This window comes from Protobothrops mucrosquamatus, unplaced genomic scaffold (assembly GCF_001527695.2).
Source record: "Protobothrops mucrosquamatus isolate PMUCROS unplaced genomic scaffold, P.Mucros_1.0 scaffold_109, whole genome shotgun sequence".
In the NCBI taxonomy this organism is placed as follows: domain Eukaryota; kingdom Metazoa; phylum Chordata; class Lepidosauria; order Squamata; family Viperidae; genus Protobothrops; species Protobothrops mucrosquamatus.
The window spans coordinates 265,426-337,514 of NW_015386185.1; the positions used below are offsets into that span (position 1 = coordinate 265,426).

Consider the following 72,089-nt stretch of genomic DNA (forward strand, 5'->3'; position numbering starts at 1 on the left):
GCCCCAACAACTCGACTCTATTGCTACCTTCTGTGCACACACACACACACACACACACACACACACCTTGTCTCAAAAATGTTGGCAGTACTACTGTATGTGGCTAGAAAAAGGACAAAGTGAAAAGTGGATGATGTAGCTTTGATCAGCTTTGTTCAAAGCTTTGATGTAGCTTTGAACAGTTGGAGGAACTGTTCGGAGACTGGTAAATGCAGCAAAACCAGCCCAGTTGGAAAGACTGGATTCTCTCATTGCACAAACCAAAATCACCCTGGAAAATGTTGTCCAAGGATTGAACAGAAGAGACTTGTTCCCTAAAAACAAAAAATATGGAAGGAAGGAAGGAGGAAGAAAGGAAGGAAGGAAGGAAGGAATCTAAGCTGTTCCTGCCACGGACTGAGCGTGATCAAAAACATTAGAATTTTTCAATGGCATATCTTTGTACATAGTTAACAGGATGCAGAATGAGCCCGCCATCTATTTTAACAAGACTTTAGTGAGATAATACCTAACTCCTTTTGCTATTGTTACATCTCACAGCAAGGGCTGCCGGGCAATGCTTGCTTTCTTCCGCCTACCGCTATGTTCTTCACTGTGGTCAAGAACTCGCAATCCTATCCCCTCCCCCCAACACACACACATACACACACACACTCCCGCCATGCGATCCTAATTCAGCTTGTCTGATACTGCGTTGCCGCTCTACAACGGGACCCGAGACCCACAATGGGAGATTCCTTTCCCTGCCAGTATACATAAATTGGGCTACTGGGGAGATCCTTGGCAGCAATTTGCAGCCCTCAGTCGAAATGCCTTTCTCCGCAACGCTTTGCCCCGGGACCTCCTCGCTTCCTCGAAGGCAGCGGAATTGTTGGAAGGGCAGGTGGCGGAGAGCGAGTGGGTCGCTTTCGGGGCCCGATCCTGGGCACGTTTAAGTTTGCTGGGGTTTATTATTTTAGAAAGAAACGTTTCTGGAGCCGATGCCTGACCGGAGCAACTTTGCTCCTCGGGCCCGGTTCGCGCGGGAAGAACGGGGAGTGGGGAAAAGCGCCGGGGAGTATCAACGCGGCCTCCTCCGCCCGCTGCCTTGGACCGGCTCCTTCAGAGCGGAGCGCCTTTGGGTTCTTCCTAGCCTTGTTCTGGTTCCCGGGCAGGAGGGAAGGGGCGCAGCAACCACGGCCCCATAGTTAAGAGAAGTGCGCATGTTTCCATCCCCAGCCTTAAAGCCACGATCGACCCTAAACCGTGGTTTATTGAACTAATCCAATTTCTCCCGAATAAACCAACCAAAAAGATTGAGTACCGGCAGTCCGCCGGGCTAAACTGCGATTCGTTTGATTTGTGCGGCGTCTAATGCAAAGCGAGAGAGCGCAGAAATGAAGATCGTACTGCAAAGGGGGAATCCCGGAAATTAAACCAAACTTAGCTGGCCTCCTGGGGAGCAAATAGTTCGGTCTAACTCAGGGGTAGGCAACCTTGGCTCTTTTATGACTAGTGGACTTCAACTCCCAGAATTCCTGAGCCAGCCAAGCTGGCTCAGGAATTCTGGGAGTTGAAATCCACGAGTCATAAAAGAGCCAAGGTGGCCTACCCCTGGTCTAACTGGTCCTCCGGTCACTTAGACATGGAAAATAAGCTGAACCAAAGTCTGGAAGCAAGATGGCGGCTTCCACGGCTCCAGCCACGACCGCGTGTGCAGCAGCAAAAAGCTTCCGGGGAGTTAAGTATTTGCCACAGAGGCTGAAACGGATTGGAAGGAACTGCTACTAAGTTTTCCGGAGTACTTCGAGGTGAGATATCGTCTCTAGTTTAGTCTTAAGTAACACCCCGGTTTCACACATTGCATTTAGCCTTCTGCTCATGTCAAACCATCCTGAATAGGCTCACGCAGAAGGCCAAGCCACAAACCCTTCCTTACAACCCACAATGGCTGGATTCGGGCTTTGCATTAAGCCACACGCAAACTGTGTTATCTTTTAGTACAAGAAGTGAACCTAGCCATGCCTCTGAAAAGACACGGAGGTAGCTGTGGATGCATTGCTTTCTCCCAAAATGTTCCCCGGCTCCTGTCATCGTTATCAGCCTGATCATTCTGACTGAAAATGAAGGAATTCTGGTCAGCCTCATTTGGCTAGCCCAAACTTTAAATTAATAGACAATTACTATTTACAGCACAGTCCTACATAGGTCATCTCATGTTAATAAGACATTTCAGGCAAGTGGTAGAAAATTGTGATGTAGTTGAATTCATACAGCATATGAAGTCAAAGTATGGTATGTTGTATGTGGATCTATACCACATAAACTAACAATTTTATGGGTTGTGGGAATAGTTCCAGTTGGGATTTGCTCTTTAAAGCATGGTTAAGTATTTATTGGGTCAGGAGAATCTGCCTACCATGCCAACTAACTTTATTATCTTGGTATGCTGCTTTTTACAAAAGGAGTTGTGTTTTCAATAAGTAAGTTAAGTCCAGTGAAAACATCTTGAAATCAATCTGCAAACATCTGCCAAATCAGTTTCTCTTCTAAACGCTTACCTATGCCCTGGAACAATCAATTTGTATCCCAAAAGATATCCAGCTTTGTTATTAAGGTAGTAGGGGAGGCTCACCCAGCAAGTCCTATAGGTGTTACTGTCCCCTAGGTGTTCTGCAGATTTTGCTGCAAGGACATTGAACCTGCAGTTAAGCTTTTGAGACAGCAAACAGGAATCGATTCCTTTTCCTTCCTCTCCACCAGCACACCTTCCCTTCAAATCACTTTGGTTCTTACCTCAGTTCTTTTGGAGACCTGCAGACAGAGCTGAATGGGGGACAGGATGCTGGAGATTGTCCCCACTATTAGTTCAAGTCCTACTGTGACAAAAACAAGTCCTTATCTCTACAACTGCATCCCATTGACTTACTGCCAATGGGTTTTCTATGTATAAAGGATCACAGCCCTCCATCTCCTTTCCTTTGTGGTTCTGCATTCAGTCCTTTACAGCTAAATCAATAAAGGGTCTTAGGTACTTTTAAGGATCCACTAAGTTGCGCCATAAATGAGTTGGGCTTTACAGAGTTACCAAAACCTTTGTGCATGCCTGTTATTATTCTTTCAATATGGATCGTTAATCATGTTCCAACATATGTTGAAACCTATGGGCATTGAGCAATCAACTTTGTCTAGGTAAGAGTCTATCGCATCATTTTCCATTCATAACTGAAGGTCTGTTTTGCTCCTCCTCTCCACATCTGCAAGGCTCTGTGTTAATTTTATCATCTGATAAGTGTAGCTGAGAACCAACTGATTGTCCAGGGTCATTCAGAAAGCTTTGACAAAAGAAAGGAATGATGCAGAGTTGGGAATCTAGCACCACTTTCTACCTGATTAAGAACAGGATTGGATTAAAGCAATTCCCAAATTTTAAAGTGGTTTAGCTTCTCATAAACATATTTAGAAAAAAAGAAAATGTCCACTGAAATACTGTGATTTCAACAAGTAGTAGCATACGGTAGAATGTGTCACCACTGACTCCTTTGATGAAAAGTATATTTTTTCCTTAGCAGGAAATAGATAGAATTTAGAATTTAAATAAATTCCACACATTCCTGTAATGACATTCTGAAAACTGCCACATTAAATCCAAAATGGCAACAACTGAACAGCAGAGAAAGATTAAACTCTCCTCAAAGAAATACAAAATACAAAAAGTTAAAAAGTTAAATTGAAAAGGTATGTATTTATTTTTCTCCTGCGTTTATTATTTTTATAAAGGTTTGTGGTCCCATTATTTCTAAAAAAACAACAACAAATGGAGCTGGAACCAATGGTCACTCCTAAGATCATATGTTTCTCAGTAGAGTAGGCTGAGATGTGCAGATCTTATACCTTCATGACTGTCAGTTCATCAAACATGTGACTGATCTCTACAGGAAAAGACCATGTTTTATGAGTTGAAATAAAGGGGAAACTCTCTGAGAAGGAGTTTTGGCTGGTATAGATATTATTGAAGGCAGCAAAGACCTGGCCAGAATCATAACTAGATTCTGAAGTATAAGAGTTAAGTTACAAAGCACAGTGTTTTTATGGGGAATGGACCAATATATTTATAATGCCTGTCATCCTTTGGAAAAAGATTACCAAAATTCTTCATAGAGAACATTGTCCAGGCTTTAATCTCAATGCACATGTCAGCAAACAGAGTAACTACTCAACCAGATTTAAGGCTTGTCCATTTTGGTCAAGCCAAGCCCTTTATTTATGGTTCAGCAGCAAGCCCAAAACAGTATTCAGTAAACCAAGATGAGTAAGCATGCCATAAAAGCACAGACAATGGTTTAACCTTCCCATTGGACTGCATCCTTATCACTTTTTAAAGTGATATTTTCTTGAGGGTATCTTTGTGATGTTAAAAAGTGCTTCACTTTCCATCATTTGGAGGTTTATTGTGTCTCTTCTGCACAACCTCATCCTATTGGAGATGACAGAACTGTATGTAACATGTATTCCTATTGACAAATGCAACACATTAGAGAATACTTACTTCCTCCCAATTAAGCATGCAAATGTTCAGCCTATGAACCCAGTCCTAAGCATACTTGTGAATGAAACCCAGGAGATCCAGAAATGCTGTATGCATTTATCAAAGAAGCAATATCATAGATCTGTTGGAACAAATGAATATATGGCAGATTGAGATCGAACACTTGGATTGTGACACAAGCTAGTCAGTATTGCAGTTTGTGCTACCAGTGGCACTTGACTCCAGACATGATCAGCTGCATCTACCACAGTTGTTTCTCATTGGAAGAGACCCTGGTGTTAGGAAAGATTGAAGGCAAAATGAGAAGGAGATGGCAGAGGATAAGATGATTAGATAGTGTCATTGGTGCAATGAACATGAGTTTGGCCAAGTTCCAGGATACAGTCGAGGACATGGGGACTTGGCATGCTGTGGTCCATGGAGTCTCAAAGCGTCAGACATAATGTGGTGGCATAACAACAAACCATAACAACAAATCAAGATCATGTGAAGTGTTAATGCCACTTTATAATGACTTAGTAAGGCCAAATTTGGAATACTAGTTTTGGTCACCATGATGTAAAAAAGATGTTGAGACTCTAGAAAGAGTAAAGAGAAGAGCAACAAAGATGATTAGGGGACTGGAGGCTAAAACATAAAAGGAATGGTTTAATGAAGATATTCATTGGAGCTATTCTCCAAAGCACCTAAAGGCAAGGCAAGAAGCAATGGATGGAAACTAATCAAGGAGAGAAGCAACCTAGAACTAAGAAGAAATTTCCTGACAGTTAGAACAATTAGTCAGTGGAACAACTTGCCTCCAGAAGCTGTAAATGCTCCAACACTGGAAGTTTTTAAGAAGAGATTTGACAACCATTTGTCTGAAATGGTATAGGGTTTCCTGCCTAAGCAGGGGGTTGGACTAGAAGACCTCCAAGGTCCCTTCCAACTCTGTTATTCTATTCTATTCATTGTCTTACTCTTCAATTTAATTCAAGAATGAGACAAAGCCTGTCTTGCTAATCTGATGCTTCGTAGCAACAACCCTATAAAGTCTCCACGTGTGGAAATACTATTGTGACAATCCACTGCCTTCCACCCAAAGCTGCCATGGAGAAAGCAGAAAGGTTGATTACTCTTAAAGCGTTACCAGCACTGATGGGTTTTCTGCTTGCTTTGGCCTGGGCTAACCATTGCAACGAATGAGACCTTGAAAAGGGAGAGACATGCACAAAGATTTCGCTGTCTGGAGAGCTCCAAGAAGAGGTTCTTTCTGGAAGAAAGTTTAAGGTTCTTCTTGGAACTGTAAAAAGCCCAAATGCCCTTGTGATTTTTTTTTATTTGAAAGTCCCAAGAGGCACATATCACATAACCTTGTATGGCTTTCCGCAACTGCTCCACTTTTATCTGATAGAAAACATCTACTTCCATTGTTCCCTTTTCAATGCTTTTTCCCTATCGCCTTTTCTCTAAGCTCCATCTATCTATTCAGGCTGAGAAAACATAAAATCTTGCAGCATGAAATCTGTAACCTCACTCCTTCACTGTCCCAGGCTACAACCCAATCAGAGAAGAAACAAGAAGAAATAGATTACTGCTTCCCCTCTAATGCCAACTTTATCTTAGGCATTGATCTCAAGCTATTTAGCTGGTTAAATGTAAACTGGGATAGACATTTAGTAACAGGAGGGTGGTTTATTATTTCCATATGAGTGCGTGCGTGTGTGTGTGTGTATGTAAAATAACACTTCCTCCCCAAAAGGTTTTTAATCTATTTAAAAAGCCAATAATAAAGTGTTGTAAATATGGGGTATAACATCATTATAATATTCTTCCTTTTATTTTTAAAAGAGTTAAGGAACAGCATAGGGGGGTGGGGAGCAACATCTTTATAATCTTCTTCCTTTTATTTTTAAAAGAGTCAAGGAACACCAGAGGGGGGTGGGGAGCTGGTTCCCACAAAGAAGCGAGAACAGGGAAAAGAGAGCACAATCGAGGCGTCACCTCCCAGGGGACTGCTCAGGACTCCAACGGGGGTTTGAGGACACCACGTGACGAAGGAGCCGAAGGAGAGCAGTAGCGGGGGGCGGGGGGAAACGCTAGGGTTAAGGTGGTACACTCTGGGACCGTACCACTTCAGACTGCAGGTGAGGGGTTGTGTTTGAGAATGTCCCCTTCTCCTCGACACCCCTCTTTTCTATTGGCCCCCTCTGTTATCTAAAGCAGAGATTTGTGAAACGTAACGTAATGCACCCCGGAAAGGGGACGATGTTGGGTGGGGCTGTTTATTTTATTTTCTGGTTTTTAAATTGTGGGAACTTATTTAAGAGATGGTATTCCCTTCCCCCACCTGGGAGCGGAGTGGAGTAGTACAACCCGCCAGTCGACAGCCTTATTCTGGCTAGTGGGTCGAATTCATCAGGCGCCAGGTGATGGGTGCGCTGAGAGGAGGGGGGGGGAGGAAGAATCTGATCTTATTCTTTAGGTATCCTGGCTAAGGAGAAGAACAACAATCTCAAAATGCTTAAGGTGGCCTTAGTTTAGTTAAGGTGGTCTCTCATGGTGCGTGCATACATTTTTCTGTGGGACACAAATGCTGGGTGCTTGCAAATGGTACTAGCGTTTGCCCCATCTTCTCGGTCTGTATGGATTTGCTCTCAGTGACCAAGGGTACAAATAAATTGGGGGCTGGTGGGGAGAAGATAAAATGAGATTTTGGAGGAATAGCGGGAGGCGGGGACTAAGGTCTTTTTTGTTTTATTTGGCATAATCGAATCGTTGCTCTCTCTATATAATCAGATAGATGGCATTTAGCGTTTATTTGGGTTGAAGGAGCGAGCTGTTCAGAATGACTCTACCGTTCCATTTCTTACCCTTCCCTTGGAGGTTTTTCGTGCCATCAGATCTATAAATGCCGCACACAAAGTTAAGACCCCCAATCCTGCCCTTTTAAGATTTAATGAGACACCACAGTGCTAGGTCAAGACTACACCTTGCCTTTTGTTTTGGACATTGATAAAGTAAGGTGGCTGCAAGCAACAAGAATATCTAAAATATAGGTTTAGGAAGGTTGAAGATAAACAGGTCACTTAAGAAATGCACTTCATCTTTTCTTCTCCAACAAAACCAGAAGGGAGCCTTCTCTCCAACCCCCATGAATACATTGTCTACTTTTTAATTCCCCCCCCCCCGGCAAATCTGAACAAGCTGCTTGAGGAAAACCGAAATATAAATGGATTTTTTTTTTAAAAAAAAAACGAAGCTGCAAGCATAGAACTCTTTTGAATGAAATCTCTCTCATGTTCACTTGGGAGTTATCTCCCCTCAGTATTAAATCATTTATCCACCACCACCCCCGCCCCCTCCAATCATGTTCGGGCAGAGAGCCTGTATTTTTCAAACCAATACCAAACGGGGAGCATGTTGTTTTGAAATTTGTACTTATTTCAGGGTTAGTCCTGTGCATCTGTGTAGAATCGAAGTTTCAAATTAGCGCCCATGCAGCGCGACCTTTTACACGGCCTACGCAGAAGGAAGTCAGTTGGACTGACTCCTAGGCAGGTGTCTAGGATTGTTGCCTTGAAATAAGGATACAGTCGTTGCGAGGTTGGTAAAGAAGAACGGACTGGGGCTGTCACAAACTAACCAATCCATTCACCGGGTTTTGCGCAGTCCATCTTCTCCAATGCCCGGCAGAAAACCTTGGATTTCCATCTGTGTGGTTTAATGCTGGATAAGTCCATCGCGTTTTACGGGTCTCTATCAAGAGGAAAAGCTCTTCGCCGGCATTTCATCCCTATTCTTTTGCCGCAACCAGTCGTGTCTGCAGCCCTAAAGAAAAAGCCACCACTCACTCCACGCATCTCGGGAGGGCCTCGGCTGTAAATGGGAAACGTTGTAGGTCTGCTGGGTGTGTGCGTGTGTAGGCGAACGATCCCACAAATAAGTTGCGCTTTAGTTGGCCGGCGAGGTCTCCTCCGCTCATCAATAGACCAGCTCGCATTAGACTGACGGCAGCGAGGGAGAGGTGTGGCTCGCTATTGACACCCCGCAACGCTTTCCCCTAGTTTTCTTATAACGCATGCACACTTTCCGTCCAAAAAGACAACAGCCAGAAATCGAAGCTGAGATACTTCCGTCAAGAAGCTCACTCGCACCTCAGCCCTGGCAAACTGAAGGATAGACACCCCCCCCCCAAGGCATCCCTCGATCCCTCCCTTCGGTCCCTCTATTGGAGGGGAAAGTGCGGTGAGGGAGAGCGAGCGAGCGAGAGAAAGAAAGAGAGCGAGAGACAGAGATTTGTCATTTTCATTTATCATTTAGTTTCCAATCATGGTCGTGGCTCTGCCGTCTCCTTTTGCCGACAGGGCAATCTTAATACCCGATAGCTGACTGCGGACTGATACTTCCAGGTAGGACGCCGCCTTTCTACTCTTGTGTTTTATTTCTTTTTTGACGGCTCGGAATATGATACGATAACGATAAAACTGTAAACAAGAAAGAAAGAAGCTGGAAAGGGATTAAAAATTGGCATCAACTTAATGTGGAGGTGTAGTAACGGTGGGGGGGGGAGGGAGGGAGGGAAAAGAGGAGAGGAAGGCTCTCTCTCCCACTTGCTCCTGCCCCCTATTTTGTACAGCTCTCCGCTTGTTTATTTTAATTAGCACAGGAATCCTTTGCTAGAAACAAGGACCAACCTCCATCTCCCGGTTACATCACTGCTTCCTGCCCTCCCTTTCCCCGCCACGCCACCCCAAACCCGTCCCCTTTATTCCTCGCTAAGAAAGAAGCGGCTTGCGGGGGGGGGGACGCGGGAGAGTTGGCAAAACCAACACCTCTCTAGAATCGCTTCAAGTTTAATTCTTTGCTGCCGTTCTTTAAACCTAGGGGGAAACCCAAACGGGCACCACACAATACAATAACCCAGGCAGGTATCTGTCCGAGGGGGTTTAACGTGTAGAGTAGATCACGAAGCTGGGTTCGTCTGAAGTCTCCTTTATCGGACCCCGACTACGGAACTTCAACAAGGTTACAATTAGGCACCGTCTGCCAAGGAAAAGGTTGTTGTTGTTGTTGTTTCCCCCCCCCTTAGGGTTTGAAACACCATTTTTTTTTCCTGCGGGGGTTTGAGGATTTTGTTCTCCCTCTTCAGTTCCCCAGACAGGGCGCCTCGTCGGACTTGAGATCCGGCAGTAGTCAAGAGAGGAACAGATTCTCTTGGCTTGTTAGCCCGGCTGATCCATTTTTGTTCCTCTTGAAGACTCCCTTGAGAGCGCTGCTCACGGTTTCCCGCTCTTTCCTTCCTCGCCTTTCTCCTCAAGCCCCGTCCTCTTCTTTCCTTCCCCACCTTTCTCCTCAGGCCTTTTTCTCTTGGCGGGCGGTGCGCTCGAGAGGCGCTCTGGACGCTGCGGGCTTTCGCCTCCGGCTGGCAACAGGCTTTCCTCAGCTCAGGCGCATCCCCGCTGCCAAGCGGCCGGGAGCGAGGGGGAAAGCGCTGGGTGGGGTGGGGGGTCAGGGAGACACGGACCCAGACTTGGACGGAGACCACCTTCCTTTCTCTTTCCGCGCTTCTGAAGTTGGCAACCGCGGACGGTTCCCTTTCGGCAGCTTGTGGTTAGCTGCTGAGGGCAAAGTAAGCGAAAGGGTGGGGCGGGTGGGAGATGGCGGGCTGAATCCCTCAGGGTCCCTTTCTCAAGATTTCCTCGGAGGCGGGTGGTGAAAGGGACACTTGAGCCGCCTCCTGCTCCGCATGTAAAGTGCATGTGTGAAAGGAACCGTGTGAGGTAAAATATTCCCGGCTTTCCTCCGGTGTGAGGTAAAACGTTCTCAAACCAGCTCTCTCCTTCAGGACTTCTGCAGCAAGAAGGGTTTAAAATAAGACGGGGCTCTTAAAATAGGTTCTTGGTCAGCCAAACTAGGCCCGTTGGGAGGAAAGCCGTCCCATTCCGGGGAGGGAAAATTCGGAATCGCTCGGAATCTCTCTTTCCTACCGACGACAGCTGGGGTGGGTTGCCCGGTGGGCCAATTGGGAGCTCAGTTAGGCGAGTGCCAGTGGCCAAGGGAGAAGCGGGGACTTCTCAGGGCCGTCTCTGGAGGCCTTAAAGCGGGCTCCCTCGAGTGAATGGAAAGGTGGAGAAAGCCTGTAAGTTGTGAAGGCTATAGAGCAGGGGAGAAAGAAAGCTTGAATTTGACCCCTGCGAGAACAACTAGGAAAGAACCGCTCCGGTACAGCTGAGATCGCTGCGCACCGTTGCCTGCCCGGCTGGGGTTCGCCCGCCCGATTTTCTCATTGTCCCCACTTGGGGCCCCTTTCAATAAAGAGAGAAGGGCCGAGGCCGAGGCGTTCGCTTTCCCATCGCCTCCGGTGCGAGGGGCTAAAGAAAGACTTGGGCCGGATTCCTGCCCCGCGTGTAAAGAGCATGAGTAAGAGAGGAACCGTAAATCGTGTGAGGTAAAATATTCTCGCCTTTCCTCTACTTCTTATCTCTCTTTTTTTTTTTTTGGCGGCTCTTAATCCGCTCGCGAATATTTATTTCCTACAGCAAAATCGAGCTGCTCGATCAGCCCCCTTTGTCTTCCCGGTAATCTTCCCGATACGTCTGCCTGCCTGCCTGTCCACTCGGAGCAAGTTTCTTGCTTCTGCCAAAAGCGCGGCTTCTTTCCCGGCTTGCTGCCAAGTGTTTTGTTCCGACGCTCGCTGTGAGGCTCACCGTCCAGGGCCCCCCGAGCTGTCATCCGTCCAGGGATTTGCCCCTTGGCAAGCTGTTGCGACTTCCTCGCCCCGCCTGGAAAGACAATTTCTCTTCTCCCCACCCCCCGCCTTTATGGAAAGCCTCTTTTCTGCCGAGCTCAACGCCAGCGGCTTCGCAGAGACCTCCTCCGCGCCGTGTTCTTGGGCAAGGCGATTCTTTCAAGCTCTTCTCCAGCTCGCCGGTTCCTCCTACGACGCTGAGATTTCCGAGTGGTCTCTGATCCCCAAAACTGACCAGTCTTGCTAACTTCGGAAGCCCAACAGGGGCAGCTGGGTGCTACCTAACCAGCTGAGAGGCCTGCTGTGCTGTAACTGCCCCACTGGGACGTTTAAAAGTCACTCTCTGCTCACTTTCGCCATTTTAATGTAGCCTCTTTGTAGAACCCTTGACCCGGACTTCCTAACGCTATCCCCCCCCCAAAGTCTCGATCCCTCCCCATCTGAGACCAATTGCAACCATCGGCCCCAGGTATGTATGGAGGCCAGGGAAGCCGGGTTTCCTGCTGTAAGAGACTCGTCCTTTTTGCTTCCACCTGCCTTTTGCCTCTTTGCACCCCACCGAAGGGGAAGAGAAGGCCTTCTCGTCGGAATCCCCGTCTTTGGCCTCCCTTTCAAACAACCCTCTTCTGTTTCTTGCCTTCACGCACACCCAACCCCCACCCAAGGGCTATTTGGGCCGCTTTTCTTCAGAGGCGGCTCCTTTCCTTCGTTCTTCTCCTCCTCCTTCTTCCCAAGGGGAGAAAAAGAGATATGGGATGGGGAGAGGAGATGAGATGAGAGGAAGAAAGGGTTTAGAGAAAAGAGGCAAGGTGACCAATGGAGAGTTGCCTTTAGCTACCAACAAAGGCAGGTTGGAAACTCAGCACCTGAGGCGGGAAACTTTTGGAGCCGCAGGGGGGCTAGAAACCAACAAGACGCGACCCCAAAGGCGCTTTACCTGCGGGCAAGCCGTACTAATGGTCCCTTCCCAGTCGGCTCCTTGGAGTCAGACAGCCCTCTGCTCTCTCCCGCGGAAGTTCTTCCGCGGGGAGCCGCTCGCACCCAACACGTCCAACGTGGAAGTGGAGCTCTGAAAGCATGCGGAATCGCAATTACCGAGGCGCCTTCCGTCTTACCCTGATGTTCACAACGGCCCTGCCAGGGAGGCTGAATATACCAGACGCCCCAGAAGAAAATTGTTGTGTGTTAGCAAAACCCGAGTCATAATTATTCAATACAGCGAAATATGTGCATTCAGTTCAATGTGAATAATAGCATTAAGGGAGAAGTCTATCTTGCTTTAAATAGGGAAAAACCAGAGTTGAGTGCTTTTGTTCCCCATTCTCGGGCAAGATTTACAGAATAATCCAGACAAAGGGATCCCATAATTCCCTTTAAAAACAGACGGTATTTCTTGAAAGGTCTTCCTTCTGCTCTTGCCATTCTATTCGTTTTACTTTGATTTTTCATAGGTGTGGGGGCAGGGAAGGGAAAAGAGAAGCAAAGAGGGAAACAAGAAAGAGATATTTTGCGTTCCCAATGTGTTCTTGGTGGTGGGGGTGAGAGATGGGGAACAAGGCATGGAGAGAAGGAGTGATGTAGCTTAGCCCATTAGACCGATTTAGAGTCTGGGTATTCACGAACTTTGAAAGGCCTATTTTCAGGGATATGGTCCACAGTCACACAAAATGCTTAGTCAGTCCAGTCAAAGACTGAGTTGCTATTCTCGCCTGAGTCATGCTTAGCGGTGTTGGATGAACTGAGCCCCCTTGCTTTGTGCATGGTTCAATATAGCCAGTACAGCTCATTGTATGGCTGGGTAACCCTTTATCCTTAAATCAGGTAAGCATGTTGTACCACATATGTTTCTTGCTTGCACAACATGCTTAATCAAGTAAGCCCTTCATTGAATGCCCTTCATTTTCTCCCATTTCTCCCAGTCTGTTTCATTAGGGACCCTTTTATTGCTTTCCCTGGAAAGGGAGGGGGGCTCACAGTTTTGTCCTAAGGTCTTGCTGCCAAGTTTGGATAACTGACAACTGGTATCGATGGGGAACCATCTCCCATGACTGGCATTTAATTGGCTATACCAAAGGCAAATAGGCTCTGACCACCAATGGTCTCAGTGTGGGGGCCTTTTGGCCTTTGTATGAACAGCTAGTGAGGCCTTTCCTCTGATCCTGCACATTCCTTTTTTGTGGGTTTTGTGGCCATCTCCTTTCCTGATTACTTGCCTTGCAGGCAGAGGCAGCAGGAGTTGTCCTCATGAAGAGAGATTCCCATTGGGCTAAATCTTCCCAAGGGAAAGGAGAGGGAAAAAAACCTGATAGAAAAAAGATTAACTGAGAATTGAGTAACACAAGGGCAGACAATTAGTTTAGCTCCAGTTTCTGGCTGCCCTTCATTCACATCAGCACTTTTGCTAGTCAGGACCCACCGTTCAAATGGGATGGCTGGTTTCAGTTGGGGATGGGACTACTTTCTTGTAGAGGAACATTTCTCATGGAAAAAAAAAACCCTGTGTAGCACAGATCCAGTTAAGAAAGTGGTCAGTCAGGACAGCCCTTGTATGCCCCTTACAATTAATATTGATAGAAAATATTTTGGTGGAAAAAAATAGTGATAAAAATTAGTACACTGACTGAGCCATTAATTCCACATCAAAACAAATTTCCTACAACACTGTAAGTTTGATTTTACTTTTTATTCTTATGCAAAGAGGGGTGTGTGTCTAAATAATAGAAATAAAAGATGTGGCTTGTCCAACTCTTAAATTTTGCTTGGCCTAGCTTTATACTTCAGCTCAAAAAAAAGTCTTTAATTTCTCTTGCAGAAGATCTTTATGTTCTGTTCAAACTCTAACCTGGCTTTCCCAGCCTGGAGTCCTCCAGCTGGCTTACCTACTATTCCATAACCACTGGTCCAGTAGCCACTGACCAGTAGTTCAGAAAAATTGGAGGGCAGGAGGTGACAGAAAGCTGCCAGTTTCTCTTTCCCTGCCCCTGCCCTTTATTCTACTGAGTCTTAGCTGCAAGGTGTTGACCCAACTCTTCTCCAAGACCACTCAGAAATAAGCTGATTTAATGCACTAACTAACATTTACTTGCATGTACAGAATCGGGCATACATAATTGTAGATCACTTCGCCCAATTATGTGGGGATAGAAGTCATAAAAATAAGTTGGGCTTACTCCTGAGCAGTCAAGCATAGAACTGCACTCTAAGACAAGATTGCACCTACCAGCACGTTCAACATACTTATATTGAACCCTGTTAATTCTCATTAACTACATTGGACTTAATAATTAGCATGCACTAAAATTAAACTCAACTCATTTCTGAGCAGGTATGCCCAGGTTGACCAGGTAAGGTCACTTTTAGTAAGCACATTTATTTGGACACAATTAGAGTCTATTACTGTGTAGACCTGCCAGGGTAAGACTTTGGGGCAGAAGTCCAGGATCCCGCTGAGCAAAGTGAACAAGAAGGGGCCAAAATAGAGCAGCCCTGGCTTGTTGCACGTTGAAAACAATTAAGTAATTTCATGCAAACCAAGCACATTTTTAGCTCAGCCTGTTTATGATTCAGGGTACTCAGAGAAGCCTGAACATTGAATTAATTCAGTCACCCATGGTAAAGCTAACTCGGGGTAAGCAAGCCCTACAAATGCAACCTCTGACATTTAATTGGGAGTGGGTGGGAGTTAAGATAATTAAGCCCAGTTATCCAACTTTCCTGCAGTGGTGCTCTGCTGGATGACAATTTCTGCTCTATTCAAATAAATGGAAATTCTGTTTTGGAGTTCAAGAGAGCAGAGTCCTGTCCCTTTCACAATTTCATTCTTACAGCTCACTCCTTCTTGACCATTCATTTTTGGGGGATATTGATGTAGATGGTGAACAAAAGATCAGACCTGTATTCTTAACTTTTCCCACAGTACTTCCTAGAATATTTGTTTGAGATTCCTTTTTTCAACTCAACACTTATCTCCTGATTGCATGAAGTCAACTCAAGTTTTCTCTGAGACTTTTGATGACCTCATGGACACGTCCATACAGTTTTGAAAGGAACAATAAGGAAGTTATTTGCTACTGTCTCCCTCCGGGATGCTTTATGCTTTTTCAACTTCTCAGACTAATCTGACTTAACATCAGCAGAGAATCCCGCTGTCCTGCGCTTGCGAGTTCCAAAAAGAAAGAAAAAGGAAGTGACACAAGTAAGTGCACACACGCAGGCTTATTTCATTTGTTTGGGTTTCTCTGCTCTGTGGAACTGCCTTGTAGTTCTTTCAGGTTCTCCTTAAATGAAGAGAGACTTACTCAGTCTCAAAGAACACCTTCCCTGTCTCTCTATTGCTCTTGAATTTGGATGTGTGATGGGCAGGTACATGAAGGGGTTTCTTTTCCTTCATCCCTAATTCAAAAGTAATGTTTTTTTTAAAAAAAAGCAATGAAAGGAAAGTTCCACCTCCTGTCCCTGGGCAGAGAAAACAGCCATGAAAAAAATGCAGGCAGCCAATGGTGTGATGGGGATGGGGATTTCCAAAATCTGGATTCCATCCAAGAGGATGGTGGGTTGGCCCAAGCTTCAAAGGAAAACAGAAGGGGCAGAGAAATTTTTTTTCTTCCCTCTCCAAGCCTGCCTGGAGATCAGCACTTTGTGATTCTCAAGTTTAGTATCAGAATCATTTATTCAGCTCATCCAATAAGGGGGGGGACCTCAACCTCAAGAGATCACGTGTTGAAGCAAGCACTTCCTACTAAATCCCGCCTATCTTTGTGGACACCCCAAACTTGATATTCTTCAATCTTTTCACCAAGAGATACAGCACCAAGTCTCTACCTTTCTTAGCTCTCGGTTAACTTCAATTAGTTCCTTCTCCCATCCTCCTAGCATCTTCAAATATTGTATCTCTTTGCTAGGTTCCTTTTGGAGCTGGGTGAAATCAATACATTTAAAACAGGGAGATTTTAGAGAAGATTTCTCCCCAGAAGAGTTGAGGTCCACGAGTCATAAAAGAGCCAAGGTTGACTACCCCTGCTGTAAGGCATGAAATGCCTTCCTTAGCAAAAAGGAAGATATATAGGCAAAGGTTTTAATTCTAGACTTGCTGAAGGAACTCAGTAAAGTTTACTTTTCAGAAAAAGTGAATGCTGTTTCATCTTAATATTTCATTTTAAAGTATCAATCAACTCTTTTCCTAGTTCTAATATCCCTGAAGAGCTTTATGGCAAAGAATTCCACCTAAGAAGCAAGGAATCCGGGAAAACACCAATTCCTGTCACTGGCAAAGGGAAAATGACAGGAATTGGTGTTTTCCCGGATTCCTTGCTTCTTAGGTGGAATTCTTTGCCATAAAGCTCTTCAGGGATATTAGAACTAGGAAAAGAGTTGATTGATACTTTAAAATGAAATATTAAGATGAAACAGCATTCACTTTTTCTGAAAAGTAAACTTTACTGAGTTCCTTCAGCAAGTCTAAATTAAAACCTTTGCCTATATCTTCCTTTTTGCTAAGGAAGGCATTTCATGCCTTACAGCAGGGGTAGTCAACCTTGGCTCTTTTATGACTCGTGGACTTCAACTCCCAGAATTCCTGAGCCAGCTGTGCTGGCTCAGGAATTCTGGGAGTTGAAGTCCACGAGTCATAAAAGAGCCAAGGTTGACTACCCCCTGCTACAGTCTCTGACAAAGTCGGTCTAGTCTAAATTTTTCCCGACCTTCTCTTCAGGTCTGTCCATCTGTCCCTCACTTCCACCAGACGGCTTTCCAACAACTTTCATTCAAAGATCTGCCCTCTCTCTTTCTCCCCCCCCACCTTTCCCATTGTTAAAAAAATATTTGAACTTGAGGTCTGTCTACCAGAGGGTGGTGGTGGCAGAGAGAAGCTGGGCGGACGGGGCACAGGAGTACAGTCTGGACCTCCCCCCCCCCACCAGCATCCACTCCTCTGAAAGATCCCGGGGAGGTGCCTCTTATTTCCCCTCCCTATCCTTGATAGAAAGAAGGGGTCCAAGCCCTCTCCCCACTCACTCCTCCGGAAGATTTGTCACTGCTCGCCCGTCACAGTGGGGGCTGGCGAAGTTTGACAGCTCTTTGTTGTCTGTAGAGCAGGAGGAGGAGGAGGAGGAGGAGCAGGGGGGGGGGGCTGGTGGCAGTCCTTGGGCGAGGACTCCTCCTCCTGAATTATCCAAACTGGGCTGGCTTCTGGTCTTCCCAACAAATTGGACAGAGCCTCCAGCAAGCAGCAGTCCCGCGGCCAAGCGAGAGCAACAGGAACTTTCTAGCAAAACGGGAGATCTCTTGCTTTAACTTGCCAAACCTTCCCCACCCCCCCCGGGCTCATTTTCCCTATCTTGTTTGGCTTTCCTTTGTCTTTTAACCTCTCCCCCACCCACCCCCGTCCTCCCTTTTCTTTGGCGTGAACCGTTTTTTTCGTTATTGTCGTTGCCGCTGTGCGTCCAAGCCTCAACTTCGTGTCTGCGTTCTCTTTCTTTCTCTTCCCCCCCATCATTTTGATAAATATTTGTTTTAGGACTAATATAACTGAAATGCAGTCTTCGTAGTGAAAACTGGTCTGCACAATTATTCTGCATGGATTGGAGCAGCAGTTACTGATATAGGCAGTGACAACTATCTGGGATTGTCCAGGAGTGAAATGGTTTTGTTATTGTTGCTGTATNCCCCCCCCTCTCCAAGACCATTCCCCTCCAGCCGCCGCTCGGCAGCCTCCCCCAGTCTTCGGCTGCTACCTGCCTGCCTTCCTTCCTTCCGGAGCCACGAAGCTTCTTCTGAGGGCTCGTCCCGCCGCCCGGCGATTCGGATGCTCTAAACCAAGACTCTGGGGCCTGTATATGGAAATAGTGGGGTGCCGAGCCGAAGGCAACGCGTGTCCCTTCCGTTCCCCGGCCATGCTTTTCCACGGCATCTCCGGAGGCCACATCCAGGGGATCATGGAGGAGATGGAGAGGCGGACCAAGACCGAATCCCGCCTGGCGAAAGCGGGACAGATGAATGGCCGGGAAGCGGTAAGGAGTGGCGGGGAAAAAAAGTCGGGAGTTTTCACAGAAGGAAGAGATGAAGGAAGGGTGGATTTTGTGTGTGTGTGTGGGTGTGTGTGTGTGTGTGTGAGAGAGAGAGAGAGAGAGAGAGAGAGAGAGAGAGAGAGAGAGATCCCCTCCCAATCCTAGAAGTAAGGTAAGCGGAACCGCCCAGGGACCCTGGAATGCCTTGTGTGTGTGTGTGTGTGTGTGTGCGTGTGCGCGCGCGTATCTGAGAACGCCCAGAGAAACGTTCAAGTCTCACTTCCAGATATCTTTTTCAAAAGTTTTAACTTGTCTGTTTAAAAGGAGACTAGCCAGTTTCTCCCCCCCCTACTTTATTATTATTTCTCTACATCTGGGTTATTTATTTTTTAAAAAACGACAACAAACAAGCTCAGAGATAAGGCATTACAGCGCGATCGTAAAGATATTTTATTCAGGAGTAAATTCTGTTGAATTGTTAAGGGTCAGGCTTTCAAGACCCCATCTATTTTGTAAGAGTGGGGGTGTTTGTTTGGGTGGACGCGCGCAGGCGGGTGAGCAGGACCCAGCGCAGGACTTCCATGAACATTCTCCAAGGAAAGGGAGGCGTTGCTCCCGAATAAAACTGATTAGAGTCGATTTGCCACCCTTCTTCCCCTGATCGCCCGTCTAGTTTTCTCCCGCTAACTTTCCTCTTTTCAAAAGTGTTTTAAGGTTTTTGGATTCTACCCTTATTGCTTGAATATCAAGCCTCGGTTCCTTCATAAGCCCGGCCCCTATCACGGTTGGGAAGCGAATTTCAAGAAAGTTCGCCTAGTAGAAAATGTAAGCTGCGACTTGCCATCTTGAAAACGAGGCGTTTGAAACTGTCGCTTTCAAGGCAGTTTCACGAAATGAGAAATAAACCTCGCGAGGCTCAATGTCGTTTTCTGCTGAGTAAGTTTGGGAAGGAAGGCTTTTAATGAGAGCCTCTAAGAAGAAAGGGCTGCCAAGGAGCAAGAGAGTCTAAACCCAACAGGCTTCAGAACGAAATTGTTTATAGAAGATTTGAGGGCTACCAAATTTACTCCCAAATAAGTTCAATACCTTTTGGAACGACTCCGGCGTCTTTTATATTCCAAATCATTTGTGAAAAATAAGTGCAACAGGAGAGTATTATGCATTTTGGTGGCTTTCAAACGGATTAATTTTAGTTACATTGTTCGGATGCTGCTGGAGATTCGTTCTAACTTCTTGTATTGGAAAGAAACAAACGTTTATTTTTCTAGCTCCAACTTGTAAAAGTAGCACCGAGGCTGAGCCAAAATCGACAAAACGGAACAATCTCCCTCCCACTCCACCCTCAGATTTATTTTTCTCTTAAAATGCCTAATAATTGGAGTCTTCTGAGCGTTAAGCAGAAAAACAGAAGTTTCTTAATAGATTCCAAAACTCTAAATTAAGTGGAGGAACTCCAGCGGCAAGAAAAGGGATTTTTGTGTGTGTGTGATGGGTAAATAAGGACGTTTATTTCCTTTGCTCCGAAATCTCAGGATGTCCAGTGCATTCATGAAGAATGTAAGTAAGGGGTCTACCAAAAGTTATTATTCTTTGAACTGGACTCTCCTCCATGCACAGCAGAGACCAAATTCATTAAGGCAACGGTTTCGTAATCATTTCAGTTTCTTTATGCTTTATGGGGGAGTGAGAGGAGGAGAAAAACCATTAAGAAGACAAGCAGAGGGGAAAAACAAAACAAAACCCACTGGTTTCATTTGTGCCACCATTCCTTGTGTTTGGTAGGTTCAACCCTCTATATATTTAATTTTGGGAAATTTTTAGTTATTTCCCAAGTGGTCTAAATTTTCCTCTTTCCTCTCTTAAATTCAAAGATAATCTGGAAAAGAATTTTTCAAAATAATGGTTAATTCCCGACTCCAATATAAAAGACTTAACAACCTGTTTTAACAGGCCACGTGCTTGATTTAAACGGTCTTTCTACCCGTTCACCCTCTTAGTGGACATTCGCAAAATCCAGGGAGGAAGGACATTATATATAGCATATATTCCTTTCCCTCCCCCTCCACCTTTTCCCCTTAAGTGAACAACGTCCTTCTGAAGGGAGGGAAAAAAATGAAACGACGTTTCCTTCTTACGTTCCTTATCCTCAATAGTCTTTTTTGTTTTCCTTTCCAAAATGTGTTCTGGAGTTGAGTCCAGGTCAAGAGAATGAAAGTGAATGGCTCGGAAAGTAGACCCCCCACCCCCACCCCCACCCCCAAGCACACTACTTCAAGCTCACGGCCCGATCTGTCCCGGGGCTGTTTTCTCGGGTATAAATCCCCAATCAAGAGGGTGCGTTTTGAAGAGGAATCAGCCGGAATTCGGCCTCTTTTGCGTTTCCAGGAAGCTGTAGCAGCGGAGCCTCTCGCCCTGGCTAGATTTTCTGCCTGGCTCTCGGGGCTCATCCTTCGGCTGCACGAAGGCCGAAAAGGCGATTTTGGTTCGGGACGAAGGAACCAAGAGTTATATCTTCTCTGCGCAGAATGTAAACCCTACCACTGAAACTCAGTCCTGGGGAAAAGGTTAGGATTCAGACCACCACCACTCCTTCTGCAACCCAGTATCTTCCGCGTCAAAACACCGGCTTCTCGCAAAAGCGGCTCCATGTGTATGCAACGGGCGGAGTGAAAGGCAAGCGAGAGGTTGACAGTTCCTGCTTGAGGCAGAGCTTCTCCCAGCAAAACTTCTCTCTGGGAAGCCAACGTGAGCCAGAATATTGACTTCACCCATCGCTTCTTCTAGGGCGGTCCTCAGTTTCTTGAGGACCTAGCCAGCCTTGTGTGAACCCGGCCACCGCGTTCTGCCAACGGAGGGCGAAAAGATGAGTCAGCCCAAACAATTGTGGTGTATTCGGTAAATCCAGCCCGTGGAGGGGATCCGGATTTATTGTGCAGTAAAAAAAAAAATCTCATATCTAACTGTTTTGAACGACATATACTAGACTTCAGCAGGATTTAGTCGCAGGTAATTTTTAATCAGGTGCATGGAATGAAGCTAACGCCCATTAAAATCCACGGGAAGGAAATAATTCCTAGTCTTCTTAGGTCTCCACAGAAACGAAGCGTAACTAAAATACTACACAGACCCTGAGAATATCCAGCAGGTTTGTGTCGAGTAGGTTTGTGTAGAATCGCGCTGTAAACTTTACAGCTAAGGCCCCTTACATATGCCTTCTGATTTTGGTTGGAAATATCTCTGCTATTGATAAAAAAAAAAAAAGCTGAAAAAGTACACCTAATTAGATGTTGAGCTTGTAAGATTTTGCCGGACCCGCTGACGTTTGCTTCCCTCTGCAGAACATGCCTCCGCTGAGCCCCGAGAAGCCTGCCCTGTGCGCAGGATGCGGGGGCAAAATCTCGGACCGCTACTACTTGTTGGCTGTGGACAAGCAGTGGCACCTCCGCTGCCTGAAGTGCTGTGAATGTAAACTGGCTTTGGAGTCAGAACTCACCTGCTTTGCCAAGGACGGCAGCATTTACTGCAAGGAGGATTATTACAGGTAACAGCTTGCAGGATGGGGTGGGGTGAATAAGATGGGGTAGTTGAGATACACGAATGTTTGAACTATCCTGAGAAAAATCATCTCTTAGAGAGCATTCATACATATTTGCAGGTCTCTCTCTCTCTCTCTCTCTCTCTCTCTCTCTCTCTCTCTCTCTCTCTCTCTCTCTCTCTCTCTCTCTCTCTCTCTCTCTCTCACTCACTCACTCACTCACTCACTCACCTGAGGTTAAGTTTATGCAGGCATGAATGTCCTTGGCACTTAACTAGATGCACTGCCCCTTTTGGGGGTGGTAGATTAAGCCTTATAAAGGAATATAGGATTTTATTTCTCACAGAAAATAGAGAAGTGACATCCAGCAGTGAACGGAGTCCCTTTCTCTTCGCAAATGCAAATACGTGGGGAACTAAGTCATTGATTCAATTGTCTTGTTGGAAATTATAGAAAGGCAATTCACAGGGTGCGCGCCCCCTCCCCCCCAATTCTTTCGGACCAAATGTGTGAATTGCCTCTATGAGATAGGAGAGAGAGAGAGAGAGAGAGAGACAGACAGACAGACAGACAGATTGGAAGAAAGGGAGGAGTGTCATCACATCAAGTGTTTAAAATCCTGTCCCAGATACTAAATCTGTCCCTCCCATCATTTCTCACCCCGTCCTTCCAGAGAAGTCTAGATTACAGTGTTTGGCTTGTGGAAGACCATTTGAACATGTGCACATTGCCCTTTGAATTGGATGCGTGTGAAAAGGCCCACAGAAGCACAGGTGGAAAAATCCAGGGCAGAGATCCCTACTGGGCTGCAGGGATGCAAACATTTTACTTACTGCTGGGAAGTAACTGACAAGCAAGAGCTTCTCTGCTCCACTGAGCTTTACAAAATGCCTTCTTCCTATAGGAAGAGGCGGTTGTTTAGAACAGTGACAGGGCAAAAGTCAAGTGACCAGGAAAGCCGCTTGCCAAATACTCCCTCCAAGAATCAGTGCAACATCTCTGCAACACTAGTGACCTCTTACTTGCATTGCACCTGTGAACTCTTACAGATTGTGTGTTCATGCAGTTCGCTTAATCGGGTCAGGAATGCATGAGCAGAGGGATTCGCACAACCTGTTAAACTGGATTAGTGTTAATGTTAGTAAAGGCTGAGTGAATAGCACACACAAGTGCAGGCCATTTTGAATAGGTTATGTTTCAACGTGTTTTGCCTATTCAGAAAAAGGGTTAGCTAAGTAGCCAGGTTAAGAGTCTTTTCCTACCATATCCTCTGCAGCAATTCTCCGCAGTGGGCCCCTGCTGTGTTCTTTCCTGAGTTATGGTTGGAGTGCTGTTGATCTACCCATTCCTTAACTAGGGCTTGGAAGGAAAGAAGGAAAGGCTTGGCACAGAAGCTCTCCTGCTGGGCAGTCTGCTCTACTTTGCTTGTTAATGAGAAACTGCCCTTTGACTAGCCTGGCTATAGCCCGTGTCTGTTAAAGAGATATATTCAGATTTTTTATCAGCCTCCCTTCCCAATGTGCTGAGTAAATATTTCCCATTTTTATTGCTTGTTCCAGCAGAGCCTTGGAACCATTTCCTATTGATTTCACAAAAACTTCTAAGGTGTCCACAAAATTGGCCATGCTTCTTATTTATTCAGCACTAAATCCCTTTGAACTCAGTGAAATCTATTTCCAAGTAAGGATGGGTTAGACCTGCCAATTTTATCTTAAAGTAAGAAAGGAGCCAAGGTATGCTTCATGTTTTAGCGTTATTTTTGATACTTTCAAAAACGTACATTCTTAAACTTAGAATTAACCTTAAGCTTTATTTCCAGTGTTAGCTTTTCTCAAACAACCAAAGAGTGACTTTGAGTTACTGGGCTTTTCAATTTCACAGGATTCTTACTAAAGACCTGTGCCAGTGTAAAGTGTGCTATTATTGGTTATTGTACACACACATACATACACACACCCCAATGCTATTCCACACAGATCTTTTTCAAAGATGACCCATTCATTGAATGGAGCTCCTCTGCAAATGGATAGAAGATTCCCAACATTTATCTGGGGCCAGAGTGGTAGAGCCTGCTTAGGATCCATATTTCATACCCCCAGGCCAAACGCCTTGTCGTGGTAATAAATCCCACACTCAGGGAAGAAGCAAACTTGGCTCCCGGCACATGCAGCCCCCTTTTGCCCGGAGGGGACCAACGCTAAGCTGGTGGGTAGAGAGGCCCACTTTCTTTGCTGTTCTTTGATTTTACACTGCAGGAAAGGAGCTTTGCCCCCCCCTCTCTCTGGTGAATGCTCTCTCCACCTGAGAAACCCCAAAGGAGCTTAGTTATATTGAGTCAGAAAGAGCGCATGCATCCCCAGCACACACAGCATATGCTGCAGAACCAGGACTGCAGCTAATAGGGATATTTTGGGTGGTCACTCTGGGAGTGGAGAGGAGAATGTGAGACTGAGCTTCCTCATATGCTTGAATCTCTGCCCTCCTCCCTCATTTATTCCAGGATACCACTTTGGGGAGCCCAGGTGACATTTCTGAGCACTGCCTCCCATCATAAAACAACCCAGCATCACTGCAAACTTGATTTAGATTGATTTAATAGCTCAGTGGGTCCAGTTCCTGGATGTGCTAATTTTCCCAGGCAAAGGCGACCAAAAGATGATTTTCTCCATCAGCACAGGGCAGAACATTTTTTTTTTGGGGTGGACAAAGGAAACTATGCCTGGTGGACATAACCTAAAAAGACAAGATCATAACTTCATCCCAGACAGTAAAATGCTAATTTGTTTTTAATTTCTGGAGTGGTTCAGCCTTAAAAATCGTGCAGTTAATCCATTGATTTCCTTAATAAAATGTCATTGCTTCACAAAATACACTACACAAACTTCACTACCCAAAAAGCAGTTTGTGTAGGGGTGGAGGTTGCCATCTTACATTATATTTTTTTAGACGATGGAAAAAGCACCTACTTATAATATGACAATACAGCAGGGAATTTATCCTTAATTGTAATAGTACAATCCTAATCCTTGTAAATTCAAATGTAGCCCCACTGAGTTCAACAGGTAGGTGGGAATAACTGTGCGAGACCCACTATGGAGTACTCCATTAACCCAATTTTCTGGGTTAGTGGAGTACAAACAGGCTGTATTTACAGGACAAACTGCACCATCAATTAACCATGCGGGATGGGTGTGCACAATATGCTTGGCCAACTGGTAAATCGAGGCTATGTGATATTTGAAGAAAGTAGAACTTCCCCCAGAGGAAATTAATGAGATTAATTATAGGGTTTATCCCAAGCATATTTCAAAAATAAGTTTCATAAAGTTCAATGGATAAAAAAATCACAAAGAAGGTATAATTGCGCCCAGTGTAATTTCCCCCATAAAATGGTGTTTTTCTTCTGCCTCCACATATGTGAAAGTTCTCCTAAAGTCAGATTGTGAATATAAAAGAAAAAATATATAAAAGTTTAAGAAACAGCCACAGCACTTAAATCCAAGGATCATCTTGTTCTCATCCTTTTATACTTTTTTTTTTGAGTCAGTTTTGACTCTTCTGGCTGCCTGGACAAAAATCCTTGCAGTTTTCTTGGCAAGATTTTTGGGAACTGTTTGCCCTAGCCTGCTTCCTAGAGCCGAGTCAGAATGACTGGTCAAGGTTACCTGGCTGACTTTAGGTCTAAGGTGGGACTAGAACTCAGGATTTCCTGGTTTCTTGCCTGGCACACCAAACTGGATTTCCATCCTCTTTTTAAGCAATGCCTATAGATTCTCCCTTTGTCCAACTTTAGACAGCCTTTCCCATTTGATCTGTCTGAAACTGGAGTGGAGTTCAGAGATAGAACTTATCCAGAAGGCCTCACTTCCTCTGGATTTAAAGAGTAGTGCAGGCTCAAGTGCTTTTTGAGCCAATCAGGTCACCCTTTCCTGATCTGTAAATATTATGTTACTTTCCCTTAGCCCAACTGGTTTGAGCCCAGCCAGACTTAACTAACCTTCACCCTCAGTCAATCAGGCCTGAGGAGCTGAAGTGCCCGGTGCCCCATTGCTCTTGGCGGGTCTCCACTAACTCATGTGCTCTTTCCCCAGAAGGTTCTCCGTGCAGCGCTGTGCCCGCTGCCACCTGGGCATCTCTGCTTCGGAGATGGTGATGCGGGCCCGGGACTCGGTCTACCACCTCAGCTGCTTCACCTGCACCACGTGCAACAAGACGTTGACGACAGGTGACCATTTTGGCATGAAGGACAACGTGGTCTATTGCCGGGCACATTTTGAGAGCCTGCTCCAGGGCACCGACCCAGCCTCCTACCCACCGGCTTCACTCAGCTATACCGAGCTGGCAGCCAAGGGTGGTGGCCTGGCCCTGCCTTACTTCAATGGCACCGGTACAGTCCAGAAAGGGCGGCCTAGGAAAAGGAAGAGCCCAGCTTTGGGCGTTGATCTGGTCAGCTACAGTTCAGGTGGGTTGTAGAATAATCCTCTTTGGGAGAATCTCAGGGATCTTAACTATATACAGTACTTGGAGTCATGCTTGCTTTTTTTTCCTGAAGGATGCTGGACACCATTTTTTCCCCCTTGTAACCCAGTTTGTGAACTGCAGAGCAGGATATTTTTTAGGTCATTTCAGAGTTTCTTAGCCCTCCCTCAAATAATCTTTTTATCTTAACCTTTAATAAATATCTTGGCAGACATTACTGTGGGCAAGAGACTATTGGATTAAAGGAATGAACAAAATCGGCCTTTAAGCCAGAAATGAAATATGCTTTTTGAAGAATAGGAACAAACATTGCACAGAACATTCCCGAGATTAGGGAAACATAGGTTATGTACACACACACACACACACACACACACACACACACAGAGAGAGAGAGAGAGAGAGAGAGAGAGAGAGAGAGAGAGAGAGAGAGAGAGAGAGAGAGAGAGAGAGATCTGTGGTTAATTTAACCTGGTTTTCCTCAATCAATGCAATTTCATTGGTTCAAGAACATGTGGAAATATAAACTGAGTACAGGGCTGGTCTCATACTGCTCATTAGATCAAAATGTGGTTGGTTTATTTTGCCAGTCCAGTTTTTGCAATTTAGAGGATTATGTGAATCCCTTATGTTTAGTATTGCAATCTGCCATTGAATTCAAACTATATTTTAGATAAATATTGCCTGTATCTGCTGCTTGTCTCAAAAGAGTTCTTTAGAACATTTGGAAATGCAAATGTATTTCTTTTCCTTGTTTTCCTTAGCAACACCTTGCCTTGCACATCAAGTTTGGTCTAGTTTACAATAAGCATATTTCCAGGCAAGTAGAAGGAAGGCAGAAAATATGCTGTTGATATTTAATTTTAAATATACAAAGTACACCACTTTATGTCTGTAAAGTGAAAAGTTAAAACAACTTTGCAAGGTAGGAGAGTCTGATCTGCCTTCTCTACCAACGACAAGTTGCTGAAAAATAAGGAGTTTCTTTAGACTTTAGGGTTTGTGACGCCATGGTGTTGGATCTGGAGACTTCTTAGATCAGAAATTTTTTGCTTAAAATGCAAATCTTAACTATGGCTAATTTGAATCCAATTGTTCAACAGAGCCTCCTTTCTTACAGAAAAATAAAACAAAGCTACATTTGTCTATTTGCTAGAAAGTTCTGTTCAACCAAGTCAGCATTATCTGTTTCTGAGAGGAAATAATTTTTTAAAAAGTTTTCTGGGGATGTTTATAAGTTTCTGCTATTGACCTTCCCTATACTTGATGTTTGGGAATTATACAATCCATTTATCACTAGGGTTGCCAGGTCTGCTTCCAAAAAATAGCGGGACAAGCGGGGGGTGGGGGTGGTTAAGTAGTAAAAAAAGTACAGCTTTAGATTCTGTACCATTTCATCATAAAGCTTTTGAATAAAAAAAGTGTCCACTATTTTTCATCATAAAGCTTTTGAATAAAAAAAGTGTCCACCATTTTGTGAAAAAAAATAGTGAACATAATGTGAAAAAAGTGGACTGTCCACTCAAATAGTGGACACCTGGCAACCCTATTTATCAGAGTTAATAAAACAATCGGATTTATTACCTTAGTACAATTTGAAAACCTTAGTAGCACAATACCCTCACTGTGGTGGGATAAACCCTTTTCCCATTTAGGGTTCATCCTCAGAACGACCACAAAAAAGCTGAAATGCTAAAGGTGGAGCCCCCCCCCCCCATATTTAAGCAGAGTTGCAACCTATTTGTTCAAGTCAGAAACCAATCTGGTTCTCAGGTACTCTGCAGTTAACCCCAGTGGATTTCTTGGCGCTCCTGTTGAAGAAAACGTGAGCAGGCGATTTCCCCGCTCTTGCTGCGAAAAAGCCCTTTCCGAGAACCGGCGGCCCTGGTTCCGAGCGGTCCCGAAGATTGCCGAGCGGACCCGAAGGGACTCCGCGAGACCTCCCCTTCGTGAAGCGTCGAAGATCGAAGCGGGCCGTCTGTTCAGTTCTCTGACGTAAGCCACGGGCAACTCGGCCGGCTCCAGAAGGATAGAGCGGTCGCCTCTATGCTCCCGCGCGAATTTGAACCTTCTGAAAAGGCGGGAAGGGGAGCCTGGGCCGAGGCAGGCGGAACGGGTTAGTTTGGATCGGACCTTCGGGCAGGAAATAGCCTGAAGCCAGGTTCCTTTTTCGAAAAGCGGAAAGGCCGAGGCTTTGGCTACTTAATCCTCTGATGCAGGTCCTTAGAACGGCGTTCGACCCTATGGATAAAACAAGCTAACAATCATTGTTTCTCAACCTTGACCATTTTAAGGCATGTGGACTTCAACTCCCAGAATTCCACAGCCAGCGTTGCTGGCTGTGGAATTCTGGGAGTTGAAGTCCACATGCCTTAAAATGGTCAAGGTTGAGAAACACCGAGCTAACTGCAGTCGGTGCAAGAAGGCCCGGCGGCCGCCTTCCCAGCTGCAACCCGCGAGGACCGAAGGGGCTGGGGTTTCCTGGGGCTGCGTAGACCCGCTCTTAGCCCCTTTGGAGTTGGAGGTCCTGCAGCAGCCCAGAAAAAATGGGTTAATCCCGTAACCGGTGGAAGGCTTTGTCTGAAGAACCCCCCCCCCCAGTGCTGCGGGACAGAGGGCTCTCAGGCGGGGGAGGGGGCAGAAGGAAGCCGAGCGGTTTTTAATTGTTCGCTGTTAATTGGAGCTGGCACCGGCACCTCTGGCAGCGGAGCCGCTCGGAGGCCAGGCGAAAGGCCAGGGAGCGCTGGGGCGCCTCTTCCCGCCGAGGCAGGCCGGGCCGCATCCACCGGGGAGGGGCCGCCGCAGGGCGTGCCGTCCCTGGCGGCGGGGGGGAGGAAAGCTTGCGCCTGGGGCTAGTCTTGCTTTGAAGCAGGCAGCCCCCCCCTCCTCCACTTTCTTCTCCGTTAGGAATGCGAATGGGGGGAGGGGGCTGCAAGTTTGAGCCCCCTTCTCTTAAGAGGGGGGCTAAGACGGGGCGGGGGCGGTTTGCTCTCGAGGAAAGCGGCCTTTCCTTGCCCCTCTGCCCCGGTCTTATTTCAGAGGGAAAGAGAGGGGTTGGAAGTCACCCAGCTGTAGGGTTGCCAGGTCTGCTTCCAAAAAATAGCGGACAAGCGGGGGGGGGGGGGTTAAGTAGTAAAAAAAGTAGACTGTACAGCTTTAGATTATGTACCATTTCATCATAAAGCTTTTGAATAAAAAAAATGTCCACTATTTTGTGGAAAAAAATAGCGAACATAATGTGAAAAAAGCGGACGGCCCACTCAAATAGCGAACACCTGGCAACCCTACCCAGCTGCTTCTGAACAGCCCCCCTTTCCCCAGGTTTACCCGAAAGTAAGTCACCCAACTCTCACCTTCGCAAAATGGCCCTTCCCGGTGCAATTGGATTGGTTTGCATTGTTTTCTGCCAAAAAAATAAAATAAAAAAGTTTATAAAAAGGAAAATTCGGGAGATATTTCTGAATACGTTCGTTTCACGGGGCTTCAGGCTTGAGTTGCTTAAATTTCAGGGCACAGCTATTTTAATTGTATTTAACGACGGGCTTGGTACCTTCGATTTTGTTGCGGTTCTTTCATTTCTGCCTCGGAGCGACTCAGTTTTAGGAACCAAATACTCCCCTCGAGAGAAGGCTTGTTAATACTAGCCTTTCCGAGAAGAGGAAAGCAAAAGTGAATGCAAGATAGTTTAGAAAACAGCGCGGGGACTCTCCCCAGACTGGCGAAAAAGTGACTTTCTCCGAATTACCTCATAAATCGGCTCCGATTTATTTCTGGGGTGGCGGATTGTGCAGGAAGATTTCCAGGTCGATCGCTCCTAGAATTTATTCAAGAAGAGCAGTTCGATAGCGGCATGTGTGGCGTCTGACTGGAATAGTTCGTTCGTTTATAATCGTACTGAAAAATAAAAACCAAACCAAACCGGCTACTTTTCCCAGCTAGAAAGCTTTAATCAAGAAGACTAAACGAATGCTTTATTGCTGAGAGCGAAAGAATGTGGCAGTAAATAATGGACACATAACGAAATATTTCCATGCAGATAAACATATTTTTTATAAGATGGCGCTAAATAATTTGTAGAGAATTAAATGCTAATCATATAATGATTTCTCCCCCAATTTAACATAGCCTGAAGTTAATGAGTTTAGAGCCACTTTGTCTAACGGTAAAGACACCAAGCTAGAAACCTGCATTCTAGTCCCACTTTAGCCATGAAAGCCAGCTGGGAGACCTTGGGCCAGTCACTATCTGTCAGCCCAATCCATTTCGAAGGGTTGTGGAGAAAATAGGAGGAGGAGGAAGGTGTGTTGGATATGTTCACTGTCTTGGGTTATTGATAAAAATAATAAAGGTGGGATATAAATACATACATACAGGGTTCCATTATTCAGTTCCTATGGTTTTCAACAGGAGAGTTAAATACCTCTTTAAATTTTTCCTAGTTTCCTAGAACATGATGCAAATAATTTTGAGGCTGGCTGGGTTGTGCCCCAAATTAGTTTGGCCCATTTCATTATTTGAGGTTGTAGAAGTAGGCAGATTTTACCATCATCACAAAGAAATGATCAGGCCAATCATATTGTCTACACATGGCTATTGTCTATTAAGTTTCTGACCAAAGTTACTAGGATTTGGACCTTAGCTGTGATCCAAGAAAGCTGGTATCCAAAGATATAGTGTTATTTTCCTGCTTTATTATTGGAATACTAAATGTTAAGGAAAATAAATGTTTTAATTCATATTCATCCAATTGTAGTGTAATGCTACACATTTACTGGAAGGGTAAAAAACTAATAGCTAAAGAGACTACCATCTTTATCTATCTATCTATCTATCTATCTATCTATCTATCTATCTATCTATCTATCTATCTATCTATCTATCTATCTATCTATCTATCTATCTATCTATCTATCTATCTATCTATCTATCTATCTATCACCTATCCACTTACATCTACTTAACGTAATTTGCTTTTCCAAGATTTGCCATGATTTGATATTGAAGGAAGACTACATCTCTTTATTTCCCCTCATCCCATTATATATGAAACATTTTTTGTAATCTTTCTGATAAGTAACAACTTTAAGCTGGAATCCTATTGATGCTTGAATAAAGTAAGGCTTATTTCTGGGCTAGAGATCAGACATACATAGTTCCCTTCTCATGTCATGGTAATGACATGTTTCAGAGAACTGGAGTTATTCCCCCAAATGAGGGTCTCCTTTCCACAAACCAAATTAGACCGAAAAGAATTTCCAGATGGAAAAAGAATTGCTATATCTTAGATTGGGGGGCATACCTGAATATAAAGCATGTGATACCTTGTATGTATTATCATGTCTACATACATATTTCCCAGTAACTGCATCCATATTTACCTCGACTAGGATATAGCTCTGATTTGAAGCTGGCTTTTATTTGAATTTTCCTTTGCATTTGTAATGTAGACAGTATGGGAAGTTGGGTGGAAAAAAGCTTAGCAAATCACTTCCATAATCAAGAAAACTATATGGTTAAGTCCATGAAATAACCAAGAATTAAGCTTGGCTCAAGGGACAAATGACCATTACTCTGTATGGTAAACAAATTAAAAATTAGTTTTAATTTGTTATAAAGCAGATTAAATCTAAAATTCATATACAAATATAACTTTTCAGGCTATGCAATCTGATTTTACTCTGAAAAAAACTTGTCAGAATTTCTGGAGAATTTAGTCCTTCACATGACCCAAATAGAACCTAATTCTTTTTGCCTACAATTACATACCCCCCCTCCCAATTCCAAGTCTCTAGTTTAATATCTGAAAGTTCAGAAAACCCCCAACACAAGTGTTTATAACTATTGTTAATGTATTAAATTTAATCGTTAAATTACTTTAATAGTTCTGAAGGTATCAGTATCTTTTTATGTCCACATTCTGCAGATCTTTGGGGATAGGTTAGTCCATCTCTTTCTCAGTAGAACATATGTGGAGTTTCAGAAATGTAACAGTTAATTCAGATCTAACTTACAAAATCCTTTCATTTGGCAAAGTGGCTTAAAACATCCTTTTCCCCCCTGATAGATGCTTTGTGCAAGAAAGACAAAGTTTGGGCATGATGAATTAGTGTTTAAGGGAGGATAGAAAATCAGATACATCATAGTAAAACCGAGATGGCAACTGAAAATGGAAATTGATTGTATTTTCTTCTTTTATAAAACCTGGCTGAATAGAATTTATGTGGCACTTGACTGGCCCCCCCTCTTTGCCCCACTTCCATTTGAGTTCTGCAGCTAAAATAAGAGGCTTCGTATTATCCACCAGTAAAAAAAAATCGTAAACTGTTAGCTCTCAACATCTTTGAACTGACAAACAAATGTAGCAGTGACCTCTGGTGGCTTTTGAATGGAGAAGGTCTATGGAGTAGGGGAGGAGAGCTTTTGTGTACTGTTTAATTTGGATGTGCTCCTGGCTATTGTGTTAGCCTTAAAATATGACTTAAAATGAGAGAAAAATAAATTTGATATATTTTAGTAGCATTATTTCTCACTTGCCAAGCTTTCTTCTATTCTGATTAAAAGCAGAAGTAAACTGAAACTTATTTTCTTTCTCCCACTTCAGGAATCTTTGAGATTAATATATAATTTCTATCCATTATTGACTATACTGATTGAAGATGATGTAAAATTGTAGTTTGGTCTATTGGCTGAGAAGGCTGCTAGAGTCTAGATTAGAAAGAAAGATTTAGTATATGTGTCCTGCTTCACTAAGTTGCAGTAGTAAAGCAAAGTAATTTTTCTAACTCCCATTTAAGACTTCAGCAGAGGTCTCTCATCCTTTGTTTGGATGTAAGACATTCTTCCTTTTCCAGCCAATTGAAGCTTGATTTAGATCTGGTTTCAATATGCATGTTTATAAAGATCTGATGAGGAACTGGCCTGCCAGTAGAAGGTCTGCCAATGGAAAACTCAAGGGGTGGACAGCATATGGTAACAGTGCTAGGATATATAAAATATACCATTATGTTTCTGTCTGACTCATTAAAAATCAATTAATTATCAGCAATCAGTTAAAAATCAGAGGCAGAGATAGGTATTTGGCTTCTTTGTGATGGAGTACATTATCCTGGGCTTGGGAAAAATATATATTGCTTCTGACAACATATCCAATACATTATATTAAACTACTAGTCATAGATACTAGTTAATTAGTTTTTTTGTGAATAGGAAATTTGTCTTGCCAAGGTCTTGGAAGAGTGATTTTTATATCTTCTCTGGCTTTTTGGGGTATCTTCACATATGATGTTATGTCTGCCAAATGTCTTGCCTAGGTTTTTCTTTTATCAGAAATGTGGTCTGGAGGAAACAGAAGCATTCCATGATATGGAGATATATATTGCCAGCTAGCTGTTATAGATGAAACCTTTTTATGAAGGAACATCATAAAATGATAGGGTAGTTTAATTCAAATACTGCCAGACCTGCTTAATTCTCACAGAAACTTACTTTGCTTTTACTAATATGTGCATAAATCCACATTACAATAGCTTTAATGTTCATTTGGATTCTGCAAATGATTTTCTTTTGTTTTTGCTTTTCTTTAGGCATGTATTTATAATATATTTACACACATTATTACCTAATTCATTCACAAGACTCTGGGTGGTTATTATCTATGAAAGGAAATCATGGGTGCTTTCATAAATGAAAGTGTCATGCCTATGAGTTAACACTCTAATTGCGCTATCCTATCCATCTCTACTCAGAAACAGACCTCACTGTATTGATTGTGACTTTCTTCCAAATGAATAAGTTTAGGAACTCACTGCCTATTTGTTAGCAGTAGTTCATGAAATGTACATAAATCTCCTATTACAAAAGGCAAGGGGCAAAGAAGCAGCTCCATTGATAGTTTATAATACGTAAAGTGCCTAGAGTCATCTTATAGGGAAGATGGCTGGCATAAAAATGTAATAAATAATAAATGTTGATAAATGCTGACTCAAAGTACTGATTGAAAGTATGGCTCTTAAAGATCCTACTTCCCTTTCTATTTTGAAAGATGATGCTGGGGATGTCACTGGGAAAATACTGTTTTGCAATGAACCAGCAGTTTTGGGAGCAGTAGTTCTCCATGCTCTACTGAAGCTACATCAAAGAAAAACAAATGCTTTTTCTTAATGTTCATCTGTGTGGGGTTAATAGAAGACCAGACAACAACTTGGGTGGATGCATGCCAACAATAGGTGTCTCTTTAAGCTGTAGCCTTTGGCTTGCTTGCTTGCTTAAGATCTACGTGGCCCAAGGGATGAAAAAAATGATCCTCATTCTTGGTAGATAAAATTGTATTTTTGGTATTTTTAAAGCAACGAGAGCAACGGGTGGGGGTGGGGAAAGGAATCCTAGATTATTATAAACCATCTCTAAGGAAACTGTATATGTAATTGACATGCCAACAAGCAAAATGTGAGCAGCAATGTTGATAACTGATAGAAGGTCTTCTATGTCTGACTATGCTTTCATCTGATGGCAGAAAGTCCACACAAGGATTACCAGTATGGAAAAACTGTACTTCAATTAATCTCAAAACTGAAACAAAAAGAAATTAAGAACCAAAGGAATTTGGAAAATTTTCTCAATAAGTGAATGCACTCATACACATTACAGAAAAGAATTAATGGGGGTGAATGCCCCAAAACAGCATGATTAATGCTGATCATCTTTCGCAAGTACAGTGTGTTAACTGTTTGGAAGGAAGCAAAATAATGTAGTAAAAGAGGAATAATTGGGTGTTGGAATCTGGTACTCCGAAGAAGAGCATTCAGCCCTGTTCATTTTGTTGTAAACACACCTTGTGAAACTTAATCCCAAGTATATTTTGTGTAGGTGGAAAATGATTAATTTAATACAAGTCTAGTTTGTTCTGATTCATTTTTTAAAAATCAACATATCTTTTAGTGATGGAAAAATAATTATCTGCTCTATTTGATTATCAAGTTTATATGTGTGTGTGTGTGTATGTATGTATGTATGTATGTATACACACACACACACACACACACACACACACACAGTATATATAGTGTATTATATATATAGTGTTGGAAAATATCCAGGATTAAATAAAGGGATATAATATGTGAATTCCGTAGAGAAAGCAGGTAGAACAAAAGAGATGGAGGACTATATAGTTTTAGAACATTTTGAACCCAAACACCTTCCCCAAGAGAAACGTCCATCGATTTTTCTAGTGCAGGGGTGTCAAACTCAATTTCATTGAGGGCCACATCAGCATTGAGGTTGCCCTCAGGGGGCTGGGCATGGATGGAGTGGGTGTGGCCTACTGGGTGGGCATGGCCAACTCTACATTGTTCGTGTCAAGGGTGCCTGTGGGGGCCTGGGCAGGAGTGGGACAGATCTGAGGGTCTCTGGCAGAAGGGGGTGGGACCAGGGCAAGCGCCAAGGCATGGTCCATTTCTTCATTCCTCACAAAAGGTGACACTTCCCCAGCATGCACCCAGGGGGCGGGGCCGACGCAGCAGGGGCTGGTTCCTCGCTGTTTCTAGACGGCCTTGTGGAGCTAACGGCCTTGTGGAGCTAAGACTGAATGCGTTTCAGCATTGATGGCCACCACAAAATTGTACATTGGCTCCCGGCTGACCAGGGCCAAGGCAGCGGGGGCCGTTCCCTCACTGTTTCCAGGATGGCTTCGCGGGCCACATGAAACCTCTTCGCGGGCCACATCCGGCCCCCGGGCCTTGTGTTTGACATGTCTATTCTAGTGAATATAATAGGATTGCAGAGCAGGTTATAGTATACTATGTTTTAGAGTAAGAGCTGAAACAAGTGAAAAAGGGATTAAACAAGTGGTTTTGTGTGGCTTTCTCCAGTAACATACCAGCTTTTTCTGATCTGCTGGTAGTCTAGTTGCAGGTGGAAATATACAAAAGCGTGAAGAATATTCAGTCTGCATACAAAATCAATGTGCTTAGTGATAAGTATCCTTGGATTGTTGTCTACTTCTGTAATCACAGAGTTCATTTTTATGGTCAGTGCTAATGTTTGACAGAGTAAGGAGAGGATGGGGTAATATATTTACATATAACCCTGTAGCACATATTCTGTCTACCATGACTCGGCACACTTCAGAAATGATTCAGAAGAAGCTCTTCAAAATACACATGAGTCCAGCTCTTTTCTGGCGTTTGTTAAAGCAGCTCCTTTATTTCAGGTTAGTGTGAAAACCTGAAAAATGACAGGCTGTTTTAGTGAATAGAGGAGAAGTGCTGTGCTCATGTGAGGTCCAAAGTGCTTCTTCTGAATCATTTTTGAAGCATACACAGCCCTACTGTGCACTATATGTAGTATTTACTTTCAAATTATTACTGACAAGTAATTGCCAAGGGCTGAGAAACATCACAAAGACAAATATATGTAAGGATTGCTCCTAAGTGCATGCCAGTTCTTTTCCTGAGAATTTGCTACCTTAGAATTACTTTAGAAGACTATTTTGAACCATACATAAAATAATTCAGTAGCTTAAAACTGAGAAGACAACGAAATTATTTAAAAGCATACATAATGCAGAAATGCTGTAAAATAATTGGAGGGAAGAGAATTCTAACCATCTGGGATAGCAGATATTTAAGGTTCCAAGCCGTCTGAGATATCTTCAGGAGAAGATGGAGAAAAAAGAATTCATTTGCTAAGGACAGACATCATGGAGGTCAAAGGGTCAAGAGTCTGAAGTCTGAGCTGTTAATAGGCAAACATATTGTGAACATTTTGTTTCTAAAATTTGGTTAGTCGCCATTTTATACAGAAAGGGTGGTAAAAATCAAGTCAACAATTACATAAGCAAGATAGCAAAATATGGCAATGCGTTGTAAAAAAAATACTTCCTTTAAAAGCTTATAGAAATTATATTTCCTTTGGTTGCCTTCAGGCAGCACTGAGGTCATTTCCTACTCTGTAAGTCCTGACAAGTCCTGTGAAATTGTTGTTCCTGATCAATGGACTGTCAGCTGTTTGAGGCTTTCAAATGAGCAAAGCGCAGTCCTGGGTCATTGAACAGGAATTATATAGTTAAGCTGTTATTGTTATGTTTTATAGATGGCCAAATGGGGCTGAGAACCTATTACTTGCTTACCTATTCTCTAGAGATGTGAGGTATTTTGCTCAGACGGGAAGATGATGGGAGTTACTGGTGGGTTACCATGTATAACAGGTGGAGAGCACTCCAATTTGTGAGACAATGACATTTGCACACCAGTACTGGATGTCATTGGGTTTAGGCAAATCCAGAGAATATTTGGCTTTCTAATGTGGTAGAAGTTATGTATCTGCAACTTCTTCTTTTTATTCTGTTCATTAACCTGGTGTGACTGTTCAAGGCCTAAGGTACCACATAAAAAGAAAAGAAGGGAGGTAACTCTGGGACTTGGGATAAAATATGCAGTTGATTTTTCACCCATTTGGAAAATTGAATGATATTTAAACTTTCTTCAATTTTGAAATCCTAATTCTTATACCAAATATTTTTTTCCCATTGCACTGAAACAATTAAAAGAGCGCATTGCTGCGGGATGTTGTTCAGGGCCAATCTCATCATTTGGTAGAACCGTCTCAGAAAGCAGATGCCGGGATCCAAGGTCATGAGCTGTATCATCTGCCATAGGCCTTACATTAGCCTGCCATCCTTAGATAGAATGAAGAATGGTGTTTCATTGCCCCAGTTAAAGTAAGACAGAAGGTGCCATCTTGTCATTGTGTTCGGGCTGATATTTAATGTCTGTAATAATTATGGCGAATGACTGAAAATATCTAGTGTTCTTGTTAGAATTTCTCTAAGTGGCTTTGAAGGCACAGGCGGTACTCATTTAGTGATTGCCTCGTACAGCGACCTTTCATAGTTATGATGGTGATGAAAAGGTAACTTTGTGACCATTCTTTGCATTTATGACCTTTGCAGGTTTGGAAAGCAAAGGAAAGTTGAAGTAAGATCATAAGTACAGTTGCGGTTTCACTTAGTAAAGGGACCGTTTCATTTAAAGACTGAATGGCTGGTCCCAATTGTGGTTGCTAAATGAGGATTAACTGTACAATGGAGGTGATTTAGAATAGGGGGAAGGGAAAATGGAATAGTATATCAAAGGGAACTGTCTAGCTGACTTGCACCCTGATCAGATGCATTTCATACTGCCATAATTTGATGGAGGTTTACTAGCAAATACACTGGTGCCAATGGTGCTCTTGTTTTGTTTTGAAATGGTAGCACAATCCACTGCAAATGCTAAGGGAAGAAAACCTTACAGTTTCACTTTTAAGGTACAGTCAGGAGAACACAAATCATTTTATTTCTCCAGAGAAGTGACCTCAGTGATATAGTTGTTTGCAAAGAGGAAGGAATGGACAGGCCATATTTTTATAACTGCAATGGCTCACAAAAACGCTAGTTAGGGTGAGAATGTCTTTTTCCTCTCAAGAGCATCAGCAGCTACTATAATACCAATGCCACTCATATCAATAGAATGAGAAATAGCTAGTTATATTTCCATTGGCAGCAGTGGAACAAAGAAACAATGAAGTCTTTGCTCTTATTTTCCCCATTTTATTTTCCTTATGTCAATATTCTTTGGACAATCAAGTTTCATTACCTGTCCTGAGACTTATCGCTTTATATTTGTCCTTCTCTGAAGAAATGTTTTACTCTATAAATCAGCTTGCAAAAACACACCCTCCAAAAATAGGAGGAAATTGAGGAATATCAAAATGTAGAACTTTTCAACAGCAGCAGCAAGAATGATGCACAAATTAATGATAGCTCAATAGCATACTATATAGATGGATGCTTTGGAATCACTAAATGAAGAAGTTACTACAGGTAGTCTTCCGACTTACAACAGTTCATTTAATGACCATTCAAAGTTACAACAGTACTGAAAAAAGTGACATGATTGTTTTTCACACGTACGACCTTTGTAGCATCCCCCTGATCATGTGATCAAAATTCAGATGCTTAGCAACAGACTCATACTTATGACTTCTTCTGTGTCCCAAGATCATGTGATCACCTTTTGCAACCTTCTGACAAGCAAAGTCAATGGGGATGCCAGATTCACTTAACAACCGTGTAACTAACTTATCAGCTGCTGTGATTCATGTAACTGTGGCAAGAAAGGTCATAAAATGGGGCAAAACTCACTTAATAAATGCCACACTTAACAACAGAAATGTTGGGCCCAACTATCATAAGTTGAGGACTACCTGTAAATATTTTTCTGTTTGATCCTCAAAGGTAATTCTTTCTCGTGTAATCAGGAATATCACACTATAACACATTATGTAAAAGAGAACTTTGGCAGTTTGGTCTAGGTTAAGGTACTGAACTGGGAGCTGGGAAATCTGGGTTTTGGTCCTGCCTTAACCATGGAAATGTCTTTAGATTATAAACCTCTTCCTAGCCTTGGGGAAAAGGTAATGGCAAGATTTCCAAGAATAATGTATGGATTTCTCCATACTTGTCAGAAGTCAAGAATTATTTGAATGTTACTTGAGAATAGATGTTCTGTATAGAGTATAGAATAACCACATTTGAGTCAGGTTTAGAACCAATTGATGCCTAAACCATAGGCATCTTCCAAAAATTAATGAACCAAAATAGCTTTTTTTCATTTTGCACCTTCTTAAATATAATGGTTTTACAATGTCAATAGCTCTCTGTAAGCGTGAAATTAATGAGCTGCTAGAAATTCTAGGAGCTGTAGAGTTGTAATCCAAATATATTTGAAGGGTGTAACTATTGTTATATTTAGTTTTCTCTTTGAGGACCATGCTTTTTGGCCTTCAGATGAGAAACTATGTCAAATACTAAAGTGTTCTTAAACCCCCTCCCCCATTTAATAGAATTATCTTCTTTCAAAAATCATTCTCATATGTCTTTAAATATATCTTTCTGCTGCTGAAAAAAAAGCTACCTTATACAAAAAGCATCTGTCATCTCTGGCTCCCTGGTATTTTTCCAAATTATTCTTATTAAATTTACCGAAAATGCTTATCAGGTGGGAGTGGTGAAATAAGTTTAGAAAATCATTAAACCAGCATTTGTTGGATATTCTTTCACAACTTAGTTGAGAAGACAGGATTTCAGTTCTGTTATTTTCTTTTAATAGAAGGCAAATGCAGTTATAAAATGTTCCCTCCTCTCTCTCTCTCTCTCTCTCTCTCTCTCTCTCTCTCTCACACACACACACACACACACACACACACACACACAATCTGTCTCCTTGGACTGCTGTAATATGTATAGTATAATCTATGTTTTCCATCATATTGGGATGGGGAATAGCTATACTTTGTGAAAGAATTCCAGCCAACTGTTGGGAAATATTCCAAGATGTCTTTTTAAATGAAAATTCATATTCATATTCAAACATACTTTAAATATGGACTAATTCAATTCCTTCCTAGAATCAATCATTACAATTAAATTAAATTTACATTGTTTATTCTGTTCCTGCATGATGAAATTAGCTTTATTAAATCATTCCTGAAAAGTGATATAATACTTCATGCTTAATAGTTAAAACAAATTCACTTGTATTCTGGTATGAAATGTTTTGACGGTTCTGAGTCCTATTGATCTTTGCAGGGATTCTTTCCACATAATAGAATCAGGATTTTAGAAAGCTGCTTATTTTTTAGGTAACTGGCTCATTTTTAGTTGCGCAACTACAGCTGCAGTGTCAGTGACAGCTCAAAAGCCAAGAGTCAATGGTCTACAATTTACACTTTTCTCAATGATCTAATCCTGCTGAGGATTCATGGCGGTGTTACAGCCAACAGTAGAACATAAATCTATATAAAAGCAAGTTTATACAGAGCCATGTCATATAACATCTATACTTACTGAAGCATGAAACAAAAAGAAACCATCGCTTCCTGCTAAAGGTGGCTCCTAATATGTGATTATTGGATTCATACATTGTTCCATCCTTTTTTCCAGCAGGAACTGCATATGTATCATATATTACCTCTTAATCTGCTTGTTCTTAATGGTCTAACAGTTAGAATTGATCACTTTAGCACCAAAGCCCAGGCTTGAGTCAGAAGGCAAAAAAGCATACCTTCTGCACAAGAAAACAAAATCCTGGTGCTCTCTCCAACATGGAGCTGCTGTTTATTATAAGCACCTGGGGACTGGTGATAATCCTGGATCAGGTCATGCTTTTCCTGAAGGGGGTCTGTGATCCAAAGATCTTCCTGGACTTGTGCCTATTGCTCAAGCAACAAATAGAAGTCATGACTAGGGGATTTCATCCAGCTTCATCTGAGATGCCAGTTACGGTCTACAACTGTTGCTTATGGTCCAAGTAATTATGGTTCAGGATGTTCTGGCAATGTTAATTTGTGTCTGCCTAGAGTTCCCAACTGGGGGCGTGAGATGATATTCCAGGAGGTCCGAAAACTTGGGTTTAGAAGTTTCAAAATTGAGGTGTATATGCATAATTCGTTGCTGTTATTTTGAACTTTTGTAAGGGGTGCGAGAATATATCCGAAGCATTCTAGGGATGCGGGGTATAGAAAAGGTTGGGAGCTGCTGGCCTAGAGACTTACAGGATTACAGGAACGTGGTCTCTAAGGGGCTGCTTTTGAAGATGACCCAGAAGCTATAGCTAGAACAAAACGCTGCAGTTAGACTACTGATGGGACAGCCAGTGTAGACTGAAACCTAATTTGAAATCACTGCACTGGCTATGTGTAGTTTCCATACACAATTCAAAGTGCTAGTCATAATCTCTAGAACCCTGTTCAGAGAAGCTGACACAGATCAGGCTCCTTGTCCAAGTCAAATCTTCATGCCAAGTCTGGTTACTGAGAAGAGCTCTGTTGAGCATCCCACCTCCTTGTGTGGAAGATGTGGCATAGAACAAAAGACATGTAGTTCCCACTTAATTGAACTCTCTGTCGTAGATCTTTCTCCTTGCTTTTTGGAAGCAAATTAAGATACCGTACCATTATGCCCTTGGTCCAAACTGATTAAAGATGTAGTCTAAATATCTAATAAGAACATGTTTTGTTGCTTTATTCAGGATGGGTATGGGCTGCTCCAATTCTCATTTTTCTTCATGTTTGTAGGGGAAAAGAAAGTAATAGCACTATCCAGTAATGTACAATTGTGGGTCTAGTATCCTTTCTATGGAGAAATTAGATTGATGGCAATTACAGAAGAAAAGTGATGAAGAAAAAAAAATACAAGTTGATTCCTTTTCTTGCAAGCTTTTCTCTGCTGCACAGCACACTCATATTAATTTGAGTAAAGGAAACAGCTTATAAGCTTTAATAATCTGCCCATAGTTGGCTGAGTAAAGTTTCAGAACTACAATAAATAACATTTGAAAGGCTTTCTTATCTCCTGAAGAAATGTGCCTTCAAAATAAAGTAAAAGGAGTAAAAGTTGGCAGGCACCCTTAGCAGATGGTGCATTAATGTATGTTTTAAGGAAACAACCATGTGGCTGCTTTTTCATTTTTACTGAATCATCACTCATCCCATTATTTGGTTTATCATTTTAGAGCTAATGCTGAATGAAGCAGTAGATTTCCAGACTATATCACTTCCAATTCAGCATTGTGTTGGTGAAGAATATTTATCCATACCAACTTTAATGCTGCTGCATGTCAAAAAATATTCTATGCTAAATAAATGCAACAGGGCAAAGTATATATATATATATATATATATATTCTGATGGCCAGCAGTAAGAGGTCAATGAAATTTTAGTTCAAAAGATCTGGTGGGTGCTAGATGTATTAATTGTATTAATTGAATTCAGAAAGAGATGCTGTGGATTGATGGCTCATGTGTCTGGAATTGGGTAAGTATCATTTTTGATGGACTTCTGTTCTTCCTGGAGGAGCAGAAGTGTAAATAGTTTTTATATTCTCCTAGATTTGTTTCCATTACTCAAAGATCCAAGTGGCCTTAATGGACTATAAAATATTTGGCCAGTTGTAGCTGACACTTTTCTTTAAACAGGGATGGCCTTGTACCTCTATTGGTAAGCCTTGCTTAAGGACAGTCATTGGAATTAGCAATTGTGTTGTTAAATGATGCAGTTGTAAAGTGCAGAGTCATGTGGCTGTGCCAACTTATGACAGTTCTGTTGTTGGGCAAATCGATGCGATTGCAGTGTCCTGTGGCCATATGATTGCTATTGGTGACCTCCTGCTGTTTTCCGCATTGACTTTGTTTGTTGAAACTGGTAGAGAAGGCTACAAATAGCGATCACATGAGCAAAGGATGTGGTGACCATTGCAATTGCAAATTGATTGTCAGGAACCCAAATCACGATCATGTGACTGGGAACACTGCAACAGCCACAACTACAAGGAACAGTCAAAATTCATTGTCATAACATTGAATGGCTGCTGAATTAGTAGTTAGTTGCTGAATAAGGACTGCCTGTAATTCATTTTCTGGTAATTTTTATGGTTAGTTGACTGTAGAGTAGATTTGTCCTTGAACTATTTGAAAGCTTCAGCTAATACTGAGTAGAGTGGCAAGACTGCTAAGGAAGCTCTGCTAGCTGCCTGAACTTCCAGATGGAAGTTTAATAATGACATTTAAGATATGGAGCCCTGATACTTGAGCACTGGAGTGCCTCTCCTAGTGTGTACTTGCCTAGCCATATTCTGTTGTAAGAGCTTTACATGGGGACTTGGGGGAGGGCCTTCTCTATCGTGGCACCTCAGCTCTGAAAACACTTTTTCTGAGAATCTAGGAAGAAATCAACTTTGTTTGCTTTACAGTGACATTTCTCATGGAGAAAATAAATCTAACAAACAAAATGAAGAGTGCACCCTTTCCTTCATAATACCAAGGGAAAACTCACAGGAGGAAATTGCAACCTAAAGAACCCCCAACGTTCCATCCTCTATCATTCTATCTCCTTCACAAAGGTCTTTCCAAACTCTGCTGCCTACCATGAGATCTCATTCCAGATACACTGATCAGGACTGGCCAGTAAATCGGATCCTTAGGATTTTCCACCTTGCAATTCTCAATTTCTATAAAATCTTTGGTTTCCCATGTTTGGGGTCCCTCTTTCTGGTAAAGCATGCACTAAAAGAAAGTGTGGTTCTCCTCCTCCATGTTGTGCCCCTTCTTCAGACTGTTTCGGTGACACATGTAAAGATCTGCTTTTTATTCTTGCATTTGGGTCACAGCAAGTGACTCAGGGCTGCTGTTATTTTAAAAATCCTGTACTTTTCTCTTACCGTATTAGGTTCATTTTTATTCTTTAATTATACTTTACTATTTTGTACTAGGATATCTTATAGATTATGTTCTACTTTCACATTTTTAGAAATAAATAGGCAGCAGGGATTGCTTTAAAAATGGAAGGACATGAAAACAACTTGTTGTCTGGAATGATGTCCAGGACTGTATCACATCATTTTCTTCATATTATGCATATAATACATTAAGTGATATTAATGTTGTAATCCTGCAATGGAAGGAAATACGTTAATATTATATCGGGAGTTCTTTTTGTCCATGTATACAGATATAGACGCACATTGCTTATTTTCAGCTTTCCAATTCTTTTGTTGTTGTTTGTTGTTTTCCCAAACAGGTTGTAATGAAAATGAGGCAGACCATCTGGACAGAGACCAGCAGCCTTATCCCCCATCTCAGAAGACTAAGCGCATGCGCACTTCTTTTAAACATCACCAGCTCCGTACCATGAAATCCTACTTTGCCATTAATCACAATCCAGATGCTAAGGACCTCAAGCAGCTTGCCCAGAAAACTGGACTAACTAAGAGAGTTCTGCAGGTAAGAAGCCTTTGCTATAAGTGTCTCCCTTCCATTCCTTTCTCTCCATTTAAAAATTGCATATCCCTTAGATTTCCCTTCTGCCATCTTAAATTAGCCGACTCCTCCAATAGATAAATAGGTATTCATTTACATATTCAGATCTTATCCTCCAAAGGTACTGAAGGTATATTTAAGTGGGCAATTATGCTTCTCTCCAGAGCTACTGCTCTCAGGACTGAAGGAAAATCAATTTTGTTTGCTCTGATTGGGATGGGAAATATGTAAAATATACTGGTATCCTTTGTAATTAAAACAGTAATTGGATATTGAATTTAAGGCAAATAATCTATTTTACTGCATTTCTCCATTTTTATTAGCCAGAAGTAACCTCAAGAGGCCTGTGTGTCAACATGAACTGAGTTTTATTATATACAGTCAACAATCCTATGGGAGTATTTGTTGCTATACTGCATTATATTAGAATACTAAGATGATGTGAAGGAAAACAATTTGGCCTCATAGTGTCACTAGCAAGTTGATTTAACACTATACATTGAAGATTTTCTGGAGGACTGCATAGAGAACATTCATAGATTTAATTCTCACCACTGAATTCTGAAGCAGTGCAGTACAGCAATTAATACATCACATGGGATTTGTGTTGTATGTAAAGTGCTTTAATCTGTTATCTTTGGGTTGCTCTGTAAGATGTGATGCTCTCAAATCTGACTCTTTCATAACATAGTTGAAAAAAACCAATAATTTTGGAAGAAGTTATAATATTTTTAACAGATACAGGGTTCTGGCCATAATGTATCATACCTATAAATGATTTAGATCATTACTTGTGGGCCAACTCCATAGAAGCCAACAGAAATCAGTGGAAGGAGTTTAAGTGCAAGAGACCAGTGATCGTAACGTAACTAGCTCAGCTTTGAAATAGGACACACAGAAACCACATAAGAAAAGTGGTGCACAAATTCTTTCATTCTGCCTTTAATAGTCTCCATGTTTTTAAATGATCGTAAGAGTTTTTAGAAGAATATTTATTTTATCAAGATGTTATGGCACAAGTGAAAAACAAAAACAACCATAGGTGCCCATTAAAAGGATTATTTGATAGTCTTAGTGAATTATCATTGAAAGAGTCCCCAGATAATATAGCAGTAAGTGTGATCAGTGCAGTGGGGGAAGGAGGAGAAAGGCAAAACAAGAAACCCACCATCCTTTAAAATGCAAACAGAAATAGGAAGAAGCAAAGATAGTCAAAAACAAAAGCTAACGTTGGTAAAGAAATCAATTGGGATTGGTTTGCAGGTTTGGTTCCAAAACGCAAGAGCCAAATTCAGAAGGAATCTTTTGCGACAGGAGAATGGGGGTGTTGATAAAGCTGATGGCACGTCACTTCCGGCACCGCCCTCAGCAGACAGCGGCGCTCTCACTCCACCCGGCACTGCGACCACTTTAACAGACCTGACCAATCCCACTATCACTGTAGTATCATCAGTGACCTCTAACATGGACAGCCACGATTCCGCGAGCCCCTCACAAACTACCTTAACAAACATTTTCTAACATTTGATTTCAAAATTCTTATTCGTTACTTCTGCTTCCTCTTCTTCTTTCTCCATTATATGATTATAATTACTATTAATATTATTTGCAACATTTTTAAAAAAAAATAAACAACACCACAATATATTTGGGAAAACCATCTTGGTGTGTAGCACCCACAACCACTTGGCAAATGAGTTTGCAGTAATAGAATTCTATTATAATGCAACATGAACTTGTCTATAAATTGTTGTTGAATTTTCTTTTAATCATTGCCTAATTAAAGGGAAGGTTTAAGTGCCTCTTAAAATTGTATGTTCCTTATTTCCAGAATTTGCTGGGGGCAAAATGGTTGATATATTAATCATAAAGCTGTATTTTCAAATAAATAGATCAGTGTTTGTTTTCTTCAAATGATTGGCATCTGAATCATAAAAAATATAAACAATTGAAAGGAAATCCCGCTGAGCAAGGCTGACCAAGCTCTTTTGGTCTAAGTCAGGTGATCTGTGTAACTTGCTTTCTTTATTCTATGGTGGTTCCCTGCAATTTGGAAGCTGTCTTTATGATATGTTTGCCATGTACAAAACCTACTCAATTTGCATTCTACCGTGTTATGATGTGACTTGGTTTGGCATGCCAAACTAGTGATGGTTGCTTTTGGCATCAAATTATATGACTGACCTGCCACTTACAAGGAACCAGCATAGCCTGAAGAAAAAAGTTGTAAAGCACAAAATTCAAATAATATACACATTGGGATATATAGAAGGAACCAACTGAGTAGGAAGAGCCTAAAGAATCAAACTATCATGCTCTAAAGTCAGTTCTTATAATGTTATTGCACATCAGTTACAGATGTGTGTTAAGACAGTTGTTTGTATTCATCCTGAGACATGGCATACGACATGTCCTGCAGAGGAGTCTCGCTCATATACAGGTCACCTAATTAAATCACATATGGGTTGAGTATTAACATAATTATGTCAGAGATACTTGTGGTCTACTTGCCCAGATGTCTGTGACTGTTTGCTCAGTTAATTTTTAGATGCCAACATGCTCTGACCATTTTTAATCAATGCCAGTATTTCATACTGAAAGGCTGCCCAGGAATTATTTGCATTTCAAATTTTTAATCCTCAATTTGTCATTCAGATACTTACATTTTGTACTTTCTTTCATTTTCTATGCATACAAAAAAGTTGTAAAAGTTTTGCTTGGGACTGAGGTTTGCACAGTTTTTATTAGGCTTAATAAGAGAGGGAGTAGTGTGCCCTGGAAATAATGGGCTCCAGCCCCCCCAAAAAACATGTGAATTCTTCATTTATTAATTGGCTTCTGTATGATGCTTTATGCTGTAATGTTTAGAAGCCTCTTCAGATATATAAAAACTGATAGCCTAAATGTGAAAATCTTATTTTCTGTATTTTTCTGCCCATTTTCTGCCCATCAACCTTCTTTAAAACAAAAGGAAATTTATTTCTGAAAATGTATTATATATAAGACCTTGAATGAGCAAGGAATTAACAGATTTCATGTATCATGCTAAACCATTGTTTAGTGAATAAACCTTAACTTACTGGGTTTAAGTTAGTTAAGTCACAAACTCTTAATTTACAAACTATTGTATCACATAACACATTAAGACCAAATTAAACAGTATGTAGTATATGAACCCTGCCACTTATTCCATGTTTTAGCTATATTATTTTTCAGGATTTGTAATACCGCAGCTATGTCTACGTACATACAATGAATAACATTTAGACTACATTACCTTTTCAGCTAACTTAGGCCATTTATGAATGTCAATTGTTAACTTTCTGTCCTGCAGGCTAGTAAATACTGCTGGAAAATAGAACAGCCTCAGACAGTATGAATGTTGGTTGTATTATCTAACACAAACTTTTTTCTAAAATACATTGATCTTAGAAACATTTGCTTGGGGCTAATCCCTATTCAACTGTACAAACAAATATAGTTTCAAGCTTCATCTGGTTTGCAGTGGGACTGATAGCAAAACACTAACATACCCAAAGATTAAATTAAATAACAATCCTGTTGATTTAAAGGGAAGAACTAAATGTCTACTCAATGTTGTCCCATGGAAATAAAAAGGATTTCAAAGTACATAAATTTTGCTAGATATTATCAGTAGTTTGAGGCTAAAAAAATTTCCCTATTAAAATGGTAATGCTTTATGCTCTATATTAATTATATCTAAACAAGAGGGTTTATTCTGAGCCTAATGGCTTGGGGATTGCAGCCGTTATAGTATCTGTCTTGGATAGTGTTTTTTCCTTAATAAGTGTAAAATCCAGCATGTGAATATTAAACACTTTTACATTTCAATAGGACAAGGTGGAGTACTATAAGTATAAAAAAAGAATCATAATCTTTACAAAATTACTAACCTTCATCTTTAAAAACATGAATTTCCATTATTAAAGTAACTGTTCAGATTTTCAATCATTTTCAGAAGAAGATGGAAATAGGCAAAATATAATTTCTTAAAATGTTTGAACAATTACTTAAAGATATTTATTCTTGGATGTTTTGAACATACTTGCATTTTTTCTAATATGGGTAAATGCTGGCCATTTTAATGTATTAACTTCAAAAGACAAGTTCAGCAAATATGTGAATACAGTAATACTGTGCTACTGTCATATTGTAAGTCTGCCTGTTTTAACTCACTGGGAGCTTATTTCCAAGTAAACATATATATATATATATATATATATAGTACTGCGCTAGCTACATGGAACTTCACCTAGGGTTAATTTGTGTGTATGAATTTATAATTAATACACAAAATAACACATGCAGAGGTAGACCTACTGCTCTAGCAGACTTACAGCCACATTTGGTGATTCTAGCATAATTCAATGGGATTTAAAAATGTAGTCTTAATGTGATTGAAAATCAGTCCCATTGGACCCAATGGAATTAATTTTTGATTAGACATTATTTGGATTGCCCTGTATACGAGTTTAATTCCGTGTTGGATGATGATCGCTCCCCCTGTCCCCATTTTTTTTCATTAAAAAGGCAAGCAAAAGCTCTCTTCTAATATGAGAAAACACTTTACATTAAAAACAAAATCCTTTTGAAAACTGAAATTCTCGGAAGCTGCCAAACTCAGAAGCCTTGTGGATGTATTGCTGATCGGAAACACCTTTCCTAGTTTACATTTGCAAGTGGTTCATTTTTATTTTTTTTTAGTTTAAGCTAAAGTCTGAATGGTCTGGGCAGTGGTGAATGTTCATTTGTATCCTTTCTTCTGATAAAACACTAAACAGGGGAGGAGACTTTCCAAAAACTATCAAAATCATGTTTTGGATAGATTGTTAAGAATAACTTTTGCACAATATTTTATATTTTATCCATCTTTTCTTTGTTCTCTTCCCCTTTCCTTTACATCATACCCTTCTCATTTTATTTAAAATCCTTTTTTTAATTGATTATTTGAAAGTGGGGGGGGGCTTGATCTCCAATAATGAGTGGATACATAGTGACAGTTCACTGCCCATATTAAAGTGCATTATTCTAACTTTTGCTCAGGGTTTTTAGAAAATTAGCACAGAAAAGTAGCTTATTTTTTAAAGAAAAAACAATGGAAGAGATGTTAACACTGTAATGGAGAAAATGTGTCTTTGTTGTTATATATTTAGCCAGTGTGGTCATGATCTTCTAGAAGGCTTAAGGCTCCTGACCTAAAGCACATTTAGAAGGAAGGAAGTTCAATTGACATGAGTGGAATTTACTTCCAAGTTGATATAGTTAGGATTGAGGTGCCAATCTTGGACTTTTCCTGTTTCTATTACCTTATGGGCATTTACCACTAACCAGACCAAACAACCTTGGAAAGGCTGAGATCTTTATTAATACACTTTTACAGGTACAAAAATTGATACATATAAATTTTGTTCTTTGACAGAACAACTATATGGTACTATAGATCTACTTTATTAAGTAGACTTCTTATAACTCAGTTCTACAATGTGCCTTATGCTATAACTTGGGAGTAAGCTTGTGGAAAAAAAAATCAGGATATATATGTGTTGTTTGTTAAATTAACTGTTTTAAACCCTTTTGACACCTCACTAGTTTTGTACTGTTTTACCTCTTATTTCTGAAACTCTTTTTATGGTGTAACCTGGTAGAGGGGACAAACATGTCATAGAAAGCAGTTGTGCACTCTTTCGGATATAGTTGATAAATTCAATAATCTTATATATTGAGCTTCGTGTTTATAGTACAGTTAAGTGGTCTAGCAAAGTTGTCCATGTTTTCTTTGTTTTATTGAAAAATGCATTGTATAGAAACTATTTCCCCTAAATATTTATGGACCAAACAATTGTGATATATCCTATTAAATTTGTGTGAATAAACCATTTTGAATCAAAGGAGTTTTATTTACCTTCAGTTTTCTTTTTTTTAAAAAAAATTGGAGTCTTTCCTGACTGGCAGTGTGTTGTGTTGCTTTACAGTATGTGTGAATTTGTGTGAAGTACTTAACACATTAATGGGAATCTTACAGCAATTACAAAATAAGATTACTTCTAGTTTTTGTTTAATAATAATATACCTGATGTAATTTAAGATTTCTATTTTTAAAAATTGAAAATAATGCTCCACTGATTGATATTACAAGCCAATCTTAGGTTGCAGTGTTTAACAATATAGCTCTGATCCAATGAGCTCTAGTTATACTTAAGGCCAATGAAAAGTTGGACAAGTTAATTGTAATTAATTTGAGTCCTATTGAACGCAAATTCAACTAGTTTGAGGTGGCTTAGAATGGGAATTCCCTTCAAGTCATAGAGAGCACAATTTAAAATTTTAAACCAAATTAAGTCTCATTAAATAGAATGGGACTTAATATTGATTGAATTCATTTCATTGCATTTAATGAGACTTAATCACATACAACAGTTACTGGGTTGCACCTGTTTGTGTTTTAAGAACAGGCTGGCATATTTCTTTTAAAATCATTAAAAAATAAAACCAATTCCAACCCCTATCAAATAAATCTAAAACCCAAAGCCCAGAGAGTATAGGAATGGAAGTAGTAATTGCATGAAAAATATAATAAATAATTATGGTGAAATGCATCACAATTTAGTTGTTAGGTATATTGAACACAATCTAAAAGTACAGACCCCTAAAAGCCAGGTTGCTCTGTAGTTTAATAAATTGTCACTATGATTTCTTTCAGGGAGAACAAATCTTGGGGCATTACAGCCAAACATCCCGACGTTTGAAAATTCCCTAAAGTATTAAAAGAAGGGGAAAGTTTGATCGGAAATCCACTGCAGTGAAGACAAAGACAATATTAGGTTATGATAAACCATACATTTAAAATTTATTGAGCCAAAAATAATTCTTTAAAGACAGACTCAATGTCATTTCCTGAATGTTAACACGACATATGTGATTTGATGGTGTCTATTTAAACACTTGGAGGCTGTGTGTGACATCAGAGCAACCTGGCAGAACTTCCCAGTCCAATTTGAGAAGATTTTTCCTTTTTTATGAATCTATTTAAACTCACATTTGTCAAGCAAAAATACCTGTAAAATAAGATCTAAAACCTGAATTCATTCATACTGCTTGCCAATGTGTATTAGTCATATATGTTTGATGGCATTTTTGGTAAATTTAGAGAAGTTTCTCACTCATTTAAGGTATTAGGGATCAACATTAGTATTATTTGTTTCTGACTTAAAATTTAAAGCAACCTGCATGCACTTTTCCATCTGTCACCTAGAGTGTACTTTTTCTGTATGATGCATTTCGCTTTGATGTTTCCTGTACAGTAGTTTCATGAATAAATATTTTACTTGATGCAAACCTAGTAAACCCAGATATAACTGTTGAAATTATTATTATTTTTACAAAATCTTTTTTTACAAAACCCATGCAGTAGATACATTCTGCACTTTCACAAACGTTTTTGGAGCATATGAAACAAAAGAGGCTGTTGAGCAATATAAAATTACTTCCTTCATATTCTTCTGATTTCATTTTCATTGCTTCCCCTACACAATTAATATAATTCATCTCAGTCACAAGAACACTATGCAGCAAATTTTCAATTGGCATGTCTGTTCCTGATATCAATTAAACTTTAGAATGTTTAAATTTGATTAAGTTGTATTTTGATATTAAAACCAGACATTCCTGACCAACAGCTAGTAGCTTCCTGCACTCCTGTTAAAATATTTGATCCATTATTTGAATAAATCTTAAGCAAATCAATATGTAATACTATGAATCATGTTAATTCTTAATAGGTTTACATATTCACTATGCAATGAAGAAAATCACTTCAGACTTTTTTAAAAATTACTCTCAGCAACATTAACCTGTGCACCATTCAAATCATTGGTGAATTTCAGCTATCACAGTTAAGATGTTATTATATCTTTATGAATGAAAGCCTTGTAATTGTTAAAAGGCATAATTTCCTGTGAAATATTAAAAGAACTATATTCCTGTCAAGCTGTACATCCAAAGCACATGTTAATTTGTTTAATAGGATTGCCAGCATAAGAAAAATAATTCTTTTCATTTAAAACATTTTTTCGTAATCACAAATGAACCCTATGTAAACAATGTAACTTTTATGAATATGATCTGACATTAAAATATTTCATTTATGTGTGCATGCTGAGCATTTTGAATGTTTTCTTAAACTCCTTCAGTTTTATAAATAATGGGAAACAAAACAACACATTACTAAACAAGCCAGAACATAAATTGCATCCATAATACAAATTTATATTTCTGATGGTCATAACATGAAAATTGTTTGCAAACATATTGTCTATAAAAAACCTCTGGGAATTTAAAACAGACTTTGAAAACGATTGTGTGTGTGTGTGTGTGTGTATATATGTATATATATATACACACACATATATATTCTTCTTACATCATTAAAAACTTATGTTGCATAGACTTTGTAAACTGTTAGTGTAGAGGCTTCATATTGTTTATAATATTTTCTAAAATTCCATGTGTTGCTTTTACAACACTAATGAATTTGTTTCCATTGTCATATAACAGAGAAAAAAGGCGCTTCAGATGCATATTGCTACAAAGGAAACAGAAATCTTGCATTTTCTGTTTAAAAAACATAATGATATTATGGTGCCACTGTTTCCTCTAAATCTATTATTTTTAATCCTTTTACCTTAACATGCAGGAGTTTTCTTGTTAAGCATATCAATAAAATTCTCTGGATTTTTAAAAAATCTAGTATCAGTTATTATATTATTAAAGCTGAACCTTCTGCTGACTTAAAAAGTGAACTCTTAAGTTACCGTATTCTGTGCAGTGGTGAGGTGGTAATGTATTCCAGTAATGAACTCCAAAGTAAAGTGGGTCTAGCAGCTACAGCTTTGAAGGGATCCCAGTAAAGTGAATTACGATGGTTTTTCTGCTTCAGGTTTGTCCAGTAGCAGCAACAGAATTCTGGATAGCAGTGTGAAAAATTGCAGCAATTATGACTAGCCACCACTGACAATATAGTGCTATGGCAGTGGCATTGTGAAAAGTTAGCTACACTTGACCATCCAATAGTATGTGAGTCTGGACTTTTTTTAAAGGGGGAAGGCAGATGAGATACTGAAAGAGCCTTCTTGAGACTGAGGCATTCTCATTTTGGTAATCCAAGGATCCTAGATGTGGATACCTTTCTTAGACTGACCAATTAGCCCTGGGATATTGAGCAGAAATTTTAGGCTGTGCTCTATTACATTACACAAAGTGATTCTCAATAGCCATGAGATTTTGCCAGCAGATCTGAGGTAAGTGTTTTTTTGATATGAAGACTTTCCAAAGCATCACTCTGAAGAATATAGTTTTATATTTGACACAACAGACTTTCCTGTTACCTTAACTGTATCCTTGACTCATTCATATGCCAAATAATGCTCCCTGAGGTGATAGTAAATGGGAAAATACTAATTTTCTAAAACATACAACTCCCATTCCTTGAGGGCTGAGAAAATATGGTATTTCTGCAACATATAATCTAATTTGGATAAAACTGCCTCAGATCATCTGAGTGTCAATTATGCACAAAATTTTAATATGGAATAACAAGAATATATGAGAAATGGAGGTGATATCAGCATGATTATTATACGTTACACAAAGTGATAATTATCCCTCAGTTGAATAGTACTCAAGACGGGCAAATCCTCCTAGATGGTATCATTATTTAGTGTTGCGTGGTGCAGCCGTCATAGGCGTTGATCTTATTAGCTTGCATACCTCAAGGACTACTGATCATCGTTCAGACACTACTTTGGAGACTATCAACTTTTGAAGCAGTGTTGGTCATTTCAGACATTGTTGCATATCAAACCTGTAGTAAATACAGTACATACTTAACATATTACAGGCACATAGTGACTTCCTTTAATTAGAAACCCTGAAGTGGTTTGTTTTAAAGAAACACTAAAAGGAAAAGGTAAACTAAAAATGACATTGAGTCAAGAACTACTAGATAGATGTAACAGAATTTGGAATTAAATATTTTTAAACAATAAATGTATTTATTTATTTATAGATTTTTATTAGCATATGTTTACTTTAAATATATCAATCTTCCTTAACCAGATACTTTATGTATTAATGTCTTACTCCCTCTACACATTGACAAGAAGGAATTTATATAAGTTGATAAGAATTTAGATTTGTGTTACGAATAATAGGTTAAGGATTTCTTTTGTTCTTTTGCCTCATGACATGCCAACTATGGTAGGTACTTTTCTAGCACTCTCAGAAATAGCGTGTGATGATCTAGGACAGGGGTCAGCAACCTTAAACACTCAAAGAGCCATTTGGACCCCTTTCCCACAAAAAACACAGGGAGCCACAAAACCCTGGTGCTTCCCCCCCAGCACTCCACCGCTGCTGCTGCTTATCCCCCCTCCCGTGTGGAGCGCCCTGCCACTGCTGCTTTCTTCCTCTACCCCGCCGGTGCGGAGCGTGCCCTGCTGCCGCCGCTTTTCCCTCCTACCTCCCCCGCATGGAGTGCCCTGCTGCCACCACTTTTCCCTTCTACTTCCCCCACGCGGAGCATGCCCTGCTGCCCCTTTTCCCTTTTACTTCTCCCGTGCAGAGCGTGCTCTGCCACCACTTTTTCCTCCTACCTCACCCGTGCAGAGTGCCCTGCCACTGTGGCTTTCCTCAGCAGCAAAGGTGGAGTTTGGGAGGCAGTGGCAGGGCATAGCCCAGGCATGTGTGCAAAGCTCATCCTTCCCACTCAAGAGGCCCTCAGCGGCTCCTCGGCTCCATCCGAGTTGAAGAAAGTGGAGGCACAGCAGTGGAATTCCTCTCGCTCGTGTGCGCCTGCCTTATTGAGAGCAATTGTCCTGCTGTGCCTCTGCTTTCTTCAACTTGGATGGAGCAAAGTGGGGAGGAGAACGAGAAGAGCGCTGAGCTTTGTTCCAGCCAGCCGGCCAGGTGAGGGGTAGGTCGAGCGATGGCTGGCTGGCTGGGGGGATCATAGCCACTGGGGGGGATCTGCCAAGCCTCATAGCAGCGGCATTGGCAGCTTCCCTCACCTGGCCCATTTCCCCGGCTCCGTACAAGATGCTTGGCAGAACCACCACCACCCCACGCCCCCGATCGGACCCATGCGACATCTTCTTTCCAGCTCCGACGCGATCCTCTGTCACTTCCTGTGCCGCCATGTGCAGTCTACGAACAAAAGAAGTTGCGGGCAGTCCCACAAACTTCTTTTGTTTGTTGGACTGCACACAAACTTCTTTTGTTTGTGGGACTAAAAAAAAAGTTCAATCAATCAATTCCAACTTCGCGAGATCTTTTTTTTTGGTGAGAAGTTGGAATTGATTGATTGAACTTTTTTTTTTTTAGGTGGCGGAGGACTGGGAACCACAGTGGAGGGATGAAAGAGCCGCATGCGGCTCCGGAGCCATGGATTGCTGACCCCTGGCCTAGAGTAATGTCTTGGCAGCTAATTTTTTATCCTGCAATCCTAAATGTATTCATCTGGGAGAAAGTTATGAATTCTCTGGGACTTATATTTAAATATGTATCATAAGATCATAATGTTAACCTCTTATCTGAATGTTCAAAAGCTAAAATATATTAATAAGTGGAAATCTCAGTTTTAATTTTAAAGTAAAATTATAAGTAAGAGAAAATTTTCCAAGTGGCCTGAAAGTATATTTCTATTTTTTCTCTGGGAGCTCAATGGAGTATACAAAGGTGTCTTGCTAATTTTTTAATCTACAACTGTCCAATTAAGGAAATTGGCTGAGAGATAATAAGCAGTCCAAAGACATCTGGTGGGCTTTGTGTTGACAAATGATTTGTACCTGGGTTTCTTCAATTCCAGTTCAACATTTTCATCACTACATTACACTCACTTTCAGTTCAAGGTAAGCTTTAAAAATCTGTCCTTAAAAAAAAGGTAAAACAATATTTTTAACAAAACACATGAAAATTATTTTGTTAACTTGAAGTGGGGAACTCGGTGACAAGGTTGCACATATCATAAGAATGTTGTCCTTCATTGTTATATTCTCTTCTATCTAAATTTAAATTTATTTGGATACACGGAAATAATTGATTCAGAAGCAAACAAGGATAAAATATATGATACAGAAGCATATTCAAATTTCAGCTCATGGTAGAATCATGAAAAAATATCCTTATGTTTTAAGGGACTTACTCCTTGAAATGAAATCTTTACTACATGTTGCCTTAAACCAGTATTCTTGACACTGAATCCAGAATTTCAAGCAAGGGCTTTTTTAGCCTAATAATAAATGACAAGAATTGAACTTGCAGCTTTTCGTATGCAAAGCACATGTTGTATAATGGAAGCATAGCTTTCTATTTTGGGCTGAAACTTCTGGTAATTATGAGAAGTTTTATGAGAGCCAGCCTGATGTAGTGATTAAGGAGGAAACTAGGAGATTGCAAGTTCTCCACTTTAAACATGAAAGCTGGCTGATTGACTTTGGGCCATTCCTCTTTCTCAGCCCAACCTACCTCTCACAGAGTTGGTGTTGTGAGGAAAATAGGAGGTGGAAGGAGTGTTTATATATGTTTGCTGCCTTGAATTACTTATAAAGTGATAAAGGTGGGATAAAAATCTAATAAATTAAGTATTATCCAACATATCAGAAGAAGTATCAGGTTGAGAAAAGACGCCGCAACTGACTGTGAAACTTTTTATGTATACTACCTCTCTCCATTCTTTCATGCTATAATCTGATGTGATTGCAATATTCTATTTTTCTACCAGCAGAAATTCCTAATTATCCATTCTCTAAATCCAGCAAGACTCACATTACTGAGTGATCATAAGATCAGCCAAGGTTAACAAATGTTCTTACAATCAAATGTATACTCAAAAATAGTGCACTGATTAATTTTTATATATCGATTTTCATGTTGCAGAAACAGCATGAATATACTGAACATTTTCACATTATAGGAATTTTGGAAAAGCACTGTCAAAAAGGAGATCTATCACCAGGGAAATATAAGAACAATTGAGGACAGATACTTATATACATAAAAAGTACATGTAATAATCATTCATGCAATCGAAGAAATAAATGTTGTAATTTAAATATCATATATCTCATTATAGTGAGGAAGATGGTGACCAAGTGATCAGATTCCCTTCCCATTGAAAATGAATTGGGACTGGATGACTGTTCAATCTGAGGATGCCATTAAGTGCATCAAATTTACACTGCAGTAACTAATACTTCAAATGAGTCAAGTAGAAGCCACTATTTTAATCTACTTCATTTACTGCAACCTGCTCTCATATCATCCAAAGACTTGGAAAACATAGGTTTGTTTTATTTGTTTGGAAGCTATGGAAGCCCTGATTTGGCAACGTTTCATTTTCCTGCTGAGATTGTGCCTTTTCATTTATGAACTGCATCTGAAATTTGGGCCTTCTAATTCTTTTTTTCTAATGCACTTTCTACTCTTATCTCCAGTTTCCTCAGTCTGTTTACTTCCTTTAACATTTCTAAATATTCAATACTTGGCTGATTATACATTTCTTTTACCGACTCTTTAGAAAAGCCTCCTTTTTTCAATATTTTTCAACAGTAACAATCTCATATGTTCCTCACTGATTCCCTCAGACAGCATGGGCCTCACATTGTTTTCTTAAGGCAGCATTGCTCGTTGTCTGGAATTTGGCAGTTAATTTTTGTTTACAGTATTGTTTTGTCTTCTTTTTTCCTTTGTTAATTATCTTTTATATATTTCCTCTATTGTTTTTAAATTTCTTTAACCCTTTTTAAAACATTTTTTCCTCAGATTTTCTTCGTTGTTCTAATTCCTGTCCCAACTTTTTTTCTTGATTTTTTTTGTCAGGGAAATTCCTTCTTCTAAAATTCATATTCCATCAGCTAATTTGTGATATTTCTTTTTAGGAATACCTATTGGCAACAGCAATGTGCAATGTTTAATTAGCAGAAAAAAAGGGAAGACAAGTATTTTCTGTTTTAATGCCAAGTAAAACCTCAAGTAAAGTAGAATGAAAAACATGTTTGAAGTGGATAGGCTCTAAAATGAATGAGGAAAACAGCATCGATAAAGGCATTATCAGCCATTTATACCCACATAGATTGGATTCACACATTCCATTAGACCACTGTTCAACACTGGCTTTTTGACTGTGCCACAACTGGAAGGGTAAACACTTCTAGCCAAGTCATAAGTCATGGTTTATGAACCACAATTTTAACAATAGTATGGCTTAATATGGATGTATTAAGACCCCCCATTTGAATTAGAGCGGGGGTTGTCAAACTGCTGGCCCACGGGCTGGATGTGTCATGGCAAAACTGCACCCACCCCATTGCTGGCAATAGAAAAAAAGTTGTGATACATCGCGATATGTCATGTGACATTGCGAGTTTGACACCCCTGAGTTAGAGCCTTATGAAATCAGGATTTGGCATTTTGGGTGAGGGAAAAATCTCCCTAGTTCAAACTTTTACTGCCACATAAAAAGGGGGGGATGGGAGCAAACTGGCTAAGGTCCTGGCCTTTGTCCACAATTGCAACCAAGATAGGTAATTCTTTCTTGCTGCTCTTGAGGTTATTTTCAGAGTTGGGTCCCACATACAGATGCATCACTGGATATCTCAGAAAATGACAATTTAACTGGACCCACAGCTGGAAGTCTGAACTTTGTTTGGTTGAAAAGTACTACATTAGACAATTTATGACTGATTCGTCTTACTTAAATTCACAGTGGCCTGTTTGACAGGTTTATATATCTAGCCACAGCATCATTGAGAACTGCATTTTTTCTTTATAAATATATGTGTATTAGGATGAAATGCTGGGAGATGAAGTGATTTACTTTGTTAAAAGACAGAGGTGAGGCAATTGTCCTCAACAACTGTGCTTCATTTAACATCTGATCTCCAGTATAAGAAATCTGTTGGAAGATGGGTCAGGAAATCCCTTTTGCGGAAAGAGATTACTTTGGCAAAGGAATGCAAGAACCATTAGCAGATAAAAAAATATCTATTTGCTTACAGCAATGCTGCAGCACTGCTTTCAAGGCTTATTGTTTTCAATGAAACAAAACACCCCTGCTCTGAAAATATTTTCTGTTGTGTATTTTTCTTGCTTGTACACTTCCAATGTTGCATACTGTAGAATTGTGGAGCCATGGAATATTCAGGCATTTGCCCATACATAGCATTCTTCAGCATTTTTGTGTCTCTAATTCTGTGTAGTTTTCATTAGACAACTAAAGTAAATCAGGGATGGTTCAAGAGGAAATGCATTGAGTGGAAAGTGCCCTGCTTATCATCTCTTTCAGTCAGAAATGAAGCAGAGCCACAGGTCAGGAGATAATTATTATTTTATAGTACCACCACACACCTGCTTATTTGAGGCTCTTCACTTTTGCCCACCGGCTGGCAGAATGACTTCTGTCTAGCTGCCCAACAGGCCTTCTGTTTCGATGGTGCTTTAAGATGGTCAAAGAGATTGTTTTCAAATTGCTCTGGGTTAGATTATTTTGGAAGTTAGCAAGATGGTTTGTGTCACATTGAGGATGACCTCAAGGCCTGCTGTGTGACAGGTTGAATGTATTTTGTAGTCAAAATAACAACAGACCTCAATAGAACTTAGGGAGAGCTGTTTTCCTATTAACAGAAACCCGTCTCTTGATTTTTTTCTCTCTCCCTGTAAAATACTAAGTTGTTTGTAGTGGATAAAGAGGATGGGCTTGGACAGAGGGAGCTTAGATCTACACAAAGTCTGTTTCTTGGTCTACCTGCTAGGGCTGACACTTCTACACCTCATGTTTGCATCATTTTAAATTAATTTGAAGGGACTTTTTCTTGGTAGTAAGCACTTTTTTTTTTTAAAAAAAAAAAAAGACCAAATGAGATATTTGAATGTGAATGAAGAAGTGTCAGGCTACACCCAACAACAACATGGAACAATTCAGTTTTTTATTTGCTTACACACAACAGACATAATCTTGCTGGACTAAACTCTTACTACTCTCACCCTAATATCCTGGGAAATTCCAGAGAATCTGGCTATCTGGAGGGGAGGGCTGAGGATTTTGCACAGTATCTGTATGACAAAGTCGCTCGGATCCGAGAAGGCTTAGACTCCGACTGGTTGGCCCAGGAGGAGGAGACGGGAGCAGGTCTTGAGACGGTTGTATGGGAGGAGTTTGACTCTGTTGCTCCTGAAGATGTGGACAGGGTCTTGGGGAGACTGAATGCAACCACATGTTTATTAGATCCGTGTCCCTCCTGGCTGGTACTGGCAGCCCGGGAGGGGACACGAGCCTGGTTCCTGGGAATTGTTAACGCTTCCTTGCAGGAGGGTGTCTTCCCGGCGGCCCTAAAAGAGGCCGTGGTGAGGCCCCTCCTCAAGAAGCCTTCCCTGGACCCAGACGAGTTGGCCAACTATCGCCCGGTCTCCAACCTTCGCTTCGCGGCGAAGGTTGTTGAGAGTGTGGTTGCTCAGCAGTTCCCTCGTCACCTGGATGAAACANTGAAGCAGAGCCACAGGTCAGGAGATAATTATTATTTTATAGTACCACCACACACCTGCTTATTTGAGGCTCTTCACTTTTGCCCACCGGCTGGCAGAATGACTTCTGTCTAGCTGCCCAACAGGCCTTCTGTTTCGATGGTGCTTTAAGATGGTCAAAGAGATTGTTTTCAAATTGCTCTGGGTTAGATTATTTTGGAGAGTTAGCAAGATGGTTTGTGTCACATTGAGGATGACCTCAAGGCCTGCTGTGTGACAGGTTGAATGTATTTTGTAGTCAAAATAACAACAGACCTCAATAAAACTTAGGGAGAGCTGTTTTCCTATTAACAGAAACCCGTCTCTTGATTTTTTTTCTCTCCCTGTAAAATACTAAGTTGCTTGTAGTGGATAAAGAGGATGGGCTTGGACAGAGGGAGCTTAGATCTACACAAAGTCTGTTTCTTGGTCTACCTGCTAGGGCTGACACTTCTACACCTCATGTTTGCATCATTTTAAATTAATTTGAAGGGACTTTTTCTTGGTAGTAAGCACTTTTAAAAAAAAAAAAAAAAAAAGACCAAATGAGATATTTGAATGTGAATGAAGAAGTGTCAGGCTACACCCAACAACATGGAACAATTCAGTTTTTTATTTGCTTACACACAACAGACATAATCTTGCTGGACTAAACTCTTACTACTCTCACCCTAATGAGTATATCCTGGGAAATTCCAGAGAATCTGGCTATCTTTACTCTTCCTCTCTCTCCTATCCAGCCCCTGGCTGTGCTGCCGCTTGTTGTCTCCCTGCCTTTAGGAATGTGCTCCTTCCTTTCCTGGAAAACTGTCACTTCATTGTTTCTGTACCATTCCCCATCCGTGGGCACATTTCTCACAAAGACAGGGTCCTGGTTGGTGTGCCAATGTTGCATTCTCCCATTGATTAGCTGAGTTGGCTTCTATGCTGTTTTCATATGTTTGAAGGTTAACAATAAGGGGAACACTTTCAAATTGATTTTAAACCGTTTCATCCTGCTTGTAAATCAGAATAATGGTGATTCGGAAATAACTTTCATTAGCAATTTTCATTTCATTTTTTTCATTTTATTAAATTTATACCCCGCCCTTCTCCCGTAGGACTCAGGGCGGCTTACAGCCAGTTAAAAACAATTTAATACAATACAATAGAAATTTTAAAAATCATTAAAAATAAATATATAATCGGCCGCTACTACTAAAATTTGGCTAAAACCAATTTAAAATACCCCTAGGCCAGTCCTGCCCGCTGGAACANCCACAGTTTCTTTATTGTGTCCAAATATGTCTCCAGAGACAAAATCTTTACTCAGTTAATAGTAGGGTTACCTGATATCTTTTAGTGACTATTTTTTAGTCCTGTTGCAGGAAAAAGAAAGAGATGGAAGTGAAATATTGAAATGTAGAGCAACATACACTTTTGTAGGGAAATAGGATCTAACTCTGAATGAAAGTAGCAACAACATGCAGAACATTTATTTAAAAAGGTTATAATTTGAAAGGAGAATTGAAAAGCTGGACTCCTCCTTTTCTTTCCTGCCCAATATTTTAACTGACCAATAGTAATCTTTTGAAAAAGTGTTGCTTTTACAGCTCCAGTTGCTCTTTTAGAATAGCAGGAAGGTGTCTTTACAGTTTTATTACATGAATAAGCATAATCTCCTGTCACATCATTTAGTGCTGACAATCTTGACAATTCTCTTGCTGTAATTAAGCGGGAATCGTGGATCATTAAGCAAGGAGGTCCTCACAATTTCCTGTCAGCCTCCAACAACCAAAATCAGTGTGGAAGGCGGCGGCTGCTAAGAGGGGGAAGAGTGCACAGGTGACTGCAGCAGCATGCACAGGTGATTTTGGGCTTAGGAGTGGCTACTATCAGGTGGGAGAGACTTACCCATTGGCTTTGCTTGTGAGAAGCTGGCAGGGAAGGTTGCATATGGTAATCACATGACTGCAGAGTGTTGCAATTGTCATAAGTGCAAGCTGGTTGTCAAGCACCCAGATTGCAATCAAACGGCTGTGGAGATGGCACAATGACCAGAAATTCGAGAACCAGTCAAAAGTATCACTAATTCAGTACTGTTGCAACTTTGAACATTCGCTGAATGAGTAGTAAGAAAGCAAAGACTACCTATATGTTATTTTGCACTGGGACCAATTGTTTAATATGAAGTATAGCTGATGATAAGTGTTTAAAAAGATATATATTGGAATTGGATGCCAGGCCTTGCCAAATACAGCTGGTGTTTGAAATGTAATAGAAATGTAATAGAAATTCCTAAATGCAACACCAGGAAACATGTGGTTTCTTTAAGGTACTGCTGACAGCTATAGTATGCATTCCAATACCAGATCTGAAACACCTTTCCCATTTCAGATGCAAATACTGCACACTTCTAGTTATGTTCGGTGTATCAAACACAGAGCTTAAGGTCATCTTCCTTAAAGCTAGTAAGGAAATTTTCCAGCCATCATCCTGAAGGGGTACATCATGTACAGGCATGCTCCATTTAGGATTAGCTTTAATTCTATCTTAAAAGTTGCTTATGCTCTTCCCAGAATAATAATTTACTCCTTCTCCTTGCACCATTCAGAAAATACTTTGATGTGTTTTGTTGCTGATAGCATTCTGTGCCGTGCTAACATTTTCTTTGTTGCTTCCTCAAAGCATGTTTTTTCCCAGAGACGAATGACATGTTTTCTAAATGTCATGCCAGCCAAAAGATAGCTGAGCCTCAGAATATGTTAGAAGCATTTAAAAGAAATAGTACTGTTTGTAGTGGATAAAAGGAATAAGGTGAGGGCCAACTTTCTCCTTGATGAAATTTTGTTTAAGGAAACATCCTCAGAATTGACAGAAATATGAAAAATCACATTATGAATAGCCAGAAGCCACACTGTGGATAGTTACAAGTCAGCTTTATAGCTCCTCTATGAATCAGAAATAACATCAGTATAACTGTTTCTGAGACGTGGAGGCATTCATATGGGGCATTTTGTTATATTCTGAGAACAGAATATCAATCATTTTCCATAAGTCAGATCTGAAATGGAAGCACAAAGCTTGCACTGATTTGATAACACATAATCTAGCATACATTTCTTAGCAGACAATGGATAACACTGCAAGAAAACTTGCTAGTGAATACCCAAAGATGTGACTAGCAGAATGTACTTCATCAGCTTCCTAAAATCTGATGTTCTCCAGATGAGAATGAAAAAAAATCTGTTAATCCTAAGAACATGGCACAAATCATCAGTCCCAATTCAGAGCAGGCCACAGCAGGAGGAAAAAGTACAGAAGAGTATCACACCCTATTTCAGTTTCAGTCTTCAGGTCAGTTGATCTGGGTATTTCTTTACTTTCAAAATACCTATTGTCAGAATGGAGTTTCACTGCTCAAAATAGTACCAACATAGCTCGTCCATAAGTTTATCAATATTTTTGCCATTGAATCATGACTGAAAAAAGGCAGTCAGTGTTAAATACTTAAACCAAGATCTATTTTTCCATGGGGCAAGTGGCTGAATTGTACAAATTTCATAATATTCTTTAGATCAGTGTTTCTCAACCTTGACAATTTTAAGGCATGTGGACTTCAACTCCCAGAATTCCACAGCCAGCAACGCTGGCTGAGGAATTCTGGGAGTTGAAGTCCACATGCCTTAAAATTGTCAAGGTTGAGAAACACTGCTTTAGATGAAATCAGCTGGACAATCTGTGGCCATAGCACAGCATGTGGCCCTCATCTTAATTTCAATCCTTCTAAACAAGAGATAAATGTTAACATCTGATTAAAATTATTTCTATTATCTCTGCAGCCTACTACTTAAATGATAACAATGCTGGAAAGTCAAAAAGTGGAGTGAGAGATACTATAGAATAGATGAGATGAAACTATCAATTTGGGCATGGTCCATGGTAACTAGCTTAATGAATGCTATGACTTACAACTGTAATTTGGGCTCAATAATAGTTGTGAGACAAGGACTTCCTATATACTAATTTTGGCATCTGTTGATCTAACTCCCATCTGTGCACTCTCCAAGCAACTATCTCTGAAGTTACTTCCCAGAATATGAAGAAAAAATAATGTTTACTTAGAAAAATAGCATGACACTATCTTCAAGCAAGAAATGAAGATTATTTTTATTGAATCATTTTTGTTTTTGAACTTGCTAGAACGTAAATTATCTATTGCATAGTAATTCTCAATTGAAGTAAAACATGGCTAGACAATGTTTCCATCTGTATACATGCCAGTCAATAACTGCATGGCTGCTTTTTCATTTGACCTCCGTCCTGATATATGGCAGAAGAATTATTATTGTTTAATCTTTAATTGGAGTATAACTCCCAGAAAGCAGTTAAAAAAGCAAAGCAAATCTTGTAATAACCTTATTCCCACTGTCCTTATCTTTTTCCACATGATCAGACCATATAGCTATCTCCTGACCTTGCTGAGCAAGTGCTTATTGTCTGCAGTCTAAGCCACTGTTCCTGAAAAAGCTTTTCCAGGAGATTCTTTTTCCATACCACAAATGCAGAGCTGTGATTCACAAAGTAAAAGCATGGGAAGAGACATTGCATATACAAGTCTTCTAATTATAGTACATGCTGGAGGAAGCTGTTGGAGACAAAGCACCTCTGTGACATGATGAACTTTGTTAAAGCAAATGAAGGGCTATGCACAGTCCTAATAGTGAGTATTCTAAATTGGACACCGAAAGCAACTAACAATCAGTATAGGTATTCAGCATGGGGTTGATAGGTTCCTACAACCACTTGCTACTTACTCTGGCACAGTTTGGGCCTACATACCAGTAGCTTGCTGAAATGCAAGTCTATGCTTGTCTGAAAACATAAAATATCCAAGGAGCACTTGAGAGTAATGAATTGTGTCCTCTGCAGTCCATATTTCATTTCTCATCCTGTGATTGATTAAGGTGACACTCAGTGCAAGCCAAACTCACAACTTCTAGTCACATTATTTTCAATTGTTAGGCGATGTTAAAACTTAACTAGTAAACTCTACATTCTGCTTTTCTTTGGTCCAGATGATGCAATTCCTAGGTTAAGAATATAATGTATATTGTTAGTTAACTAAAGCTACATTTTGTTCGGATTAGAAAACATACATGGTTATTTTATGCATAGATTTTACCAAGAAAGTCTCACAATGACAGAGTGTAGGGAAAAGGGTTAATGCTGTTACGTTGTGAGTCAATAAAAATAAAATCACAACCAGAATTAGCAAAACTATCAAAATTAAGGCATCCTGCCTCTGATCTATACTGCCCAATGCTTCTCAAAATTGTACCACCAAAATTTAGTGGCAAACTGTTGAATAACAGCCTTGCAATTTGCAGCTGATTTTTTTTTATTTGGAAATAGAGTAGGAATATTACGTTGGATTAAAGATTCTATAAAAATATTATTCTGAAGAAACTGGAAAAAAGGTGAAAATCCTGACTCTTCTGATGTGGTCTCATCATCATCACCATTATCTATTGCAGACCTTGGCAGACAAAAGGATAATTTTTAAAAATGAAGACTTTGGTTACTGACTCTATCCTAAAAGAATGCATTTTAAGGTTAACATTTTTTATTTCTTTCTGTAGTGTTCATTTTGCAAAGTTTTTTTCAGCACCTGCTTAAGCAGATGCAGTGTGATACAAATTCCTATGGTTTGCAGCATTCTCTACTCATTTTAGACACAATAGTCCACAAAGTGGCAGGCTGTATAAAACTTGAGGTGAAGAGGATTGCTTTGGATAAACAACAATGGCACACATAATATGAACATAAAAGCAACATCAAGATTATCAAACAATCCATTTACAAGAGTACATACTTTATATCACACCATTCATATTGTCATGGCACAGTGAAAAATAAATACTTGAGCATAAAATAGAAAGCATGAACTGTATCGTGCTGGACTTTTCTGGGAAGGGTTATGCAATTAAACCATAGAAAAACAGAAACTGATTTTGTACAGTAAGTACAAAAATGATCTTCATATACCAATTGAATAAAGTGTAAAATTTATGAAAAAATATTCTGATGTTAATTTTGTTGGGGAAATATAGCACTTCTCTGGTTACATCTAGTACAATTATTGAAATAAAGGACGTTCATTCCACCACTATCTGCATCAAGGTATTACCAAAGACAAAATTCGATGTATAAATGAAGAAGTCATATTTCAAGCTGTTTTGGATTCTGCTAGCAACCTACTTAGAAGAAAAAGGACATTTTCATAGCTCATAACTGATCAAGAAAAAACACAAGCAATTCTAAAAAGCAAGGAAAAATCTTTCTGCAGCAGGCATTATGGGGTGTAGAAAGTCATGTTTGCAAAGTAAGTACTGTAACTCTTTCTGTAACAGTTCCTGGAATGGCATGATCTGGAAAAGGGTTCTGTACAAACCAAAGAGAAATTGAAGGTTTGTGCTGTTCTAAATTTCTGCCTGCAGACAAACAGCAATCAGGTAAATACATTTTTTTGCTCAATAGAGTACATTTCTTACATTCTAGATGACTCAACCTCTTGCTGTCAAAAGAACATTGACCCTACTTCCTACTCTTACATGGGTTGTCTTCTTAATAAATTACCTTGTTGGTAGAGCTTCCTAATTCTGTTTCTCTCTGAAGTCAGAGAACTATAACTTTTTCCATGACTGCTGGCTTTAATCAATAATTAAGGATTTCTGTTCCTCCTGGTTGGAACAGCCATTCCCTCTATCGTCTATCCTCTCTCAATACAGGTTTTCCTCATGCAGCAATTGTTTGCAGTTAGACTGTGATGAAAAGGGAACTTTATAACCAATTCTTGCATTTATGACCTTTGCAAATCTATAAAGGAAAGTTGGAAAGTTGAAAGTTGAAGAAGATCATAAGCCCAATCATAGCTTCACTTACTGACCACTTCATTTAATGACTACATTGCCAATTCCCATTGTAGTCACTAAATGAAGACTACCTGTATTTTTCTGGGTGCCTGGATTCCTTCCCTCCAAAGTATCAAGTCTCCAATTGGCTGACACACACATTTCTGGGTAAATGAAGCCTGCTGGAAATTGTCGTTCAGGTACAGTATAAAGCAGGGGTCTCCAACCTTGGCAATTTTAAGATTTGTGGACTTCAACTCCCAGAATTCCCCAACCAGTATGGCTGGCTGGGGAATTCTGGGAGTTGAAGTCCACAAGTCTTATAATTGCCAAGGTTGGAGACCTCTGGTATAAAGCACATCTGGAGATAGAACTGCATTTAATTTCAGGTTAAACTAAGAAGATACATAATCGTTAAAGCAGTAGCATTTTGCATATAATTACAATGTGGCTATATATGTTTAAACTGATATCTAATATATAATTAAAGAATATTTAGTTGTTTTTCGTTTGCTTCTAATGCACTTTTTAAGCATTTTAAAATTAGGCATGTGAGGTGATGGAGAAAAGGAAATTATGTAAATCTTTAATGATAGTAACATAATCAGTAATAACATTCGAACCATAGACCAGGATTATATTTGAAAGGCATGTATGACCCAGCCATTTCCTGTCCTGGTGAATTACATTATTTTTCTTTGCCGGCAACCCACACATTTCAAATGATTCATTTGGCACCATAGGTGTAGTTCTCACAGCTACCAAAAAGAAGGGTTGAAGGCCAACACTTCGCTTTCCACTTCTAGCTTATTTAATTTTCTACCTCTTCTGGATGGTTGATTTGTCCTCCATTTTCTTTCCTTCCACTTTTCCCAGCATTATGGACTTTTGAAGAGAGCTAGATCTTTGCATAATGTATCTAAACTATGATAATTTGAGCCTGGACACTTGAGTCTCAAGTGAAAACTCCGGGTTGGTTTGTGTGATGGTTCATTTGTTTGTTTTCTTGGTTATCTGTGGTATCCTCAGGAGTCTTCCCCAACACCAACATTTAAAAGCATTAATCCTTTTTCTATCAATGTCTTCAAAGTCTGCTAGAGTCATAGAGAAAACCATTGCTTATATCACGGGTGTCAAACTTGCCACGTCATGTGACGTGTTGCGACGTATTGCGACTCTTTTTGCATTGCTGGCAATGGGGTGGGCGCGGCTTCGGTATGATGAAACCGGCGCACGGGCTGGCAGTTTGACACCCCTGGCTTATATGATTCTGATATTTTGTAAGTATAAGCACATACAGCACCTGAATGTATTTTCCAAGGCCTTCATTGCTACTCTGCCAAATACTAGTCTATGGTATATTTCTTGACTGCTGGTTCTTTTACTGTATTGCTGATAGTCCTAAAAAGTAGAAGCTATCCTTCTATTTTAATATCTTCATTGTCAGTTGTAAGGCTGGTTGCTGAACCTGTTGTCATTATTGTGCACATCTTTATATTTAAACTTAATTGACTGTTTTTCATTCTGCTACTTGACTTTCATTATTAGTGCTTGCAGATAATTTGCATTTTCAGCTGTCAGACTAGTGTCATCTTCATAGCACAAGTTGTTGATATTTCTTGTTCCAATTTTAAAACAACGTCCATTTTCTACCAGTCCAATTTACCTCAATATATATTCCTCATGTAGGTTGAAGAAATAATCTCTCACTCCTTTGCCAGTCTGAAGCCAGTGTGTATTGCCATGTTCCATCTGAACTATGACTTCCAAACCTGTATATAGGTTATGCATTAGGACAATGGCATGTTCCATTTTTCTAAGCACATTTCTCAGCATGACATGATCCAAACAAAAAAGCCTTTTTATAATCAATGAAACACATATCAACTTCTTTTTGGCATTCTTTGGCTTTCTCAATTATCCAACATGAATCAGAAATAATGTGTCTTTTCTAAAGCTTTCATCAATGTCTGGTATCTCCATTTCCCAATTTTTGTAAGACCGTTGATCACAATTATCAGAAAGGGGGATAAACCCCCGGAATAGTGTGTATGTTGTAAGGCAGCAGTTCTCAACCTATGGGTCGTGACCCCATTTGGGGTCGATCGACCATTTCACGGGGGTCGCCAAGCAAGGCTGTCCGCCATTTTTTCCCCTTTTCCAGCGGGTGCCTTACCTCCCTTGAGCTGGGCCAGCTGGTGGTCGGCCTGCTCCGTCTCTGCCGCTTGCCAGCTATGCCTCGGCTGGCGCAGGGGCGGAACCACGCATGCGTGGCGCTCCTGGGCAGGGAAAGTCCTTGATTTACGACCGGTTGGGTAGTCCTTGACTTACGACTGGTTTAGTCCTCGACTTACGACCGGTTTAGTCCTCGACTTACGACCGGTTGGGGGTCACGGCATTAAAAAGGTTGAGAACCACTGTTGTAAGGGAATTTAGTTAAGAATTATACATTTATAAATAAATAAATGAGTTAAGAAGAGTTATTTTAGTCTCGGACAAGAGTAAGTCTAAATCTACAGTACTTCCCTCTGGGTTAATTGTCTGGGTCAATTAATTCACTTTTGGAGTTTGTGACCCAATTTAGCACATTTTATGAAAAGGGGCAGAAAAAAAAGCAAAAAAGGGCTGTGTCTAAATGATGCTTCCAGGCAGTGTCATTTATTATTTACTTTAGAAGGGATCCTCCCTGGTATCTTGGTAAATAAAAAGGATGTGGGGGTGGGAGGGAAGTACTTTCAGACTTGTAAGATTCTGTTAATGTAATCTTACAATAAAGTAGAATTAGCTCCTCTGGTCATGCTTCCTGTCTGATCTACCTAATAAGGCTGACAATTTTAAACTGTTTTTTAACTGTTACCTTATTTTACTACTTCCTGTCTGATTCTTCCCAAATCAGTCTTCAGGGCACATCACATGGCAATGCTAGATTCACTTAAGTTACTTCCATGAATAGTTGTTTTCTTTCCTTTTATTTATGTCATTGTTAGCTTTATGTCCTGTCTTTCATTCAGGAGCACAAGGGAGCATACATAATACTTCCTTCTTCTATTTTCCTCACAATAACCACTCTATGGTATGTTGGGCTGAATGGAGCCAGCTGAAAGTCATCTAATGAGCTTTCATGGCTGAAGGTGGACCGGAATCTAAATTACCTTAAGTCCAACATTTTAATTACTATACCATACTGGCTCTCCTAAACAAGTATTTGTCCCAGACATATACATAACAATTATTTTATGTGCCATGTTCTGATATAACTTTAGGCAAGTGATGCTGCTGACAACAGGTAATATTAGATGTTAGATTTATCTATCTTCTTCAGTAGTCAAATATATAATTTCAATTGTGCAACTCACGAGTAGTACTTTTTCCTTCTCTTGCTTCACATATTCTACAGAACTAGCATTTCAGAGCAAAACAAAGAAAAGAAAATCATTGTGGCCATGTGCAACATTGTATGTTGTCTGATGCTAAAACCAAGCAAATGGAAGAA

The 72,089-nt window shown here is 40.6% G+C and overlaps 1 protein-coding gene across 2 annotated transcripts; it reads left to right on the forward strand.

Moving 5' to 3' along the window:
• Positions 1-18,091: 18,091 nt before the first annotated feature.
• On the forward strand, positions 18,092-46,652 carry LHX9 (LIM homeobox 9). Of its 2 annotated transcripts, XM_015816159.1 has the most exons (6): positions 18,146-18,265; positions 21,601-21,803; positions 25,889-26,259; positions 33,319-33,324; positions 44,893-45,095; positions 46,395-46,652. In XM_015816159.1, exons 1-6 carry the CDS (start codon positions 18,149-18,151, stop codon positions 46,650-46,652), a joined length of 1,158 nt encoding a protein of 385 aa, XP_015671645.1. In that variant the 5' UTR covers positions 18,146-18,148. The 2 variants fall into 2 exon arrangements, with proteins under 2 accessions (XP_015671638.1, XP_015671645.1); XM_015816152.1 differs by lacking the exon at positions 33,319-33,324 and having other exon boundaries at positions 18,092-18,265.
• Positions 46,653-72,089: the final 25,437 nt, after the last annotated feature.

What these genes read in the sequence shown, in the direction of transcription:
- LHX9 (XM_015816152.1), top strand. Translation starts at nt 18,092, where the DNA reads ATGGAAATAGTGGGGTGCCGAGCCGAAGGCAACGCGTGTCCCTTCCGT. An exon ending in AGATGAATGGCCGGGAAGCG is followed by an intron (nt 18,266 to 21,600) that starts GTAAGGAGTGGC and finishes TTCCCTCTGCAG; the next exon opens with AACATGCCTCCGCTGAGCCC. An exon ending in TCTGGTCAGCTACAGTTCAG is followed by an intron (nt 26,260 to 44,892) that starts GTGGGTTGTAGA and finishes TTTCCCAAACAG; the next exon opens with GTTGTAATGAAAATGAGGCA.